Below are 72,089 nucleotides of genomic sequence, written 5' to 3'. Positions count from 1 at the left end.
CAATCTCGGCGCCGGATCTCCCGTTAATCACCGTACGCCGCTTCCGACATGAAAGTCTTCATCGATTCAGCACAACAACACGACGGCAACAGCCCCAAGCTCCGGCCCAGATCCGTCGACTACGCAAATCCCGCCTCGGTTCTCCGATCGCACACATCCGCCGTCGACGCGGCGCGAACCGCCACTGCAAGCAACATCCACTTCTCCTCTTTCTCTTTGGCTTGTATCCATGGTATGTTTTATGTTGTTGTTAAGAAAGAGATTTGAGTTAAATTGGATGGTTGTTGTTTTGTAAGTGAGATGGAGAGATTTCATTACTGTTAGAAACATAGTTTCATTTACAGGTTTGTAGTTCCATTTTGAAGAGAAAAAGTGGTTTGTGTTGTGAAGACCATAATAAATAATGAAACAAAAGGGATGGGAGGCGTTTTGGTGTCTTGGGTTAGGCCCGAAGCGATTTTACCATCCACCACCCTTTGTTTTTTTTTTGAACCGCACCCCCCTAGCTTGTTTCAAAATGGTTGTAGGACCCAGACTTTGAGTCCATATGAATCTCCAGCGCTCCATCTCCTAGTCACACCCCTTGGTTTACTGTTTGAGCATGTTCTATTCAATTGTTTAATCTCACGCATGTTTCCTGTTAATGGTTGTTTTAACATCAAGAAATATCACAAACATGTTTTAGTTAGATTTTCTTCCTCATAATAAAAACTAAAGTTTTGTATCTTTTTCACACAATCATTTCAATTCTATTTAATTAGATTAACTTAGGATATTTAGATTATTTGTTTAATTAATTATTTTTTTAAATAATTCAAATAACTCTCAACAAATTCTCTCCTCGACCCGAATGAAGCTATCAGTCGCTTTAGACGAGAGATAAAAATACACCAACTAAAACACCTTCAATTTGCTGCCCGCGATGATCAATCTATCGATCTGAGCAATCAGCAATGCCTCTAATCCGTTAGCTATACTGACCAAATCCATTGGTCACCGCATCTAACGGTGTCATATCAAATCAGGGTTGTACGCCCAAATCTTAAAACACTCCTCCAAAACCATGGATTTTTATCCTTTTCAATTAGGCAATTCAAAATGTCTTTCAAATCACAAACTCAAAACTGCGATAGCCATTCAAAAAGCCTCAAACACCTCCATATCAAATTCAAAGGCGTACAATCCTGTGCCCGAACTACGTAGACTCTGATCCTCCATAAGGAGGTACGTAGGCACTTGGCAACAAGGCGAGTCCCCCACTCTAAAATCTCAATTTTCCCCTTATTCATTTCCTTACCTTAATACTCTTAACCATCAAACCTTTGCCTTATATTCAAAGCCAATAGGAAAGGGTTGAGTGTGCCTAACACCTTCCCTCGACCTGAATATAGTAACTTACCCTGAATCTCTCCACTACGTAAGGTTTCCTATTCGCCTTGGTAGAATAGGTGGCGACTCTAAAAGTCTAATTTTTTAGGGCAGGTTGCTACAGCTGGCGACTCTGCTGGGGATAGTGATAACAAAACTGTAAATTATTATGCTCCTTTAGGTTTTGGCAAGGTTTAGGTTTTGGCGAATTTTTAGGGTTTGGCTAATTTGCCAGGATTAGGGTTTATGGTTTTTTTTAAATATTTAAATTGTATTTATTTATTTATTTATTTATCTGCAATTTTATTTATTCACTACGATTTATTTATTTACCGCAATTCAATTAAATATTTATTTATTTGAATGTATTATTTTATCGCATTTTGGGATATATAAATTGCTGTTAAACCTAAGCGTGGGAATTATAATAATGACCAGAGGGGAATTACATCGCCTACGAGTCTTATTATAATTCCACTCAGAGTGGGTTGAATATCCGGAAAGGTCTGATACGAGGCTCGACCTTGTTGAGGGCTGGACTTGGTATTTGGCTGATCTCTCTGGGAACCTACCCCTAAAATTCGAACCTCATGGACCAATGAGTTGTTCCAAAATCCAAAGAGACAAAAAGTCTCGGCGGCTACGAACGATCCCATGAGACCTTCTAGAACATACCAATGGGAAGGGTAGGCACCCTAAGCCGTTACGTCGAACCTATGAACCTAGGGCTTATGTGCTTACGTGCTTATTATATATGTGCAATTTATATACTGCGAATGCCTTGTATTTTTAGTTTTTTGCAGGTACTCCTACACGTTCCCTGGCCCGCAGGGACTCTATTTCTAAGACCATGTCCTTCCCACGAGGGGCATCTACATTAACGCACGTTGATTGGCCTCCCGATGGCCATGAGACCTAGTGACTGTCATGAACGGTCACTCCGCGCCCGCATCTACACACTCCCTAACCTGTGGGGAGTTTCCTTTCATATCTTTATATTTGTCAACTACGTGCCCTTCCCACAAAGGACATCTTCGTTTACGCAAGTCGATTGGCCTCTTGATGGCCATGCGACCTAGTGACTGTCTTGAACGGTCACCATGTGCTTACATCTACGCGTTCCCTAGCCTGTAGGGATTATGTTTCTAAAATTGCATCCTTCATACGAAGGATATCTTTGTTAGCATACGTCGATTGGCCTCTCGATGGCCATGCGATTCAGTGACTGTCTCGAACGGTCACCCAATGCTTACAACTACGTATCCCCTAGCCGGTAGGGATTCTATTTCAAAAAAAATCACATCCCTCATACAGAGGACAACTTCATTAGCATGCGTTCGATTGGCCTCTCGATGGCTATAAGATCTAGTGACTGTCTTGAACGGTCACTCCATGTTTGTTTCTGCGCACCCTCTAACTTGTAGGGTTTGGATTCCCATCTCTACGTCTTTCATCCCTAGCCTGTAGGGATTTCTCTTCATCCGATATCGTCCTTAGATAAGTGGTGTTCCACACAGAGAACCTTCCCACAAGGGACAACTTTATTGGTACACGTTGATTGGCCTCTCGATGGCCATGAGATTTGGTGACTGTCTTGAACGGTCACCAGCCGCTACGTTCTGCATACTCTCGAATCTAAGGGATTCCCCTTAGCGTGTCATAACATTTATCCCGCAAAGACTCCACGAGGGTCTAATGTCGCCTATAAGGCTATCCCTAGGATCATATGTTACACGTCTGCATTGCATACACGGAGTTACAATACAAGTAGTCCTGCATACCCATGCATTCGCATTTTTTTTGCAGTCATACATTTGCATCTACATTTGCATTTCTATCTTCACCCGCATCCACACTTACCGCGCTAGCCGGTTTCCCAAAATTCTCGAAGAAAATCAAAGGATTGTAGACTATGGAGAAAGAAGGATAAATTATTGAGAAGGATATTAGTCTTACTAAGGAAAAAAGGGATGTCTTTCACCACGCCAGCCGCATGTCCATGCCTTTCCGTAACGGGTTTGTAAATACAATAAAGGTTATCATCGAGCAAGGATTAGTTCAACAAAGAGTTCCCTCATAGATACACTCAAGATGTATCTAGTCATAAAGGGGTTCATCTTAGAACATATCAAACTTACAAGGATGCCCTATGATAACCTGGAGGCAAGGATTAGTCCAACTGGGGCAAAATCCTGAACAAAGATGCATAAATACGATGGAGAAATGCGACGTGTGTTAACTCCACGCCAAGGGGCAAAAGGGTCATAGGCGTTCTCTCTATCAATCCACAAACTTTAAAGGTTGCAATGGTGGGATACTGTCCTTAGGGAAAGCAAAAGAGGTTCAGTCAAAGGAAACTCATGAAGTTCCGATACGATGAAAACCCACCGCTAACGATTTATTCCTAACAGGTTTGACATGTCCAAGGAGAACTCGAGGTTACCCTTCACTTCTACAAGTTCATCAACTAAGGAGTAAAACGAGGTCAATGGATTTACAAAGGAGATTGTCCCTAGGATCGATAGGTTTTGTCATGCTAAGAATTTCAACCCCTACGATCGCTAAGTATACTCAGGATAAAAGTTGTGCCTTCAGATTAGTAATTCTAATGGGACAACCATGCAGGTTTTGGAGTCAATTCATTCACTCACTACTACGAGTTTACACTCACACATTTCTATTCTATTCTATTTCAAAGTTATGGTTATTAACAGACTTGAGGGAGAATGACGAATACAAATAACTAAGTCTCGCTAAACATATGCTTTCAAGGTAAGACCGAGCCGAGGATGTACAGGCATTGCTTCAATTCCCAAACAGTGGAGATATAAGGATGTTAATCCCTCGTTACCCCCTCGAGCCAGGAGTTGGAGCTTGTTTCTACGTTTTCAAATAAACCTTGATTTCAATTTCTTCCTATTAATCCAATAAAATTCCAAATAGTCCACTAATTAATTTAAATTATAATTAAATTAATAAATGAAAAATACGGGGGCATCGCCATCAACCTGTTTTCCATACTCTTTTTAATAAAACCTTGACTTTTGTCGAGTGACCTTTTAAACTCTTTTGTACACTTGCACTCTTTTTTCTTTAAAATTGTTTTCAATAAAAATATTTTTTCAAAAACTCTTGAGCAGAACTACAAATGCTCTGACTTCTCCATTGCACTAAGGAGGTATGTAGGCACAAGATGTTATGTCTTGCCGAACAAACTTTTGTAAATATCATTTCTTCTTTTATTTCTTTCTTTTTTAGCAAACAAAAATGGTTTTACCATAACACAAATTTTGAAAAGGTTCTTGTGGAGTACCACAGATGTAAGGGTGCTAACACTTTCCCTTTGCATAACCAACCCCTGTATCCATATTTTCTCATTGTGGGTTTTTTCGAGTTTTTTCTCTTTCCTCTTTTGGAAACAATAAAGTTCGGTGCGATTCTTGCTTTTTATGAGTTAAGTTAATCAATGACTTAACCTAAAATTTTCCGCCGCTACGATAAGAATTTAAAGAAAATAATTTTCTTAAACACAATGCATATTAATATATAAAAAGTGTCCCAGTCAAAATTTTCATTCTCTATTTTACTATTTGAAATAATTAAACATAAATTAGGTGTTTGGTTAGTTCTAAGTTATTTGTCATGCATTCTATTTTTTAAAAAGTTATCATCAAAAGTATTTGGTTCGTAGGATGGCCTAATCGGTCAAATGTTTCAAGCCCCTCTCGGTGGCAGTTACAGAGGATCAAACTGTGGTCCTCCTTATCGAGTTTAGTGTTTATCACCACTGAACCAACTAACGGCCTGATTTTTTCTTGTCTTATCTAATTTTTTTTTCAATAAGCAATTGTAATAAGAAATCGCACTAGGGGTGCAACCCTTACAACACACACAACATTACAAATCATTAAAACAAGCCAATGGTAACTTGAACATGATTACATTTTGGTAAATCGTTTCCTAATGAAGCATGACTTCAGATTATAGTTGATTTAATTTTTTTATTTAATTGTGACACCCTTGTGTAAATGTTTTACTCTGATTATTTTATTAATTGTCGCGAGGTTTAGAAGGGTGTTACAATAGTAGTATCAGAGCATAGTCGATCGTTGTGACCAGAGTCTTAGTGTCAAATATTCCCTTGTATGTGAATTGTGCGAGTTATCAGTGTCGATACTTTTGGTGCTAATGGAATTGTTTTGTGATTAGCAGAACAATGGGTGAAAGAGGAGAAAGAAACGATGATGCTATCGCTGAGGCTTTGGGCATGATTGCTCGTGTGCTGGGAGGAAATGCTGATGGAGCTGGGATCGGTGCTGACAGGTAATTGGGGAGTTTTGAGAGGAACAATCCTCCATTATTCAAGGGAACTCACGATCCAGAAGGTGCTCAGAAGTGGCTGAAGGAAATTGAAAGAATCTTCAGAGTCATTGATTGTGCTGAGAACCTGAAAGTGAGGTATGGTACTCCATTTTCATTTGTTAAGGAGTGCTAAATTAAATACTTCAATTTTTTTTACCCCTAATTCCCCTTTGTCAAAAGGTAAAATTACATTCTTCCAACTTACCCAAAGAATCTTCCTCTTCTCTTCCACCCCATCCCCTAACAAAAAATTGCGTTGGATCCTATTAAACTCTTTCACCTCCTTCTTTGGAATTTTGTAAAAAGACATAGTGAATATGGTCAAAGAAGAAATAATAGACTTCAATAGAGTAATCCTACCTCCCAAATTGAGGAAGCGGTTTTTACAACCCCCAACCGATTCTTCATTTTCACCAATAGAGGATTCCAAGTCGTATCCTTCCTAGGATCAAAACCAATGGGAATACCAAAGAAATAAAATTTTCTCTCCTCCACTTTACAAGAACCGGTGCGGCTTCCAAAAACGGACCCCTTGAATTAATACCTATCAATTTAGTTTTATGACAATTAATTCCAAGGCCCGACACAATTTCAAATGCCCGAATCACCGTCTTAATCGCCCAAACATGCTTCCACGTCTCTTCTCCCACAAGTAAAGTATCATATGCAAATTGAAGATTTTCCACCCAACAAGAACCTTTTATGGATAAATCCCGAACGTCAATGGATTTCCTCACTAACCCCAAAAGACCTTCCGCATCTAAAACATAAAGAAAAGGTGAGAGGGGGTCACTCTGTCTCAACCCTCGGATCACTTCGAATTCTTTGGTACAACCACCATTAACAAGAACCGACATCTTACTATTAAAAACCAATAAATCAATCCATCCCATCCATCTTCCCCCAAAACCCATCCTTTCCATCATATACCGCCAATAACTTCAACTAACTTTATCATAAGCCTTCTCGAAATCCACTTTAAAAAGCACACAATATCTTTCTTATTTTCTATCATAATCCACCACTTCATTCGCCACATTAAGGAAGAAGATTAACACAATTTAGTTTGCTACTTCTTGGTGTATATGGATTATGTGAAATGCAATAATCTTTGATAATGTTTCTTATAGTTTTGATAAGGTGTATTTCAATATTTTGTATTTTTTTTTGAGTTGATTAGGTAGTTCTAATCCGCTTTCGCCTCCTAGTTTCTACGATTGGTATAAAGTACCAATGGATTGTTTCAATCATGTGTAGCTTCTTTGTATTGTAATGGTTGCACCCCTAGTGCGAGTTCTTATAATCAATTGCCTATTAAAAATAAAGTACTTTGTTGTCATCAAAACTCAAGGAGTATTAATAGATTTGTTCTTACGATAATTTATTTGATTAAATTCTTTGATAAATTATGTGCGAGATTTAGGGTGTAACAAGGTAGGAGAAGGGTTATATATGATAGACGATATTGGGTTCGAACAACTTGGAATGAACACTTCTTAAACAATAATTATGATTCTTCAGCTTTGGATATTTGACTTGAATAGAAAAACATACATTATTTTCTTATTTAAATTTTCTAGGATGGATAAATTGTAAAACTAAAATAATTACTAATTTTTTATTTTAACAAATTTTAATTTTGGAATTGTTATAATAGATATACATTTTATTATTTAATTTATAAATTAATGATAGATACAACTCATTTTACATTCTAAAATGAATTTTTCATTTAAACTAAATCATTATTTTTTTATATATTAAAAGAAAATCCATAAATTTGAGATGATTAACATTACATTTAAAAACCATGAAAAAAAATAACAAAAGTATAGGCCGGTTCCTTTTAACTTTTAAAAAAATGAACTTTTTTATTTTAAAAGTATTTTATAAAATAGGTTTATAAAATATTAAAAGTATTTTGAAATTTATTTTTAATAAATTGAGAGATTAATTTTGACGATTAATTTTATAAAATATATTAAAAGTACTTTATTTATAAATATATGTAACTCAAAAGAACTTTTAATGAAAACCTATTTTAAAAATGTTTACAAATTTAAGAAATTTTAATATCCAAAATAATAATAAAAAATATTGAAATATTTAAAATAATTATTTAAAATATGTTTTTAGCAATTATTTGTAATTTTGAAAGAAGAAAAATATACAAGACCATACAAATTATTTTTAAAAATTTGAAACGAAAAAAATATACACGAAAAAATTAAAAAAAAAAAAACCTGAAACAAATTAGAGCTATATATGATATTAATTCATTATTTTCCTTAAAAAAACAAATTTTAAAAGTGTAACAAACTAATTCTATAAAATCCGCCTTCTATCTAGATTAAATATTTGGCATTCAATCATAAAATAATAAAATAATATTTGCAATTAGTGTAACAAACTATTCCTATAAAATTAGTGTAACAAACTATTCCTATAAAACGAGTGTAACAAAATTTTTGGTAGACTTACTAAAATACTAAATAATAAATACGTTTAGTATTTTTTATTCAATTTTATAAACCAATTTTTTTTTAAATTTATTTTAAATTATACGTGAGGTAACAACGGCAAACACAGTGTGAAAAAAAATGGTTACATAATTTAAAAGTCAAGTCAATAGATTTCAATTATTTATAATCTTAATTTCAAATCTCTTTAACAAACTTTTCCTTAAAAAAATAACAGCCTTTATCTAACTAATCTACCTATTTAATGGAGAACTACACCATTATAATTCATTCTTTAGACTCATTTTGATATAAAAGGTCACAAGAAAAACCTAATTCAGATAGTTACTACTCTTATACAGTAAAATGAATCCATCCAAAGCAACGTTGTCACCAATATCAAATCCAAAGAAAAACCATGATTACAAAAACAAAGGTGAAAATATAAGTTACACAAGTAACAACATGATACTCTTAAAAACCGCAATGAAAAACTCAATGAAGAACAAAGGAGGGTTGGAGGCTAAGCTTGCAAATAAAATGTTTATACAGTCCAAACGTGTATCGAGAACTCAATGTTTTCTTCGTCGTCAAAACTTTCAAACCAAGCCGTCTAGATTATCCATCATGTCTACCATACAAGAAGAAGACTCGTCCGTCTCACCAATGCAATCTAAGATAGACGAGGGTGAAAATATAAGATACACAAGTAACGACATTATACTCTTTAATACGGCAATGAAGAATTTAATGAAGAACAAAAGAGTGTTGGAGGCTAAGCTTGCAAATAAGAGGGCTATAGAGTCCAAACGGGTATCGACAACTCAATGTTATCTTCGTCGTCAAAACCTTCCAACTATGCCGTCTAAATTATCCATCATGACTACCATCCAAGAAGAAGACTCGTCCGTCTCACCAATGCCATCTAAGATACACGAGGGTGAAAATATAAGATACACAAGTAGCGACATTATACTCTTGAATACGGCAATGAAGAATTTAATGAAGAACAAAAGAGTATTGGAGGCTAAGCTTGCAAATAAGAGGGCTATAGAGTCCAAAAGGGTATCGACAACACAATCTTATATTCGCCGTCAAAACTTTCAAACCAAAACGTCTAGATTATCTATCATGCCAACTATCCATGAAGAAGAAGAAGAAGACTTGCCCATCTCACCATTGCCGTCTAAGCTATGTTAAGTAAACTTAGGAAAGTTTTGATAATATCGGTACCGTCCTAACACCCTAAATTCCCTAAGTATGTGTGTTCGATTTGAATAACCATTATGCCGAGACCTCGAGTTCCAAGTTTTGAAGTAGCCTCTTAAGTAGTTTATACTAGCAGTCGGCACCATCTTAAGCACGTCTACGTTTGGAGGCCGATGAATATAAGTGAATGATCCTGAAAAATAACGAATGAATGTTCGATTAAATTGAAAAAAAAAAGGAATACACCTTCTAAGTTAGGTGACCCTCACCCGGTCATTTAGCCCAACGGTTGTTGATTCTAAAAAAAAAAGTAACGCCCATTGTTAGTTGGTCCATTGGTCTCTGGTATTGGACTCGGTAGGGCGGATTACGGTCCGATCCCCCACAATTGCGATGGGTTATAAAAAGGGGTGTGCCACTTTTGTAACCAGAACCCTGTGCTAATGAAAAGGATCATAGTCGCTAACCGGTTTCCTTACTATGAATGTGTACGGATAACGGGCTTAATGTGATTGCGCTAGAATGAAAAGAGGTGAAAAAGAACAAAGAGTGTAGGTCGAGTTATAATGGCATAATTCGAATTGGTTTTGCATAGGAGGGAGTTTTTGTCTGCGAAATGCGGATATGTGTCACTACGGTATCCTTATTATCAATATCTATTACCTATCTATTTAGCACTAGCCTGGCAGCCTCGGGAGAGTTTGGTTTGTTGTTTTTTTTCTAGTATGGAATCCTATGTAATGTGAAGATGAAATAAATTTGTAGAGTTTTATTGGTTAGCCACTTTATTTTTTTATTTAATTTTTTATTAAACTTGCAAATGCAACCAACAACTTTCATTCATCGAATAAGCTTGGACATTGTTACGAAAGAGTGGACAAACCATATATAATAAATAATAGATGTTCCATCCTTAATGAAGTTATTCACCGAAAATTGAACTTTTAATTCTAACGGGAAAAAACTACAATAACTAACTAATGAATTTGAACACTCCTCGTGCTAAAAGCCAATGCATAAAAGTGATTCAAGAGTTCACTAATAAAATGCTGACAAATAGAATACTAGTTCGCACTCAACAACACAAACAGCATCACATATCGGGTGTGCTCGCGAAGCAGTTTAGTTAACTGGTTGTTGGTGTTGTTATTATTACCAACCAGTCTTACTAACAAAAGGAAAGGGGGAAGCACTTAATTGTAAAAGTAATTAACTTAAGCCACGGCGTGATGGCTGCCGTACGTTTGAGTGAGAATGCATGCTCACATATCGTAATAATCTTAACAACCTAATTAAGGTATATCATTCAAGTCAAAAATCTCAAGCACATAATAGGTAATTTGAATCCTTTGATATGAGTTTTGAATCACCACGTTTGAGTTCTGTTCAAGCCACAGGCTCTTCTCAATGTTTGAGCCAATCTTGTTGTCATTATGTCTGTTGATGTCCTTCTTTGACAGATTTAACTCTGCAAGTCCCTTTCTGGTTCATCCTCATTTCAATGCTTTTGATTTTCACCAATATTTCTCCTTTTATGTGCTGTCTCAAGAATGGGTAGAATGAATAGATGTGAGGGAATTGGATTGGATACAACAATAAGATGTATATATGTCTTAGTTGTTAGATTAAGACACAACAACTTGGCACGCTAAATCTTTGATTCACGGTACATTCGTCTCTCTTTCAGGTTCGCTGCATCTCGCATACACAATCCTGTTGCACACGGAGGTCGTGCATCGATGTTTGTTGCAGGTGGAGGTCTTGGTTATGAGGTCGTGAATGAATGAGTGTTTTTGTGTGGAATTTTTTCTCAATGTGAGAATTGGTTTGTGATTCAGTGTGAGAGAATGAAAGTTTATCAACGACTTTTTACTTACATATCACCCCTTGCAAGATTGGTTTTCAATCGAGATTACAGCTGTTTTGCAATCCATGACATTGCAGAGAATTGCAGCTTATGTGGCCTCAATAGAGATCACATTGCGATCACGGAGAGATAAATATATATGTTACTGTATCCCAGATGGCATTCACTGGAGATTTACATATATATCTGCATACATATATTATTCTTCCTCAAGGTATAGTTTGCAGCCAAAAGATATAGCTTATGTTAGCTACTGTCATGCTTGTAACTTTCACTAGTCTTCTCCACAATATTCAAACCCATTCCCATCCCTTCCTATACAAAGCATTTGAGCTATGTTTGAATACTTCCCTCAACAGCTAATTAATATTATCTATATGTTATTGCCATTTGATAGGAAGCTAATCCTACCAAGACTATCAATTTAGGGTTCAACAATTAAAAGAGAAAGACATTAAAATAAGCTAAAAAATAGAGATAAAAAGATAACTTTTGATTTCATTCATACCCTAATGTCTCAATGAGACTACAATATATAATGTTACTAGTGGATAACAAACTAAAAGGCCCAAATATTAATAAAGGCCCAAATAAATAACAACACAAATAAAATTACTACTTATATAAATTCTTAATAACTTAAATACTAAATTCCACTCTCTATCATTACTCACCCCTTCAAAATCAACCTTGTCCTCAAGGTTGTAACAATAATGTCGCATTTTTTTTTCTTCTTCCAGGATCCCACCTCTTAAACTGAGACAATTTAATCTTTATAACTTGAGCAACTAAGAGCATTTCTTTCCAAAGAAATGTGTTAATGTTGTCTCTAGTAGCCAATACATCAACACAACTATTGAAATGAAGGATGAAATGTCTTTTATGAATGAAAGCCATAGGGTCAACCAACATAATTTGACCACTTAATTGAAATATTCCAGCCAATGCCTTTCCACGTGTCGCACCATAAAGCCAATATTTGTCATACTCACCGTCCCACCAGTCCCACACTGTGAAAATATCCCAAGCTTTTAGAATTTGCAACCCAACTAACATTGCCACATCATTGCCCTTCACTCCCCTATCAAATTCATGAATCCAATAAGTGCTCCAGTTCACTGTGAAATACTCTTGGTAGCAAAACATTTCTATTCTTTGAATGCCACACATCATCCTAATAAATTCATCTTTGACAGTATTTGATTGAAACAACACAATAAATGTTGAATTTAATCCAATCAAAATATCTTGAGCATAACCATAAAATACTATATCACCAATTAGAAACTCACTTGAAACACTGCCAATTAAGCCATAATGATTGATCAAACCATGGTTAAAGTTGTGAAGTGAAGCAACTTCCATGAAAGTTATACCATTACCATTAGTATAATTCTGTATAATGACAGATACCTTGTATGATAACCCATTGTGAGTTGATGCAACTACATATAACATAGAAACTTCATTTCTTGTTAAAACATCTATGACTACATGAAGAAAAGTAACATGAGTTGTAATGGTATAATATTGAAATAGAAATGTTTCCACTTCACTTTGATTAAGCTTAGGAACTATGCCACCTGTTGAGTTTGAACTTTGATAATTTCCCAACCATTGTTGAATATTATTTGTGTACTTAGTGGTTGCAAAAAGAATGGAGGAAACAACTTCATTTTTATGGTTATTCTTTCCTTGTAAGTCATAGTGAACTAGTTCATCATGTATATAACCACCAAGCAAGGGAGGCCAAGCAATTCTTAGTTCAATGATTTTGCAAGGCAAGCTTTCAAGAATGACACAATTGGATGAAATACCACTCAAACAAACTAGTTGTAAAGAAGAACTATTATGAAGTGTAAAAATTATTTCCAGATCTTGAAAGAGAATGATGTTTAGATAAACTAAGAGAGTGGCTGAAAGGGGTAATTTAACAAACATGTGGTGGACAACATCTGAGAATTCAATGTTAGCAAATTTTTTTGACTCACTTGTTCCACAATAATAAAATCCAACAACACTGAGTATGCAGGTCATAGTATGACAAGCAAGCAATGGATGAATAAATGGATGAGCAACAGTATCAGAAATAATTTTAAGCATGGTCTTCATTCTAAAATCAAATGAAATTTCAGAATGGATAATGATATGAGGTTGGCTTCCAATTAATATGTGTGGTGAAGATTGTTGAGATGCATAGGTTTCTATTGTGTAAAGGAGAATGAGGTTATGGGGTTCAACCATGACTCTAAAACGCAGTGAGCAACCAAAAGCATGAAAACTTTTTTGTGAAAAATATATCAGATTAGTTTGTTCTTCTAGGTTTTCCACAACAATAACAGAGGTACTTTTTTCAGAGTAATCAAGGAAAGAAGATACCTTTATGGACTTCAACGTTACACCCGATAGTTCCATTCTCCCATCAGTTATCTCATCGGTTGTCGGTCGAAGGTGTCTCCATTCAAGCTTAAAGTGGCGTAAAAATGCAGTAGTGAATATTTCCCAAGTCGCCCTTGGATTCCGTTTTGACCACCATACCCACCGGTGCCGAGTAAGGCTACTCAAAGTTGTAACGGCTTCCTGTAATTGTGCTTCCTCTGAGATATTGTTCATCCTGTTTCTCCTAAACCTCTTTAAAACGAGTGAATCAAACCATGGTGGAGGATGGGTTATTTTTGTTGCTTCGTGGGATTTCACAGGCGTCTTCGAGAAGCTTGGATCTGGAGGTTTTGGTGGAATTGAAAAGTCTACATCATCCCGAAACCCTAAGTGGTGTTGAATCAAGTGGTTTTTGTGGAATCCCGAATTAGGCATGACCATCCAAACTTTGTGTTTGAAGTGAGAATCTGGCCTACAACTTAAATGTGTGAGTTTCGAATAAGGTGACGATGCCGCAAAAGATACTGATTGGATTTTTTGTTGCTTTAGATTTGGAAAAGGATTTGAAACGATTTCACAAACGTCTTGGTGGACTGGTTCCACAATAGAGTCTTCATGAAAAGAAGTTTCATCCATGAGTTTCAATGATTCCGGATCTGGTTCCTCCTCAACAGGTTCAGAGATTGGATCCATGGACTCTATTGATTCATACGGTGGTTCCTCTTCTTCATCATCCAGCGGTAAAATGGGTCTCCACTCTGGCTTGAAACGCCATAACAGTGCTGTTGTAAATGTGTCCCAATTATATCTCGGATGAACACGACACCACCATATCCACCATGTGAAAGCAGAGCCTCTCAATGCTCCAACAGCTTTTAAAACCTTCAATGATTTGGGTGTTTCATGCTCCTTGAAAAATTTCTCCAAACATAGAATCCACCAGTAAGAATCTTCTTCTTCTTCTCCATAGAACACCGGAACGGCCATATGGTTTGAGAGAATGAGATCGAAATGAAAGCACCAATTGATAGGAAGCTAATCCTACCAAGACTATCAATTTAGGGTTCAACAATTAAAAGAGAAAGACATTAAAATAAGCTAAAAAATAGAGATAAAAAGATAACTTTTGATTTCATTCATACCCTAATGTCTCAATGAGACTACAATATATAATGTTACTAGTGGATAACAAACTAAAAGGCCCAAATATTAATAAAGGCCCAAATAAATAACAACACAAATAAAATTACTACTTATATAAATTCTTAATAACTTAAATACTAAATTTCACTCTCTATCACCATTAGAGAGCAGCTAAGATACAAAGAAGGTACAACAACTTAAGACTCATTGTAATGCAATGTAAGTAGCAGTTGGAAATTACTAACATTAGAAAGCCATTACCATTAGGAGCGCACCATAACGAGAACCTGCACTCTCAGTCCAAAGAAAGCTATGTTATGACATAGAATTTAAATCTAAATAGCACAACCATACATTATATTAACATAATAATCAAAATTTCATTACAATATATGTGGCAATTGAATATTACCAATTCTCTCCATCATTAGCCATATGTGTTGATTCTTGAAGAATTAACAACCGGACTACATAATACAATAAAATAAAAAGGAGAAATTCAATAACATGGATTGGTCTAACATTGAAATGGATCGATTAACAACTTCTACTCATCTAACACACTTGGACAAAGTGTTCAAGAATGGACCAACCATAAAATAAAAAGCCTCGTTACACTTAAATGGTGTGAAGAAAACTGCAAACTTTATGAAACATGCAGAAATAGATAAGTTTAATATCCTAATATACCCCTATACTTATTTACAATTTTAATATTTACAACGATTTCCAAAGCAAAATTTTTTTTCAAAGAATGATCCTCCTAAAATTTTTCACCCACACTTTTGGTCCCTCCTGTCAACGTCCATTAACAAAAGTTGATGTGACACGCCATGTGGTAATGCCTGTATGGTCATATGCTGACGTGTCATGTCACGTTGTTAAGGTCAACATGATACTTAAATCCATAAATTTTTGTAGCTAATAGATAGCTAAAATCATAGCAAATTTATTGCAGGAATTCTGATTCTGATGCAGTTTGTTCACATCAAATTCATAAAAGGACCAAATGGGATCAAAATGAATATACCACAAATTACAATTTTCGACAAAAGCCATACAAAAATAACACACACAAAGATGAATATAATTTATTCTTTAAAACAAACAGGTACAAATGAATACTTACATAGCGAGAAGTGTGTTGAACCGCTGTTTTCTGGATGCTTAATGTCATTATTCCTAATATACCCCTATAATTATTTACATTTTAATATTTACAACGATTTCCAAAGCAAAAAATAAGAGTAAAATTTGATTCAGTTATAGTGGAAATCTCTTAGAAATGCAAAGGGTCTGAACTACTCATGATTTGTAGGAGGAACCAGAATAAATTGCTTGTATGTTGTCTTACTCTATTTTTTACTTCTGCTCAATATTGTTCCACTGCTATCCATCAAACTCTGAATTATGATATTACATTTAGAATCTGATAACATATCTTAAGAAGAAAAATTAGAAAAAATCAATACAATTCTACCCCTTTCTTTTGTTTTTCTCACCATCATAGTTTAGCTAGGTACACTCACCACTTACCCAAAAATTTATCAATTTGCCCAACACAAGATACCGATCAAGTTAGCTCACACCGGAGGTAAACTCATCTTCTAGAAACCCTTGGAAAGTCTATAGTTGAGAAGAATTGGTTTTTGATAATTTTATTTAATAAATTTTAAATTATTTTAAAATATTAGAATTCTCCTCTATTGATTACACTAACACTTGAATTCTAAAATTATAATACAAACTTTCCAGAGGGGCAAAACCATATGAAGTTTGAATAGTTACAACTTCTTGTCATTTATTTAGTTTAATAATCAATTATTGATATACATAACATATATTTTATTGGTACACTAATTTAAATGCTAATGATAAATGATGTAATAGGACAAACAACATCTTATGATTTAGGCTTTAATATGTAAAAAATCTGTTAGTTTTTTAACATGTTGTGTTGGATTATCCAATACAATAGCTGCATAACTTTTGGATGTTAAACCATTTGTGACGAAAAGAGTGGAGATGTAATTGGTCCCTTGTGGTGTTATTCCGTATAAACCAGTTAAGACATTCTTGAATTTCACCTTATTACCTTGCTTGTTGTACTCGCTTACAGCAAAGTTATCAATTTCAAATATTAAACAAATCATTGGGATTGATGAAGTTGGCATAATTCATGGCCGTAGAGGAAAAAATCACAACAAGGACAATAAGAATAATAGATTGAGTTCTTGTTAGAGAATTTCTTTGCCAACCTTCCAACCTTCTAGTCCACCTCTGGTGAAAAACCCAAACTACCCCTGACTTCGGAAGTTCATTTCTGAAATGGAAGAAAAAGGCGTTTTCGGAGATGCATCTCCGAAAGCGCCTTTTTTTTTTGAAAAAATTGTCTTATTTCGGAAGTTCATTTTCGAAAACAACATTTCGGAAGTTCACTTCCGAAATACTGCGCGTTCTGCAGATTTAACAAAACACTCCCCCTCCCCCATTCATTTACCCTAACTCAAATCAAAAACAACCAAAGACGAAAATTTGTGCAAACACACTTCCAAGGCTGCATCAAGGCTCCAATCACATTGCTATACAACATTCAAAAGCCCACAAATCACTCAATTTGTAAGTTTTGAATTTGTTAGATTCATTATTCAAATGCATGTTATTTAGGGTTTCAATTGCATAAATGATATATGGACTGGTTGTTAGTAGTATTTAGGTTGTTTAGAAGCATATTGAATTGGTTTTAGGTTTGGTTTTGGGGTCTGCCATGGAAGTTGCAGAAAACTCCATCGCAGGGGTGTTTCGGAAGTTCATTTCCGAAAACACCTCCATCCCAGTTTTCGGAAATGAACTTCCGAATTGTATCAGAAGTTCAAATTTTTTAGTTTTTTATTTTGTCTCGCATATTAATCGATTTCAATTGTTTACAGGAACATGTCAGACAACCAACCAGCACGCATCAGACAGGAGGTGAAGGAGGTGAAGAAGGTTTCGACCGGCTCTACTTCGTGCTCTCGCGGAGTGAAGGAGAAGAAGAAGGTTTCGACTGGCTGTACTTCTCGTTCCCAGGGGGCCCGGGGCCTGGATGCTCAAGCTCAACTATCTGGCGTGAGAGTCGTGGTTGATGTTGATGGTTCTGAGACTGAGTGGGATGAGGATTGATATCAGTATCTTCATTCGGAGGAGTTCGCTCGTCAGGCAGAATAATGTGTTTTTGTTTTGTTTGATGTGTTTTGTGTAACGCTCTTCGGGCAGAATAACGTGTTTTTGTTTTGTTTGACGTGTTTTGTTTTGTTTTGTTTTGATTTCGGATTGTATCTTTCGCACAGTTTTTGGATTTTATTTATCATATTAGTATTTTCTGTTTATATGTCGCTTATTTTATTTTCCGTTTGCGTTTAATTAAAATGCGAGACTGTTTAAGAAAAAACATTAAAAAAAACCAGTTTCTGCATAATTCGGAAGTTCATCAGGGGACGATGTTTTTATTCCAGATAACCTTCATATGAAGAAGCTTTTTGAGAGCGAGAAAGTTTTTGTATGGTATCCTAAGCATAACATGACACCATTGTTCAAGAGTAAACTATTTGATATTTACAGAAAAAAGGGGTGCGCTGGGAAAGTCAAAGTTCTATGTTTATAATCCATAAAAAAAAAAGAGATGCATAATTCGGAAGTTCATCTCCGAAGACACCTCCATGAGGTGTTTTCGGAGATGCACTTCCGAATTATGGAAATTTAAAAAAAAAAAGCGCTTCGGAAGTTCATTTTGGAAGCAGGGGTATTTTGGGATTTTCGCTGGGGGTGACCCCCCATAGGAAGGTGGCTAAAGAAATTTTCTCTTGTTATGAGCGTATTGTAACTATGACTTTTCAAATTTAGCTAAAAAGATTGTTATACAAATTGGATTATACTGAGTTAGTCAAATCAAGTAATTGTTATATATATAATGCACACTAGTTTTAAAAGCATTGAATTTTGATGTTATAAGAATTTAAAGAAAATAATTTTCTTCAACACAATGCATATTTATATATAAAAAGTGTCCCAGTCAAAATTTCCAGTCTCTATCTACTTAATCTAAATGTAAGGATGTCATCCTAACCCTAATGCTTATGTGGCATGATTATAGTAACTTTGAACACAATCCTAACTATAATGTTTATGTGGCATAATTTTAGAATTTTCAGTTTTTATGAGCCACTATATTTTTCTAATAATATTATTAAAACCACCTTTCTAACCACTATATTTTTAACAATATTATTAAATCATCTTTCTAGCAATAACATCAAATAGTAATAATATAATAATATTAATAAATAGTTATTACTTTATTTCTAATCCTTCAATAGTTATATTTTATTAATAATCCTTAATTTATTTTGATAAATTTATAAAAATATATAATCATAAAAATCGAAATAAAAATAAAATAAAAATTTAAAATTGTGATATTTTAATATTAATATTATTATTATTGTTAGACAATTTTTTTACATTAAGACATTGAAAAATTCAAAAGTCAAACAAATAGTTTTCAACGAAAAATTTAAATATCAAACAAATAGTTTTTCATTTTCTTGATAAATTTATAAAACTATAAAAAATTTAAATTTTACTATTTCTTTGTGCATTATTATTTACTAAATTTGTAATTTTTTATCCTAAATTGAAATTCTTGATATTTATAAAATATATACTCATAGAAATAAAAATAAAATGTAAATTTAAAATTTTGATCTTTTATTTAAAATTTATATAATTCAACATTTTAAATATTATAACTCATACTATCATTAAATATTATAAATTTAGATTAAGTATTACAACCTTGCATTTAGATTAAGTAGATAAATAATTGTCATTTGGTAATAATTCTAAATGCAAATCCTAATTATACAAAATATATTTGAAAATAAATAATAATAATAATAATAATAATAATATAATTATAATAAAACTAAACCATCAGTATTTATAATAATAATAATAATACAATATCTAACTAATAAAAATATTAAAATAATAATAATAATAACAAAAATATATTCTAATAACCAGCTACCACAATTATAATTAATAATAATAAGATAATATCTAACTTATAAAAATATTAAAATAATAATAATAATAATAATAATAATAATAATAATAATACTATATTCAACTAACACTATTATATTTTACTATCCTAATGTTTCATTTTTTCATACAAAAAAAATATTTAATTATCAAATAATAATAATACAATTTTTTTAATTAACACTATTATATTAAACTAACATTATTATGTCTTATAATCCTAATTCTCTTTTAATTTTTTTTAATTATTCTCTTTTAAGTATTTTTTTTAATATTAAAAGTATAATTTTTTTTTTTATATAAACTTTGAATTACTTAGTTTTTCTAAATATTCTATAACTCAAGTATTATAAATATTCTCTTTAAATTGTTTCAACATTTATACTAATATTCTATTGCTCAAATATATTCGGTTTTGGTTACCAAAATAAAATAAAATATATTCTGTTTTGATAATATATATATATATATATATATATATATATATATATATATATAATTTTTACAATTAACAAATTTTAATATTTAGTGTGACAATTATAATTATTGCATTTAAAATAATAATAATAGCTACGTAAATGGTCCAATAACTCCATTCGTTTTGGAAATATAATTATTGACATTTAGTTTTCTTATAATAACTCCTTTTTTATCTATTAATTAGTTGTAATAAAACGTACAACTCCATTACTATCCGTTTTCTTATCATAAAGTCATTTTAATCTATTAATTATTTTAAGAAAAATCAATCAGGTCATTACTCTCTATCAGTATTATTTCATAACCAATCTCACTCGCCCACTTATTCTCTATCATTCCCTTTATAAATAATCGATCCTTATTATCTTATTTAATCTCAATCACAATTCATGTCATTGAATCTCAAATATAATTTCCTTATTATGCTATTTCATCTCAAACACAATATTTATATTTTATTTACATACTTCTTATTTTTGTATGCCTTGATTTCTACATTTACTACTAATATAAGTTAATTATTAATTTTAGAAATGGTGGGTGGCAATGATGAGAGAAGAAGGGGGTATAAACTCCTTATTTTTGTATGCTTTAATTTCAATATTTATTAATATTTGTTAATTCTTGATTTGTTTTTGTAGGTATAAATTTTGAAACATTATAAAATATATATAAAAAAAATTGTTGATAAATTGGATTGTGAAAGATTGAGGAGGGTTAGAAGATACAAATTTATTTTGTTAGTTCAATTTTATAATATGTTAAGTCTTTTTAATTTTATTGATGTTTATTAATTTTTTTAGTATTTGTTTGTAGGTACTGTCTTATATATAATATATTATATTTGTCTCTTAAAAAAGATTTTAAAAATTTTATTTAAAAATTTTATTTTTACAATTAAATGTGTAATATTAAATAAAAAAATTCTCTCTTCTATATTTCATATTTAAATTATAAATTATATGTCTCTAAAAGACATATATTCCCCGTTTGCAATGTCGAAAAAAGTCTTAAATGTGTACATCAATACGTTCTCGGTGGTGGCAAAGGAGAACTATTGGCCTTCCTATCAATGAGATATTGTTTGGCACAATGACCAGAAACAGATGTTGAACTTCTCTTTTGATAAATGTTGAAAACCTGGCAGCGGAACTAGAAGACTATTACTCAATACAAAATGATATTAATTAATTACAATTTTATTTACTTGAGCTATGAATTATCATTTTTAATGAAATTTATGGTCCTATTAATAATTATAATTGCATATATAAATGTATAATTGATGCACATATTTTACATAGTTGTAGTTTACAATTTAGTCGTAGATCTTATTTGTTTCTCCAAACACTTCTCATATGGTGCATATATACTTTTTTATTTTGTATTATCTCTTAAATGGTTTTTAGTTTTTAATTTTATATTATAATTTTTATGTTTATAGTTTTTTATCTCTATTTTTTAATTATAATAAATAAAATAATTAATTTTTGTTACACATCATTTTAATAATATTGGGTTTTTATATGAGTAATAGCCATGGTTTCTATTTTATTTTATACATCAATTGAATCTTATAAATTATATTATTTTTATTTGTACTATTATTTTTTTAATTTTAATTTTAATTTGTATTAATATGATAATAATTATTAACTATCTCAAACTATCCTTTAAAATTAAATAATTATTTACGAAAAATAAAATTGTAAAATAAAATTTAGTTGTAAGTTATAATTGATATAGTATTAAGTTACTAAACTTTTTAAGAGTTACGTAATGATAAAGTTTTTGATTTATTATAATATTCAAGTAATATGTACTATAAATAATTAATTTTTTTTGTTAAATGGAAGAGAAATATGAGGACTAATTTATAATTTTTATCATAAAATTATATTTAAGAATCTAAATATCACTATTTAATAATAAATTTTAGAATCATCAATGTCTATAAAATTGGAAAAAGAACTCTTTATTGTTTCATTTTAATTTTCATAATTATTTTTTCTTTAATTTAATTATTGATGTATATATAATTAATTTATTGAGATGATTATATAAAGTTTTTCAAGTGATTAATGATATACATTTCCTCATAATAAATAATAGCTTTCTATATCCCATTAAATAACCAATCCATTAATCAAGTCACAACATATTTCTTCCATTATAACAAATAAATAAATCATGAAAATATGAATCAATATGGTAAGATATAATATAATTTCAAATAATTAATTTTTTTAGAGAATACATAATTAAAACTTTTTTTGGACTTGACATTGAATAAAAAATTCTTAGGTTTTATAAATTATAGATTAAACACTAAATTGAAATTTTCATTGATTGACTCTTATATTTATTATGAATTTAATGATTAATCACAAATAATACATACACATAATTTTATATAACATTTTTTTTTATAATATTGTATTATTCATATAAATATGACATATCTTTCTAATTTAAAAATATAATTGAAATTTTTTATTATAATTTATTAACATATCTCATACTATAAAATTTTAATTTTGTATTTAATATAATTTTAAAGTATGTTTAATGATATTATTATAATTAACTATACTTAATAAATATATTATTTGATTTTAATAAAATTCAGGTAAAAATTATAATAAAACCCGTGCAACGCACGGGCCAAAAATCTAGTTTTACTATATGTAATAATTAAATATAACTTACGTGTTTGGTTAGTTATAAGTGATTTGTCATGCATTCCCTTTTTTAAAAATTTATCACCAAAAGTATTTGGTCCATAGGATGGCCTAAACGGTGAAATAATTCCAACCCTTCACGGAGTTGCGGAGATTGAACTATGATCCTCCCTATCGAGTTAAGTGTCAATCATCACTGAACCAACTAACGATGAAATTTTTTCTTGTATTCTCTAGTTAATGATAATCCATATTCACGAAGAAGAATTTAAAATGATTGTTTGTGTCACCATTTATGTCACTATAATTAATAAATATTTTAGTTTGTCTTGTTTTCTAAAACATAATATTTTAATGATATATATATATATATATATATATATATATATATATATATATATATATATATATATATATATATATATATATATATATATATATATATATATATATATATATATATATATGGGGACGACTCAAGTGAGAACACTTGGTTCTTATGAGAAATGAGAATAGTGAATCACAACCATTAAATTTTGATTTTGTTGATTTTAATGGACTGGATTGGTTTCTCTTTCTATGATCCTTAGTATTTATTGTAAATCAACATAAAAAGAGAAACCAATTCAGTCCATTAAAATCAACAAAATCAAAATTTAATGGTTGTGATTCACTGTTCTCATTTCTCATAATAACCCAGTGTTCTCACTTGAGTCGTCCCATATATATATATATATATATATATATATATATATATATATATATATATATATATATATATATATATATATATATATATATATATATATATATATATATATTGGAAAAAGCTTTCAAATTTAAGTGATTTTAAATTTGTAATATTAAAAGATATTATATCAAAGATTGAAACATTTAAAATATTATTTTAAAAATAATATTTTAAATTATTTTATATTAACAAATATTTATATTTTTAATAATGAGCAAATGGGTGATGCACTAACAGTGTAAAAAAAGTTTTACACTGTCAACCAATCACGACCATGAATCAGGATAAATCAGACTGTAATTTTAAAAAAGTTTATATGACATGACAAAACGATTTGTTTCTATTGGATGACGGTGTAAAACTTTTTTACACCGTCAGTGCACTACCTTTAACCTCTTTTATAATAAAAAATATACAACACCATACAAATCATTTTTCTTTTTTAAAATTTGGAAAAAAATAAATCTTATATAATTATTTTAAAGTCGTCTCATCAAAGCCGTCTACATCAAGTCGCCTACTCAAGACTTTCCCTTCTCACTAACGCCGTCTAAATTACCCATCAATTCTCCTACTCAAAAAGCCTTGCCCGTCTCACTGTCTATAAACTATGTCAAGCTTTTACGTATGATTTCTAAAAAGACCATGCTTGCGAATAACATGGATAAAGAGTCCAAACGCGTATCGACAACGCAATGTTATCTTCGTCGTCAAACCTTCTAAACCACACCATCTAGATCATCCATCATGTCTACCGCCCAAGAAGACATGCATGCCCATCTCACCAATATCGTCTAAATTATCCATCATGTCTCCTGCTCAAGAAGATTTTCTCGTCTCACTAATGCCGTCTAAATTATCCATCAAGTCTCCTACTCAAAAAGACTTGCGTTTTGTTTCAATGGCATGACACTCTGAGGGCATAGGTTGTTTTCCATTTCATAAGCTATGTTAGGTAGAATTGGGAAAGTTTTAATAATATCGGTACCATCCTAACACCCTAAACTCCCTAAGTATTTGGGTCCAATTTTAACACTTCAAAAAAAGGTCTCCTGTCACGCCCAAGAAACCGAGGCTATATGCAAAATAACCGTGGCTTAACATTGAGGCCACGGTTTGGCCACGAAAATCCAACTGTGGGATATGCGGCCGTGGCCTAAAGTATAGTCCACGTTTTTTTGGTATATACCACGTTTTTTTAACAACCGTGGCTTTTATAGGCCACGATTTAGGTAGTTTGATTAAGGACGCGGTTTATATTTGCCATGATTACAGAACTGTGGCCATATGGTAAAGCCACGGTTTCAATTTAACGTTTAACATACAGTTTTGGTTCACGGTTTGGTTATGACCACAAATTTATAACCGTAGTTATATGTTATGTTATATTTTGCAAACAACACTTTCAATAAACAATCTTATTTCTATAAAAAATATGTATGTTATATTTTGTATACATAGAAAAGAAAAAGGTATTCTAAAACATACGCATGACCAAATATGGATAAATCGAAATTTTGCAGATTCCACAAAGCTCACGGGCACAATACTGAAGACTGCATCCACCTAAAGGACGCAATAGAGATATTAGTTAGGGAAGGGCACCTAAAACAATACGCAAAAAAGTAAGAGGCCACCAAAGAGGCTAAACCAATAATCGGGAAAAATGATATGGAGGACACGCCCGCCATGCAAGTGGCCGTGAGCGTTACCAGACAAGAAGATTTTTATCTCCCTGATTGGGCCAACGCGGCAACCACCAACTCCTCCTACATTGCCTGGGAGATGATCCCGTCCGCGATGGTTATATCCGGCGGGGGGTTCAGCAAACTGACCGTCGGATCCGTGAAACGCAAATTCGACGAGATAATCTCGGCCAGCGCGAACATAGCCTCGACCTTCGACCACGCCAAAGGCAGTCCTTCCTCAATATCTTTTACAAAGAAGAATTGCCCGGAGGAGCACCTAACGCGACCATCCCACTCCTCATCCGAGCTCGGATGGCTAATTTTGACGTGCGGCGCATATTGGTCGATCAAAGAAGTTTAGTGGACATCATGTACTCCCAACTATTCAAAATGCTGCAGCTGAACGACAGTCACCTTACCCCATACGTATGGTAGGATCTACAAGGATTCAACGACACGGTAACCAAGCCATGGGGTTTCGTGGAACTCATAGTTTCGATCAGATCGGCAGAAGCCACAAGGGTAGTGAAAGTCCAATTCCTGGTCATCAACTGCCCATCAATATACCAGTGCATCTTCAAACGCCCCACTCTGGCCGAATTAATCGCGGTCCCTTCAACTGTGCACCTCAAGCTTAAATACTATATGACTAAAGGGCAAGTCGCAACAATCAACGGTGATATCGAAGCAGCCAGGAGATGCTTCGAAGCATCTTCCAAAGGCCTATGCACGTTGAAAACACTAGCTCAAGACAAAGGGGAAACTAGTGCAATCTCCGAGACCAACAAATCAATGCCCCGCATCAACAATGTCGACCTGGACAGTCGTTTTCTTGGGGACCCCGAGCAGAGCATAAACTCAGGAACAACAGAAGGGATCCTCCGGCCAATCCCAGACGGAGACTTCGAACTCATGACCCTCGGAGCAGATCCGCCCAAAGGGGTAAAAATCGGAGCAGATCTATCAAACCTGGCCAAGAGACAACTCAAAGCTTGCCTCAGCGAAAACGCCGACATATTCACATGGAGCGCCGCCGAGATGTCGGGGCTCGATCCGGAAGTGGCCTGCCATCACCTGACTATTGACCCTGCCTACAAGGCTGTCGCCCAGAGAAGAAGAAAACAATCACTAGAGAAAACGGCAGTAGCCGAACTAGCTGTAAAAGACCTCCTAGAGGCCAAATTTATATCTGAAGCCAAGTACACCACTTGGCTCTCTAATGTTGTACTTGTTAAAAAATCAAATGGAAAATGGCGCATGTGCACTTACTACACAGATCTTAATAGGGCTTGCCCTAAAGATGCTTATCCTCTGCACAATATATATAAACTAGTAGATAATTACGCCGGTTTTAAATTACTTTCATTTATGGACGCATATTCCGGGTACAATCAAATACCCATGGCTAAAACTGACAAGAAATACACGGCCTTCATGACCGAATCGGGAAATTATTACTACAACGTAATGCCCTTCGGTCTAAAGAACGCTGGCGCGACATACTAGCGCATGATGAACAAAATCTTCCAGGCAGAGATAGGCGATATGCTCGAAGTCTATATGGACGATATGATCGTCAATTACCAAAGGGAAGCCGATCATGCCGCCCACCTTAAAAAGGTTTTCGAGCAAGCCCGAAAGTGTAAAATGAGATTCAATCCGGAAAAATGCACATTCGGCGTCCGTGCATGAAAATTAAGTGTAGCTTCTTTGTATTGAAATGGTTGCACCCCAAGTGCGAGTTCTTATAATCAATTGCCTATTAAAAATAAAGTACTTTGTTGTCACCAAAACTCAAGGAGTATTAATAGATTTGTTCTTACGACAATTTATTTGATTAAATTCTTTGATAAATTATGTGTGACATTTAGGATGTTACATGGTAGGAGAAGGGTTATATATGATAGACGATATTGGGTTCGAACAACTTGGAATGAACACTTCTTAAACAATAAATATGATTCTTCAGCTTTGGATATTTGACTTGAATAGAAAAACATACATTATTTTTTTATTTAAATTTTTTAAGATGGATAAATTGTAAAACTAAAATAATTAATAATTTTTTATTTTAAAAAATTTTAATTTTGAAATTGTTATAATAGATATGCAATTTATTATTTAATTTATAAATTAATGATAAATACAACTCATTTTACATTCTAAAATGAATTTTTCATTTAAACTAAATCATTATTTTTTTTATATATTAAAAGAAAATCCATAAAATTTGAGATGATTAACATTACATTTAAAAATCATTAAAAAAAATAACAAAAGTATAGGCCGGTTCCTTTTAACTTTTAAAAAAATGAAGTTTTTTATTTTAAAATTATTTTATAAAATATTAAAAGTATTTTGAATTTTATTTTTAATAAATTGAGAGATTAATTTTGACGATGAATTTTATAAAATATATTAAAAGTACTTTATTTATAAATATATGTAACTTAAAAGAACTTTTAATGAAAACCTATTTTAAAAATGTTTACAAATTTAAGAAATTTTAATATCCAAAATAATAATAAAAAATATTGAAATATTTAAAATAATTATTTAAAATATGTTTTTAGCAATTATTTGTAATTTTTAAAGAAGAAAAATATACAAGACCATGCAAATTATTTTTAAAAATTTGAAACGAAAAAAATATACACGAAAAAATAAAATAAAAAATAGCTGAAACAAATTAGAGCTATATATGATATTAATTCATTATTTTCGTTAAAAAAACAAATTTTAAAAGTGTAACAAACTAATCCTGTAAAATCCGCCTTCTATCTAGATTAAATATTTGGCATTCAATCACAAGTTTTAATAAGGAGTGTTACTAAAAGACTAAATAATAAAATAATATTTGAAATTAGTGTAACAAACTATTCCTATAAAATTAGTGTAACAAACTATTCCCAAGCGTGTAAGCGGATCAAAAAAATCCAATTAAACCGACAATCCAAACCAAACCAAACCGAAATTAAACCGATTATTATTGGTTTGGTTCAAAAACCGAACCAAACCAATAAAAACCGATGTGGTTTGGTTCGGTTCTCGGGTTTAGTTTTTAGGAACCGCCAATCCGATGAACCGAACCAATGGAAATAATGACGCTCTAAATATTTTATTCTACCCATCATTAAACTCAAATTTTTTATCGGTCCAACCATTATCCATCTTTGTTTACACTTCCTTCCTTTAAGCAAAACACACATCTAGAATCAAACTCTAAAGCATAGACAGTAGAAACCATAAGTCACAAAAGTTATGCTTTCACAGAACTGGTGCTCTTGCTGCCCACAACTATTGTTCCTTTCACTACTGTCATTATGATATGTTATGGTCGTCTTCTTCGTATTCAAGTTCTCTTTGTTAATTTTCATATATTTTTGTACCTTTTTTTTCTTCTTTTTCTTCATCAAAACTCATTTAGATCTTGTTACAAAATAGTTTTGATGTGTGTTTGAGGTGTGAAACATGTTAATGAATGTGCGTTTTGTTATATTCTATATGTTAAGCTTTGAAATCTCTTTCCAACTTTCGGATACTAAGTGTTAACTTTTATATTTGATAGGAAACTTATTTCATGATGCAAAGGAAATCATGTCACTATTTCGTATGGAATAAGAGCAACTTGTAATTTGTTTGAACAAATATAGCATGAAACATGTTATTTTAAAAAATAATAGTATAAAATACACCAAAAAATACGATAATGGAGAATATACAGATGAATATAATATTTAAAAAAATAATAGTATAAAATACACCAAAAAACACGATAATGGAGAATATACTGATGAATATAATATTTTAAAATATAAACATTGTAAACCGATCAACCAAACCAAACCAAACCGAACCAAACCGATTAGTTTGGTTCGGTTCCATTTTTGAAAAATGTTGAAAACCGAACCAAACCAAACCGATGGGAATATCATTGGTTCGGACCTTTTTTCAACCAAAAACCGGTCCAAACCGATCCGATTACACCCCTAACTATTCCTATAAAACGAGTGTAACAAAATTTTTTGTAGACTTACTAAAATACTAAATAATAAATACGTTTAATATTTTTTATTCAATTTTATAAACCAATTTTTTTTTAAATTTATTTTAAATTATACGTGAGGTAACAACGGCAAACACAGTGTGAAAAAAAGATGGTTACATAATTTAAAAGTCAAGTCAATAGATTTCAATTATTTATAATCTTAGTTTCAAATCTCTTTAACAAACTTTTCCTTAAAAAAATAACAACCTTTATCTAACTAATCTACCTATTTAATGGAGAACCACAAAATTATAATTCATTCTTTAGACTCATTTTCATATAAAAAGTCACAAGAAAAAGTCTAATTCAGATAGTTACTACTCTTATACAGTAAAATGAATCCATCCAAAGCAACGTTGTCACCAATATCAAAATCAAAGAAAAACCATGATTACAAAAACAAGGGTGAAAATATAAGTTACACAAGTAACAACATGATACTCTTAAAAACCGCAATGAAAAACTCAATGAAGAACAAAGGAGGGTTGGAGGCTAAGCTTGCAAATAAAATGTTTATACAGTCCAAACGTGTATCGAGAACTCAATGTTTTCTTCGTCGTCAAAACTTTCAAACCAAGCCGTCTAGATTATCCATCATGTCTACCATACAAGAAGAAGACTCGTCCGTCTCACCAATGCAATCTAAGATAGACGAGGGTGAAAATATAAGATACACAAGTAATGACATTATACTCTTTAATACGGCAATGAAGAATTTAACGAAGAACAAAAGAGTGTTGGAGGCTAAGCTTGCAAATAAGAGGGCTATAGAGTCCAAACGGGTATCGACAACTCAATGTTATCTTCGTCGTCAAAAATTTCCAACTATGCCGTCTAAATTATCCATCATGACTACCATCCAAGAAGAAGACTCGTCCGTCTCACCAATGCCATCTAAGATACACGAGGGTGAAAATATAAGATACACAAGTAGCGACATTATACTCTTGAATACGGCAATGAAGAATTTAATGAAGAACAAAAGAGTATTGGAGGCTAAGCTTGCAAATAAGAGGGCTATAGAGTCCAAAAGGGTATCGACAACACAATCTTATATTCGCCGTCAAAACTTTCAAACCAAGACGTCTAGATTATCTATCATGCCAACTATCCAAGAAGAAGAAGAAGACTTTCCCATCTCACCATTGCCGTCTAAGCTATGTTAAGTAAACTTAGGAAAGTTTTGATAATATCGGTACCGTCCTAACACCCTAAATTCCCTAAGTATGTGTGTTCGATTTGAATAACCATTATGCCGAGACCTCGAGTTCCAAGTTTTGAAGTAGCCTCTTAAGTAGTTTATACTAGCAGTCGGCACCATCTTAAGCACGTCTACGTTTGGAGGCCGATGAATATAAGTGAATGATCCTGAAAAATAACGAATGAATGTTCGATTAAATTGAAAAAAAAAAGGAATACACCTTCTAAGTTAGGTGACCCTCACCCGGTCATTTAGCCCAACGGTTGTTGATTCTAAAAAAAAAAAGTAACGCCCATTGTTAGTTGGTCCATTGGTCTCTGGTATTGGACTCGGTAGGGCGGATTACGGTCCGATCCCCCACAATTGCGATGGGTTATAAAAAGGGGTGTGCCACTTTTGTAACCAGAACCCTGTGCTAATGAAAAGGATCATAGTCGCTAACCGGTTTCCTTACTATGAATGTGTACGGATAACGGGCTTAATGTGATTGCGCTAGAATGAAAAGAGGTGAAAAAGAACAAAGAGTGTAGGTCGAGTTATAATGGCATAATTCGAATTGGTTTTGCATAGGAGGGAGTTTTTGTCTGCGAAATGCGGATATGTGTCACTACGGTATCCTTATTATCAATATCTATTACCTATCTATTTAGCACTAGCCTGACAGCTTCGGGAGAGTTTGGTTTGTTGTTTTTTTTCTAGTATGGAATCCTATGTAATGTGAAGATGAAATAAATTTGTAGAGTTTTATTGGTTAGCCACTTTATTTTTTTATTTAATTTTTTATTAAGCTTGCAAATGCAACCAACAACTTTCATTCATCGAATAAGCTTGGACATTGTTATGAAAGAGTGGACAAACCATATATAATAAATAATAGATGTTCCATCCTTAATGAATTTATTCACCGAAAATTGAACTTTTAATTCTAACGGGAAAAAACTACAATAACTAACTAATGAATTCGAACACTCCTCGTGCTAAAAGCCAATGCATATAACTGGTTGTTGGTGTTGTTATTATTACCAACCAATCTTACCAATCTTATTAACTCTGCAAGTCCCTTTCTGGTTCATCTTCATTTCAATGCTTTTGATTTTCACCAATATTTCTCCTTTTATGTGCTGTCTCAAGAATGGGTAGAATGAATAGATGTGAGGGAATTGGATTGGATACAACAATAAGATGTATATATGTCTTAGTTGTTAGATTAAGACACAACAACTTGGCACGCTAAATCTTTGATTCACGGTACATTCGTCTCTCTTTCAGGTCTTGCATCGAAGTTTGTTGCAGGTGGAGTCGTGGAGGTCTTGGTTATGAGGTCGTGAATGAATGAATGTTTTTGTGTGGAATTTTTTCTCAATGTGAGAATTGGTTTGTGATTCAGTGTGAGAGAATGAATACTTGGTGCAATTGGTGTGCCCCTATGTGTAAAATTTTTTAGGTACTTATAGGTAAGAATTAGGTTTTAGAATTGAATCTTATTGCTTTATTTTGGAATGATTTTGTACAGATTGAAATTGATTTCATAGTTTAGGAAAGTTTTGAGGTTGATTTGTATCTTTGAGGACCAGTTTTGGAATGTATCCACTGACTTTTGAATATATTTTCAATCTCATGTAATCTCTAATGAATGAATACTAAAAGATTTGATTTTGTTCAGTTTGATCCTTCTTATTTTTGTATTTTTTTAGTGATTGGATAAATTAGAACAGTTTGACAAAACCATTCCTAAGTTGTATTGATATTTTTTTATTAATTTGAGGTTAAAAATGAGTAAAAGGTAAATAATGCCAAGAAAATAATACATCTCGCAACAGAAAAATGAGTAAAAAGTAAATAATACATGTTTTAATATTAGATACAATGCCAAGAATCACATTAAGAATTGTTGCACAAGTGTAGATTAAACTTTGTTAATTTTCTTCATTATATTACCTCTTTGCCAAACTAGTTACAGCATGAGTAGTAGATAAATCTATGCCTTAGATTAATGTCCTTGTTGTCACTCTTTATCGTAACATTAGCGCAAATTTATCATTGATAATTTACTTTCTCTTCTCTTTTGTATGTTTTCTTTGGAGGAGAAGTGTTAGTTGTGGCAGATCCTTCACTTTCTTGCTTGGTTTTGTTACGCTTTCATGTGATTTCAGCATACATGGCTGCAACAAAAACAGCACAAGCAAAAGTAAGATGAAGAAGCCTTTTCTTCCTGCTGTTCACATTACAGTTGAGGCTGTTAGGTTCCAATCAGCTCATCAGTGTAAAACTAAACAGGATGCTTCTCAAGTCACAAACATGTGCAAGTTAAAGACTGAAGAATCATTTATATTCTTCTTATTAGCACATATCTAATTTTACCGCTTAGAGAAGCAAATTCGTCAACTATCAATATGATCTTACTAGTGGAATGAAACATAGAGTATACCTTTTTTCTGCCGCTTTCGCTTGATTCTTCAAAATCCTGACTTGCTTCCGTTGCAGATTGTTTTGATTTTAACACACTGTTGAGATTCTTTGTCAAATGTTGAATTTCTTTCTTGGAAGCATCACTTGTTACTTATCCTAAAGCATAGCTAAAAAAATGACTATAAATATTGAAAAATGATCAAATTGCTGAATCCTAAAATCATTTAAATACATCACTCATGCAAAATGTTGTGTGTGTCTCATGTATTGTTCCCTCCATTCCTTTTAACTTCAATTATTTGACTAATTAGTTAAGTAGATTAGATCAAGAAACTGAAGTTTCTTCTTATTCACTGATTGATGAGATATTGCAGGCAAGGAAAGCTTTGAGGGCGTTGAAGGGAATAGTGAAGCTTCAAGCTATCATTCGTGGCAGAGCAGTAAGACGACAAGCTATTTGTAGTTGATCTTTAGATCTCACTTCTCATCACAATGAAAGTTTATCAACGACTTTTTACTTACATATCACCACTTGCAAGATTGGTTTTCAATCGAGATTACAGCTGTTTTGCAATCCATGATATTGCGGAGAATTGCAGCTTATGTGGCCTCAATAGAGATCACATTGCGATCACGGAGAGATAAATATATATGTTACTGTATATCAGATGGCATTCATAGAAGATTTAGACTCGTCTTTCAGCTCACATTCATAGAAGATAAATATATATGTTACTGTATCTCAGATGGCATTCATTTCCAAGCTCTCCTGCAATTCCAACATACATGGCTGCAACAAAGTCAACACAAGCAAGAGAAAGGATAGGAGGGAATTAGGACATGAACTACGATTGCTGTTCACCATGCAAGATGATGTTAAGTAACAATCAACAAGGATCTCCTAGGTTAAAGGGTCTCTCAAGGACTTAAAACATCAAGCAAAAAGAATGAAGGATTTCAGCATCGATTTTTCTTTAATTGCTGAACCTTATTTTATTAGACTACCACTTCACTTCCGTAATTTATACACTCGTCAATTGTGGCAAAAACATAAAAGATCCCAGAAAATGGAAATATACTCACATCTTCCACAAGTATTTGGACATCTACATCAAGAATTTGGTGGTCTAGCTTATGCAACCCTACCCGTAGTTCGTCAATGTTAATTAGGACTTTTATAAAAGTTTTTCATTATACTTCTAATTCTATCAGTTTTAAGTCAAATCATTGCGGATTTGTTTGTTTTTACCAAAAGCCAGTACTGGAATGAGCAAAAAGTCAGGTATAATAATCAACAATTATCTCCAACCTTAAATGGTTTCTCGAGGCCTTAAAAAAAATTCAAGCCAATCATGTTCGAAAGAAAAAGTTACATAAAATGCAATGCACTTTAATATTATCTATTGGTTATTGCCATTAGAGAGCAGCTAAGATACAAAGAAGCTACAACAACGTAAGTAACAGTTGGAAAGTACTAACATTAGAAAGCCATTACAATTAGGAGCACGCGTTAACGAGAACCTGCACTCTTAGTAACCTCTCTGTCCAAAGAAAGCCTATGTTATGACATAGAATTTAAATGTAAATAGCACAACCATACATTAACATATTAATCAAAATTTCATTACAATATATGTTGCAATTGAATATTACCAATTCTGGAGACAGCACATAAAAGTAGAAAAGAGATATTGGTGAAAATCAAAAGCAATGAAAATGATGATGAACGAGAAAGGGACTTACAAAGCTTGAATCCGTCGAGAAGGACATCAACAGAAGAAATAACTACAAGACTGGTTCAAACATTGAGAAGAGCCCGTAAATTGAACAGAACTTGTATTGCGATGTAGAACTCATAGACCCTTGGTTTACCGACATACTACATCATAGTAGCATACACATTTTTATTTTGGGCTTCAACTAACATCAAAATGCACCATAGTTATAGATTTCTCCAGTATTCGTAGGATCAACAACCGGACTGCACCACACAATAAAATAAACAAAAAGTAGAACTTTGATTACATGGATTCATCTCTCTCTTTACACTAAGAGAAAGTATATGATATTTATCCCGAAAATAAACCACAACATAATTGTCATCATCAACCAAATAAAAGTTTACATGTTGGAGAGCTCCTTGTGCATGAAGATAACTTCATAAACATTTGGTTCGTTTTAAGGCGGGTACTTTTGACTCTCATAGTCTCTAGTACTTTTGAATGTTGCATAATATAATTTATAAATTGGAACTCACAGTCGTTGATGTTTTCTGTATCTGTGGAACATTGAATGATAAATGTTTTAAGCTGTGAGGAAAGACATTCTGGAGCAATGGTGGGATTGGGTGGAACAACCTTCGAACATTCAGAACAAGTATATGTTGCACATCTACTATTCGTTGATATCAAATTAATGTTAAAATGTTGAAGATTGGGAAAATTTGGGAGTATTTCTTTCAACGACCTGCACTCCCCCTTCAAGAAGCTAAGCCAAAAAGTAAGTTCCATGTGAGTCAAATTGTGAAACATGGGAAGTGGTTTCCAAGTCATCCCCCATATCTGGGTGAATTGCACACAATAAAACGTTAGAATTGTATACTCTATTTGATTTCTTATGAGCATATAGATTACAAAATTAGTTAATTAATATATATACTCAATGCAAATAGTCAATATTCATTACGATAACATTCATACCTGTTCTATTTGCAAAATTCCCGTCTTACAAACCAAAGACATCGGAATATCAGTATTATAACAAACCCTTACTTTGACCAAACTAGGTAAAGCATTCAAGTTTTCCATGGGATCAATTGATTTCTGGAAGGTGTATGATTTTGCATTCAAATCTTCTAGAATAGGGCAGCCATATAGAAACTTTGCAAAATATCTAGGAGATTTGAAATCAACATTATTCAAATGAAGAGTTTTGAGACAAGGAAAATTCACTTGATCAAAATCCCACATTTTTAGGTTCTTCAACCTAAGAACCTGAAGCGTCTTACAACTGAGAATGCAAGGAGGTAATTTGATACAAAGTGATTTACCAGACAAGTCGAAGTTAAGATTCTTGACTCCTTGTTGCACCACAAATTTAAAAATTCTATTCAATTCTCTTTCTTTGAAGCGAGAATAGAAGCATAATTTCAAGGTAAACGATTGGATCCAAGTCTTTTTGTCTCGCAAGGAGAACATGGTTGAATAAACAAACTTTCGAAATGTCTCATAGTCATTGAATTCTTTGTCATCGAAGTTAAGAATAAGGACAGAGAGCCATACCGGTTTCCATCTCTTTGAGAGAATCATTGTGGTTGCAGCGGATTTGGTTGGAAGGAGGAGAGAATGTGGCAGAGAATTGACTCCGACAAGTCGCTAATTCTATCCTCAGTCGAAATTGAACGGCAAGAAGACGTGATCTGTATTTGTGAACAGCCAGAAGACATGATTTGGAATTGTGAATTAGGGTTTTCTGTTGGAATTAGGGTTTGGGCTGCGACTTGTTTCATTAGCTTCGCATTTTCTATAACCGGCATGGTGGTGTCGGAATTGATCGAGAGCGGACGAATTCACTTAGCCACAATAGGATCATTGAATTCTATTATCAAAATATCAGGAGATATGTCTATTTCGGCGATGCCGTCATTAGAATGTGTTCTCATAAAGAAACAAATTACTATAATCTTAAATTTAAAAGTCTAACAAACTACTCCCCGTCAAAAACATAAAAGTGTAACAAACTACTACTATTCTCTCTAATTTAAACTAGTGGGATGCCTGTGTGTTCGCACGGGTATTGGCGTGGTACATACACTTTTGTTTTCAAAATGTAATAAAAATATAAATAAGAAAAACAAAATTATTTTATCAAAGTAGTTTATAAGTTTTAAAATAAAACCAAATTATAATAAGAATGAATAAACAAATTGACAAAATTACTTAACAAATCAAGAAAGTTTATTATTTAAAAAAATATTTATATTTGGAGCATAAATATAGTTTTTCATTTATATAAATATTTGGATCAACCATATTTTCCCATTTGTAAATATTAAACTTATTTTGACATTATTTGTAGAATTACTTATGCAATCATATAATTTTATAAATATCAACTAATAACATAGTAATTGAAAATATTATTTTAATTGTATGAATAAATATTAGTGTCATATTTGGATCAAAAGACAATTTGTTCTCATTTACAAAAAAAAATTAAGATTCACTGATTAATTTAAAAACAAAATTTTTCATTAATAAGATTAAAAATAAAAATAAAATTCGTCATTAATTTAAAAATAAAATTTTTCATTAAAAATAAATTAAGATCAAAATATACTGCTGTTATGCGCATTTCTTTCTAAAATATAATACGAATTTTACAACTATAAAATAACTCGTGGATTTGCACGAATTCTGGTCATATAAATATTATTTTTGTTCTGTCATTATTTTTGTTATTTATAATTATGAATAATTAGAAAATAAATAAAAAATAAATGTCTTAATTAAAAATATTAATATTATAATTTTTGCATAATTAAATTATACAAAAATATAAATTAAATTAATAATTAAATTGACTATTTTTTTATAAACAGTTAAGTTGACTATTTAACATTTTAAATAATCAAGATGATTATTTAAATTGTGTGAAATTATAAATTTATTTATTATTAATGATTTAAGTTTCTTTTAAAAAATAAGACCCATTATAATTAAAAAAAAATCAAGCTAAAAAAGGACAATCACAAGTATTTATAATTTTGATGGAAGAGAAAAATACTAGTTTAAAATAGGTATAGATTTCCCAATAAAGATTTACAATATTCATCTTATGATGTTTGAACTATTCAATGTGATATTTGCACTATTTATTATAACTATAGCAATAATGTCAATAATAATTATAATAATAATGATAAAAGACATGAAATTAAAATAAATAATAAAACATTTTTCTTAAAAAAATATAAACTGGCATCTCATTGTATTCTTCCTCTCTAAACACTTCTTATACATAGATCTACAACCTAAAAAACAAAAACAAAATGACAAAGATGTTAGAAAGATGGGAGAAGACACATATGTATAGATCTACAACCTAAAAAGAACAAACTTTAAACCATTGATGATGAACTTTGAAGAGGAAAAAATTGAATCCGATGCTATTTTAGAATAATAATCGTCGGCCGCCGGGAACCAACACCGAGAAAGAATCCATAACTGAAAGTAGAGGTTTTTAGTATCAAAATGAAGAAAAAAATAAACAAAATGAAGATGAAGAACATAACATATCGTTTGAACATAACTACATGTAAAAACGAAATCCATTAGAGTCGAAATCAGAACAAAAATAAAAAAACAGAATAACAAAACATAGCGAATTTGTGATATGAAAATTAAACAAAGCGAATTTTTGATATCAAATCAAAGAACAACAACCATCAATGGAGAAGCCATAAATATCATAAAGCCTGGACAAAAATTCAAAGACCGCAGATTCATTGTATGTATTATATAAATAGTCATTAATCAAAATAAAATAAACTCGTTATTTTGTCAATAAAAGTATAGTTTAAAAAAAAAGAGGTGAAACACAACCTTACAATAGCGTGTTAAATAAAATTATGAGGCAAATGTCTTTTCGGGTATGTTTGGATTGATGGAATATGATGGAATGGAGCGGAATGGAATGAAATAAGTTTATATTCCATCGTTTGGATTGATTAAAACGGATGGAATTGAGTGGTATTGGATGAAATGCATCTCATTCTATTCCATCACTTTCCACCATTTTTTGTACCCTCCAATTTGGGCGGAATGAAAAAATTACTCTATTCTATCTCGCTCCGTTCTTTTTATTGTATCCAAACATAGCCTTCAAGACTTTTTTGCGGTGAGTTCGAATAATATCAATATTATCAAGTGATTAAATATGTCCTGCTCAGTGTAACATACCATCAAGCAATCAAGGATAATATCACTTCATTTACTAAAGTGGTATGCCAAGGATAATGTAATATGTCGTTATTTGATTATTATAATCATTGTACAAACAACCAACGTGATCTATCAAGCCTTGAGATACATGTTTTTAATCTTTATATCTGCTTTTAGTGAAAACTTCAAAACCAAAGTGATCGGTCCTCTCAGATATCTTAAAGAGAAACAATAAAATGCATCATTGATCTCACTGTATTTTAAGCAGGATGGATCCTTACTTTTTTGAGACCCGAGACTAATTATAACATCATGATATTTTGTATACAATAAAAATATTTTCTTAATAAAATTTTACTAATTTAGTTTTTTTCAATCAACAATATATCTTATACAATTAAATTTTAACTATTTATTGTTATTGTTATATTTTAGTTATTTATTTTATAAATAATTCCCTTGAAAAATTAGTAATATTATAATTATATAATTATTTGTGTACGTAAAGTTACCATAATTTATTGAATTTAATAATTAATGTTAAGTGTCAATATTCTATATTTTTTAAAATATAATGGTGTTTAAAATTGAGTGTTTTAAGAAATGTTATTTTAGTTAAGAATAAATAATAATCTAATGAGGATAAAACATCAATGTCCGAGTGGCAGAATGTTCTCACATTTATATGGAGCAGGGTTTGACTCCTATTTGCATTAATATCTAATTTTTTACTTTTGCTAGTTTTGAAAAAAACTAAAAAGTTATTATACATCATATCGAACTCACAACAATGAGTTAGCAAAATGACGTACCGCCGCTGGGACAATGTTAAAAGACGATTTTCTTATCAAAAAAAAATATATATATATAAAATTGTTTATTCATGTTACCGACAAAAAAAAATGGCCCGAGTCTGGGCATGTGCCCACCCTGGCCAGGCCCAAGAACAGCCACTGGCAACCATAAAACGTACTGAATAATAGAAATAGTATGTATCAGAGTTTATAGAGTTGTAGTCGCATGTTTATAGGCTGATATTCAGAAAGATTTATGTAGTACATAAAGGTAAAGTTTAAATACAAACACGTGCATTTGCGCCGAAATTTATATATATATATATATATATATATATATATATATATATATATATATATATATATATATATATATATATATATATATATATATATATATATATATATATTATAAAAAGCTTTCAAAATTAAGTGAATTTAAATTTGTAATATCCAAGATTATTATATCAAAGATTGAAATATTTAAAATATTATTTTAAATATAATATTTTAAATTAGTTTATTTTAAGGAATATTTATATTTTTATAATAAAAAATATACAACACCATACAAATCATTTTCATCTTTTAAAATTTAGAAAAAACAAATCTTATATAATTATTTAAAAAAAAACTGAAACAAACTAGGGATGATATTAAGTCCTGTGTTCTCATAAAGAAACAAATTACTATAATCTTAAACTTAAAAGTGTAACAAACTACTCCCCGTCAAAAACATAAAAGTGTAACAATCTACTCCTATTCTCTCTAAATTAAATATTACATTCAATAACAAGTTTTTATAAGAAGCATACTAAAAGACTAAATACTAAAGGACTAATTTTTAAAACTAGTGTAGCAAACTATACGTATAACATGGAAAAAAAATTTCAATTACAGTCTTAATTTAAAAATCTTAACAAACTTTTCCTTTAAAAAATATCAGATTTTATCTAACATTCTTCCTATTTAATGTTGAACCACACCTTTATAATTCATTCTCAAGCCTCATTTTCTATAAAAACTACAAGAAAAAGCCATATTTCACCTGGTTAATACTTGTATACAGTAACATGGATACATCCGAAGCAACATTGTCACCAATTTCAAAACCAAAGAAAAACCATGATTACAATAGCATGGGTGAAAATATAAGATACACAAGTAACAACATGATACTCTTAAAAACGGCAATGAAGAACTCAATGAAGAACAAAGGAGGGTTGGAGGCTAAACTTGCAAATAAAATGTTTATAAAGTCCAAACATGTATCGAAAACTCAATGTTATCTTCGTCGTCAAAACTTTCAAACCATGCCGTCTAGATTATCCATCATGTCTACCATAATAGAAGAAGACTCGTCCGTCTCACCAATGTCATCTAAGATACACAAGGATGAAAATATAAGATACACAAATAACGACATTATACTCTTGAATACGGCAATGAAGAATTTTATGGAGAACAGAAAAGTGTTGGAGGCTAAGCTTGCAAATAAGAGGGCTATAGAGTCCAAACGGGTATCGACAACTCAATGCTATCTTCGTCGTCAAAAATTTCAAACTATGCCGTCTAGATTATCCATCACGTCTACCATCCAAGAAGAAGATTCGTCCGTCTCACCAATGCCATTTAAGATACACAAGGGTGAAAATATAAGATTCACAAGTAACGATATTATACTCTTGAATACGGCAATGAAGAATTTAATGAAGAACAAAAGAGTGTTGGAGGCTAAGCTTGTAAATAAGAGGGCTATAGAGTCCAAACGGGTAGCGACAACACAATCTTATATTCGTCGTCAAATCTTTCAAACCAAGCCATCTAGATTATCCATCATGCCAACCATCCAAGAAAAAGACTCATCCGTCTCATCAATGCCATCTAAGATACACAAGAGTGAAAATATAAGATACACAAGTAACGAAATTATACTTTTGAATACGACAATGAAGAATTTAATGAAGAACAAAAGAGTGTTGGAGGCTAAGCTTGCAAATAAGAGGGCTATAGAGTCCAAAAGGGTATCGACAACACAATCTTATATTCGCCGTCAAAACTTTCAAACCAAGACGTCTAGATTATCTATCATGCCAACCATCCAAGAAGAAGAAGATGACTTGCCCATCTCACCATTGTCGTCTAAGCTATGTTAAAGTAGACTTAGGAAAGTTTTGATAATATCGGTCCCGTCCTAACACCCTAAATTCCCTAAGTATGTGTGTCCGATTTGAATAACCATTATGCCGAGACCTCGAGTTCTAAGTTTTGAAGTAGCCTCTTAAGTAGTTTATACTAGCAGTCGGCACCATCTTAAGCACGTCTACGTTTGGAGGCCGATGAATATAAGTGAATGATCCTGAAAAATAACGAATGAATGTTCGATTAAATTGAAAAAAAAAGGGAATACACCTTCTAAGTTAGGTGATCCTCACCCGGTCATTTAGCCCAACGGTTGTTGATTCTAAAAAAAAAAGTAACGCCCATTGTTAGTTGGTCCATTGGTCTCTGGTATTGGACTCGGTAGGGCGGATTACGGTCCGATCCCCCACAATTGCGATGGGTTATAAAAAGGGGTGTGCCACTTTTATAACCAGAACCCTCTGCTAATGAAAAGGATCATAGTCGCTAACCGGTTTCCTTACTATGAATGTGTACGGATAACGGGCTTAATGTGATTGCGATAGAATGAAAAAGAGGTGAAAAATAACAAAGAGTGTAGGTCGAGTTATAATGACATAATTTGGATAGGTTTTGCATAGGAGGGAGTTTTTGTCTGCGAAATGCGGATATGTGTCACTACGGTATCCTTGTTATCAATATCTATTACCTATCTATTTAGCACTAGCCTGACAACTTCGGGAGAGTTTGGTTTGTTGTTTTTTTTTCTAGTATGGAATCCTATGTAATGTGCATAATTAGATGAAATAAATTTGTAGAGTTTTATTGGTTAGCCACTTTATTTTTTTATTTAATTTTTTATTAAGCTTGCAAATGCAACCAACAACTTTCATTCATCGAATAAGCTTGGACATTGTTATGAAAGAGTGGACAAACCATATAATAAAATGTGTTTTTTATAATGAAATTTGAAAAACACACACAAAAAAAAGAAAACATTAGCAGACTTGTGGCCTCGCCCTCATGGTTGAAAAACATGATGACTTTGTGAATCGAAAGTTTCCTTAAATGGACACATCACTAGTTCGCACTCAACAACACAAACAGCATCATTTATCCCTTATCAACTTCATTCTACCAGACAATATGGAAACACAAGCTCAGCAAATTAAAAGATAAAAAAGATGAGATTTTGAAAGCCTTGCCATCTTTAATAAATTTAAAAGAAAATGAAGAGACCTTGAATGCAAATGTCGGACACCATATTAATTGTCCCTCTTTTCTCAAATACATCAACAACATTAACCTTATCTTATCACCAGCAAACTATTATTTTTTGAATAATATATCACAACATGTATAAACAACTTTTTCAATAGATAACATTCACATTTTCTTTTAACGCAGATCTAATTTGTTTATTTAAATAATGTCATACTCCAGTTATTTGTTTTCTGTTAGGATAGTAGGAACATAAATAATGTGATTGCTTTCTAATAAAGAATAAATGATGACTTGATACACTCCAATCCCTTATACACTCCAACATAAAAAAAAAATGATGACTTAATAATTTAGTTAGTTTTGATCAGCTTTATAATTTATAATAAATTATAAATAAACATTTTCATACAAATATTAATTAAGGGATATCTTACCTTAGTATCCATGACAAAAAATATTTAGATACTACTTTTACAAATAATATCAATTCAAATATACTATTTTAATTTAGGTGCCTTTAATTTTCACGTTAAAAGTGATTTGCTTCATCTTTACTGAGGCACTCTAATCTTATTTAGCGTGAGAAATAATGCTAACAATCAAGGTTTTAAAAACAAACGTGGTCGCGTAAAGATTTTCGCGGTTTTTGTCGATATAGTTCGTCTCAACAATAATTGCAATCGTCAATTAACCTCAATTTATTCTTTAATATAAAAACGGTGAATAACGATATCGGTATAAACATCTAGCGATGCCCTTTTGGTTTTGTTCTTACATACGTTTTTTTTAAAATTTTGCTAACACTAATTTTCACGTACGATAATAATTAAGATGGTTAAAGATGCGATAACGGAAAGAATGGAGAGAATTGCTTTTATTCAATATACAAGTCAAGACAATGCCATGCTTGCACTAGACAACTCATGGATCAAAAGGTTGATATTTTTACTTATCAACTTTGATAACTGAATGGCTATCTTAATAATATTTTTACTATTTATTGTCTACAATCACAACAAATTTTCGTTGAAGTCCCACCCCACATTTTTAGTACTTCCTATTCCTAACATTCCCATGTATCTTGCATATAAAAGGCCATATCACTACCCTACTTATTGCCAAAATTTCCTATGATATTTTAAACAAAAGTGGCCCTATTCTTTTCAACAAAAGATGGATTTCAATACAAAGTTAGGATGGGTCTGAGAATTGTATGCACTACAATTCTAAATGGTTTTTTAAATAATTAAAGTGTCAAGGGTAGGGTTCGAACCCAGGACCCTACACTCAACACAAAACACACGCCTTCACCAATTGGACCAGCTGCATTCCTTACAACTTAATGGTTGTTTTCAAAATAAAATTATATAATCATGAAAAAATGGAGAGAGGGAAAGTTAGAGAGAGTGAGCAACGAAGGTTAATCTAACAGTAAGCAATCATCATGGTGTTCAACGGAAACCAACGGGAAGGAGGATGGGAAACTGTCCAGAGGAGAGGGAGAAGAGAAGCAAACAGAGACAAATGGGATATCATGAAGAACTCAAACTCAGGAGAAGGAGGAGAAATAACCTCTTTTTTCTTTACTGATTTTGGCAGCAGATGGAGAGCCAAAGATCTGTTCTATGAGTTCAAGGATTTGGGGATGGTTGACGAGATCGTGATTCCACCTAAAAAGGACTGGAGAGGTGAAAGATATGGCTTCGTGAGATTCTATAACGTGGAGGATGTCAGGATTTTGGAGGTCAAGCTAGATAATCTCTGGTTAGAGGGGAGGAAACTGAAGGCGAATGTCTCAAAAATCAAAAGGAAGGTGAAGCCGGGGTCTTTTCAAGCGGTGGATAGAACCAAGAGAGGAGGCTTGCTGAAGGGAGAGGCGTGTAAACTAACAGATACAGGAGGAACAAGGGTTAGAGGAGATGGGACTTTCAAAACATCGTTTGCTAACATCCTGAAGAAGGGTAAAGGGGAGGAGCTTAGTGGTGACAATAGCAACAAAGAGGTTTTCAATAAAACCTTTTACTTTAAATCAGATGCAGAGGAGATTAAAAGGTTTAGTTCAGCATGGGTGGGTATATCTAAGGAACCTGGAACTGCTTATGGTGTGAGCCAAAGTCTGCTGGAGGAAGGCATTTTCACGGTTGTTGCTTCACCTCTCGGCCCAAATCTGTGTCTGTTGGAGGAAACGAAAGAAGGAGATCTGGAACTGTTACTCAAAGATGCAGGGGACTGGAAAAGCAAATGGTTTAAAGAGGTTAGGAAGTGGAGAAAGACGGATGTGGAATGTTACAGAGCCGTCTGGATCTCTATCTACGGGATTCCTTGTTTCGTGAGGAATACTAGATTTTGTGAGGCTTTGCTTTCGGACATAGGTATTGTCGCCAATCAGAGGGCATTAGAGGGAAGACAACTGAGATTAGATGTCCTGAAGATCATGATTTTCACAGATAAGTTGGGACCTATCAACAGGAAGATTTCGGTGGCGGTGGATGGAGAGTGGTACACGATTCTGGTGAAGGAAGATCCGCCGGTGACGGCAGAAGAGGACGGCGAGACTACCAACGATTCTGTGTTCTCGTCGGAAGAGGGGGATGATGATGTAGACATGGAGGAGTTGATCAGAGCAGGGGAGATGGAGGAGAATAGGGATGTTTGTCAGAAAGGTGGCGTGAATAGAGAGGTGGAGGAAGGGTTTTCAGCTAGATGTGTCAGAACAGCAGGAGTAGAAGATATTGATTCATTAGGTAAAGGACAAGACCTAGGTTGCAAAAGGTGTTATTTTACCCAGGAGAAGAAAGCGCAGAGCTGTACAGATAGCATTTCTAGTGACTTTTCATCTAAGGTGGCTTGTTCTTTAGCAGCGGTCAAGACGGTAGGGTTAAAGGTTGACGGCGAAAAGGGTGTGGGGCAGAGAGAAGAAGATACTGAGGTTAATTCTTTTTTATTACATGTGAATCAAAAAGGTGGGGCCGAAGAAGGGGATTTGGGTGTTGGGCCTCATGAGTTTTCCTTTATGGGCCCATTAGAGAATAAAAGAAAAGTAGATCAGCCCATCACACGTGGTTCGCTCGCGGCAGCTTCAGCATGGGAGAATAAGACAAAAACTAAACTTAAGAAGGGGGGACCCAGTGGGGAGATATTCACTAATACTTCTGTTTCCAATAATATTTACAATCACGTGGAGGATAGCTGCATGGATGACGATAGTTTTGATGCCCAGTGTTATAAGGTGAAAAACTCCAAAAAGGTGAGAAAAAAGATGAGGGATATTATGAATTTAGGAGGAAAGGTGGAAAACTATGTCTATCCAAATGAGGTGTTCTTCCCGACAAATCCACACTTGCTGAAGCGCCAGTCTGAGTTGGTTCTAGGTACATCTAATTTTCACCCTGTTCTGGAAGATATTCAATTATCTAGCGAATCTTTAACACATTCAGATGTGAGGAACTGCAACTTTAGATTGGGTAAAGGAGCTATAGGGATGGCATCTGAAGGTTTGTGGAAGTCTATGAACAAATTAGGAATTACTATAAAACCAAACTCTTTTGATCCTATTTCGAAATTGGATGAGATGGAGAGGAGAGACTTAAAAGAGGATAAGGAGTCAAAGGGGAACAAAATTCAAATTAAATGATCGTTTTTTCTTTGAATATAAGAGGAGGTGGTAAGTTAGTAAAGAGGAAGAGAGTGGGTTTTAACATTCAAAGAGGAGGGGTGGATGTAGCTTTTATCCAAGAAACAAAACTCAGGGGGGTGCAGTTTCAGACTGTTAAAGAGCTTTGGGGAGAGGCTTCGGTGGAGTGGTCTCATTTGGATGCGGAAGGAGCTTCAGGAGGAATTTTAATCATGTGGAGGAAGGACTTCTTTAAGGTTATCTATAGCTTTAGAGGAGAAGGTTTTATAGGTGTGTGTGTGGAGAAGGAGAATAAAAGGCTATACTTTGTAAATATTTATGCTTCTTGTGATCACAAAGCTAGATTGAGATCTTGGAAGAGGTTATTGGATATTAAGAGGAATAGCAGTAACGGTTCTTGGTGTGTTGGAGGTGATTTTAATATGGTTACTTCCATGGACGAAAGGGTTGGAATTTCGAAGAAGAATTATAGGAAGGAGATAGAAGACTTTAAGGAGTTCATAGAAGATATGGATTTGGTGGATCCACCTACGATAGGAGGAAAGTTCACATGGAGCAATAGTGGTGGTAGTGCTATGAGTAGATTGGATAGATTCCTTCTATCGGAGGAATTTATTGAGGATTGGAAAGTAGAAGGTCAAACTATCGGTGAAAGGGATGTGTCGGATCATGCACCTATTTGGATCAAGGATAATAAGAGAAATTGGGGACCTAAACCTTTTAGGTTCAACAATTTATGGTTCGACAATGAGAAGTTTTCTATGTTTGTGGAAGGGGAATGGAAGAAGTTGAAGGTGAAAGGAAGAGGAGATTTTTGTTTGGTTGAAAAATTGAAAATCCTTAAAAGTCACCTTATCAAATGGAATAAGGAGGTTTTTGGTTGGATAGATCTCAACATAGAGGAGGCGGGAAAGGAGATGCATTTTTTAGATAACAAGTTTGCTCATTTTGCAGGTAATGTTCCAGAAGATGTGGTGGTTGATAGAGCTAGAGCGGCGATTGATTTTTGGGAAAATCTTTACAAAAAAGAAGGTTACCTCCGTCAAAAATCAAGGCAACTTTGGTTAACCGAAGGAGATTGTAATTCCCGCTTTTTTCATAATTCTCTCAAAGAAAGAAGAAGGAGAAATTCTTTATGTGCGCTTGAATCTAGAGGAGGGAGATTGGAAGATGTTTCCGTTATCAAAGATTTCATTTTTAATCATTTCAATTCGTTTTTCGAAGACAAAGTGAAGGAGAGACCGGCGATTGATGGTGTTCCCTTGAAGTCGCTTAGTTCTTTGGAGAGTGTAGCTCTTGAAAGACCGTTCACGGAGAAGGAAGTTAAGGAAGCCATTTGGTCGTGTGATGGGAACAAAAGTGTGGGGCCGGATGGTTATTCTTTAGAATTCTTTAAAAGGTTTTGGATGCTCATTCGGATGGATGTGATTCGGCTTTGCAACGATTTTCATGGTAAAGGTACACTTGTGAAATCAATTACTTCCTCTTTTTTAGCTTTGATCCCAAAAAACAACAACCCGCAACATTTAGGTGAATATCGACCCATTTGCTTGGTGGGTAGTATATACAAAATCATTGCTAAAATTTTGGCGGCTAGATTGAAAGAAGTGATTGGCTCTTTGGTATCCAATAATCAAATCGCCTTTGTCCCGGGAAGAAACATGATGGATGGTGTTTTATTGGTGAATGAGTTATTAGATTGGATGAAGAAAAAGAAGAGAAGTAGCATTTTACTCAAGGTGGATTTTGAGAAGGCTTACGACTACGTTTCTTGGAATTACCTCAAAGAGACAATGGTGAGAATGGGGTTTGGAGAGAGGTGGATGAGATGGATGGATGCTTGCATTTTCACGAGTCATATGTCCGTTTTGGTTAACGGGAGTGCAACGAAAGAATTCAAGGTGTCTAAAGGCTTGAGACAAGGAGATCCTCTATCTCCTTTTCTTTTTGTTCTTGCTATGGAAGGATTAACCGCGCTTGTGGGTAAATCTATTGAGGTGGGGGATTTCAAACCTTTTAAGTATGGGGAAGAGGATTTTGTGGATATTTTGCAATTTGCGGATGATACTATAATTCTTGGAGAACCGACCCGTGACAATCTTTGGAGCTTGAAAGTATTGTTGAGAGGTTTTGAGATGGTTTCCGGTTTGAAAATAAATTTTGCAAAAAGTAATATCATTGGTGTTAATGTTGGTGAGTGGTTCTTAAATGCGGCAACGGCGTTTCTTTCTTGTAAAAAAGGCGAATCTCCTTTTAAGTTTTTAGGAATTATGGTGGGGGAGAATCAAAGGAAAAAAAAGGTGTGGGTGGAGGTGATCAAAAAAATAAAGGGGAGGCTTTCCTCTTGGAAAGGAAGGAACATTTCTTTGGGAGGAAGAGTTACTCTTGTAAATGCGGTTTTAAATGCTATACCAACCTTCACGTTATCGTTCTTTAAAGCTCCGGGTAAGGTGATTCAAGAGATAAGAAGGCTTCAAAGTGATTTTTTATGGGGAGGGAGGGAGGATAAAAAGTGTATTCATTGGGTGAAGTGGAAGTATGTGTGTAGTCCGAAGGAGAAGGGCGGGCTTGGTGTGAGAGATGTGGCGGAAGTTAACAAAGCTCTTCTTTTGAAATGGAAGTGGAGAATTTTGAGAGAGGATAATGCTATATGGAGTAGATTCATTTCATTGAGATGTCATTGTCATAAACTCAAGATGCAAGTTCCTAATGGAGACATGAGTAGAAATGACGAGTCAATGTGGTGGAGAGACATTTCTAACAATAACTTGTTAGATGAATTTGTTGATAGCGGTTTTACCGGTTGTCTTTCGTCTTGTTGTAAAAATGGTAAAAATACTCTTTTTTGGCATAGTTTGTGGTTGGGAGATCAATCTCTTCGCGAGCGTTATCCGGATGTGTTTGATTTATCAACCATTAAAAATTGTGCGGTGGCGGATGTGTTGGTTTGGAACAACGGAAAGCATCATTGGGAGTTGGAAGCTTTATTCAATGGTGGGGCTGCCACTGTTTTTTCGCATGGGACAGCAGCTGTTCTGCCGACCGGGGCAGCCATGGTCTTAGCAAATGGGGCTGCCACTTCTACAGTGCTTGCGGCAGCTCGGGGGCTGTCCTCTTGGGCCCGCTTTTGCGACGATTTATACGCATATACACCGGTAGAATTGGAGGAGGATAGCTTCTTGTGGCGTATCAATTCGGATAAGGAGTTTTCGGTAAGAAGTGTTTCTAATATTATTAATGACTCCAAATCTTTTGTGTGGCCCAACCACTTAATCAATTTGTTGAAAGTGATGTGGGAGTTAAAAATTCCTCCTAAAATCAAAGTCTTTACATGGAGATTCTTCATTGGAAAACTTCCTTCCATAGATGAGTTATTGAAAAGAGGAATTTCTAGCATCATTAACAAAGATTGTGCGTTTTGTGGCAACCATCCGGAAGTGATTTTTCATCTCTTTTTTAATTGTCATGTGGTGAAGGAAATTTGGAACCAAATGTATGGTTGGGTGGGTATAAAGGAGGTGGTGAATGGAGGGGAATTTTTGGATTATGGAGTCATACAAGATAAGGTGAAAAATGTTAATCATAGGGTGAAGATAAACATAATATGGATTGCTATCATTTGGTGCATTTGGATTATGCGAAATTCCATTATCTTCAAGGGGGAAGTTTTTTGCTATGATGTGGTGTGTTCCAATATCATCTTCCTTTCATGGAGATGGTTGTCTTTTGGTTATCCTAAGTTTAAAGCCACTTATTATGAATGGTTTAAACTTCCTTTATCTTGTTCAAACGCTATTTAGCGTCTCTTTGTAAGGGTTGCACCCCTAGTGCGAGCTTTATATTGAATTGCTTATTAAAAAAAAAAAACAATTCTAAATGGTTCTAGTGTGAAGAGACTTTACACTTTTAAAAAATTTGGTTCTTCACCTAAGCTAAACCAATCTTACCCAAAAATTGTGGCAACAAAATAATTTTAAGGAAGACATAGTTTGCATGAATAATGGAAGCGTGAAATTGAAAACTTAGGAATGAGATGAACGTGGAAGAAGAAAGAGAGAGAAACACCTTTAATTATATGCTTATGTGTTAAAAGAATTAATTCCAAAATTCTTCCCACCAAATTTTCCGCCAAAATCTTTAATAAATTAATTAACTAAAAATATTAAATTAATAAAAAAAAACTATTCATTTACTCATACTAATTTAAAATCCTAAAAGTTTATTCCACCGAATTTTCCGCCAAAATGTATAATAAATTAATTAACTAGAAATATTAAATTATTAAAAAAACTATTCATTTACTCCCTTCTATTTACCCCATTCACCAATATTTCTATTAATTATTAAATTAATTATTAGTATTTTAAAAAATTAACTTTCACTTGCCAACTAACCATCACTTTACCTTTACAAAAATGGGGGTTAGGGGTCAAAAACTTGTATTTATTTAATTTAGCTCTTCTTACCAAGTGGAGATGGCGGATTATTCAAGGGCACGATTCTTTGTCATTTAAAGTCTTGAATACACGGTATGGAGATGTAGCATCCAAAATGTTCGGGGAGGAGGAGCTTTTAAAGTGACTTTTAAATATTGTTGATCATTATAAGGAGTGAAGCACTACTTCTTAATGCGTTCATATTAATGTTGACTGTCAATTTGAAGGGTTGGGTATATTCTTTGAGCATACCAAGTAAACTTGTTTTATATTTTTTTAGTTTATGCAGTATTATAAGTTATTGACTATGTTGGTGACCATCCACACAAAACTAACTATCCTATTGAGTATAGAACTTAATAGTCAAGAATTGAATAGTCAATGTAATAATATAGGTTAGATAATCATATAGTGCAATATTAAAGAGTAATAACATATTTGTAATGAGTTATATTTTATGGGGATCTCAATATGGAGTCAGTTCATGGGTAGTAAATGTATTTTGACGAGGAATATAAATAAAATGAAAAAATGTTTTAATTGATGTAAATGAACAGAAGACTAAGTGAATAATTCCATTGATAAGTAGTGGTCGGTGGAATAGCAACAAGTATGGGAAGAGTCCATTTAGAGTGTTATATAAGTTATGTGGAGGAAGGTTGAAAGCACTATTTTAAGTACTCATCACTTCTTAGAAGGTCATACAACAGTAGTTAACGTGCGTATCTGTAACAAAATGGAAGGAGAACTTGCTGAACCAATGCAAGAAAAAGGTAAAGATATGATTTGAGTGGTTGTTTTGTTTTACTGTGGAACTGCAACCCTGAATATATCTTTACATGCAGGTGAAGAAAGTCTATTGAAGAAAATGAATGATGGAAAATCGGTGTCATTTGATAATTCAGTGTATGTTTAATATTGGATAATATTGTGTAGATGTTTATATGTTTTGATTTAGAAGGTTTCATTACACATTTGTTAATTATTCATTTTGTGATTTTATATTTTGTTTCAGATGTCATGATATTGATGGTGATAACTCTTATGCAGAGCAGCCAGTGGAGTTCAAATATTGTATCTGGAAGAAAGATGTGATTAATGGAATGAGGGCTCAGTCATGTCTTCTTGTAAGTTAGTTTTGAATTTAGACATATTCTGTTAGGACTCAAAACGCATATAATTAATGTTGTTTTATATTAACATTGCAGGAAATTCATGAGCATGTTGTGAAAACTGGTTGTCTAAATGGTTCAAGGTTTGTAGATTTGGTGGACTAGGAAAGAGAAGTTAGGTATGAGTGTGAAGTGCATCGGGCTGAAAAGGGTAATTCAGTTGAGATGTTTTTAGGGCGTGGTTGGTACAAATTTGCTAAGGACCGATGTCTATCTGATGGAGACTCTCTAGGGTTTAGCATTAAGGATCGTGTTAGCAAAGAAATACTTGTGAAATTTTGGTCTAAGTTTTTTTGTATCCGTTTTTTCTTTTATCTATGTAATATGACTAATTAATATATAATGGTTATTTTAATTTAAATGATTTGGCATAGATACATTGAGCACAGATGATTTCATGACAAAAGGATCATAAGATAATAGTTTAACATGAAGTTAATGTAGTATAAGGTAAAATGTTGGTAGTAATAGGTATATTACCGAGTTTACAGAATTATTGACTTAAATTTGTGAAAATCAAACATTGTTAAAAACCTCTTTGTACACAACGTTTGTAGTTTTCCCCTTGAACTTTCGTTGTTCATCATGTATCAATATTTTGATTCTCTTTTTTATTGTTACTCTTGACAATGCAACATAAATTTGCCCGTGAGGAAATACATCTCTTGGTAAGTATAGACCGACGTTATCCAATGGCAGTCCTTGGGATTTGTTAATCGTCATAGAATAGGAAACCATAATTGGGAATTGACTTCTATTTAGTTTTAATGGCCATGGTGACTATGATGGTGACATGTCCATTTGAGGTATGTAAACTAAATTTCCCAAACCTTAACCTCTAATTATTGAAGCCTCGATTACATGGGTCGTCAGCTTTGTTATGCATAGCCTTGTGTCGTTACACAACCCTTCAGATTGACCTATGTTCCTCATGAGCATTACAGGTGTTCCGACCTTTAGTCTTAAGTGATGGTTAGACAAACCTGATGTACGGAGGGAACTTAAAAATTCTAGTGTGAGGATATCAACTACTGTGGGGTCATGAATTTTAGACTTAAAAATATTTAGCAGTCTTGAATATCTCCTGTATTGTTGATTGAACACAATTAGTAAAAGCATGACATGTATATATATATATATATATATATATATATATATATATATATATATGTTTATGTATATATATATATGTTTATGTATATATATATATATATATATATATATATATATATATATATATATATATATGTTTATGCATGTATGTATATAGATAAGTATATAACGTGTTAGATTATATATTTTCTTAGGATAACCTGACATTAAGTTAAGTATATAGTTGTTGAGCAGATCAACAATTTCCAGTGTAGAAGCCAGAATTGCACAAATTTTAAGGTAATCATTGGATTCAAAATTCTAGATGAAATCAGGGTAGGTGTTATTCATAATAGCCACAATAGGATCATTGAATTCTGTTATCAAAATATCAGGAGGTATGTCTATTTTGGCGATGCCGTCATTAGACATGTGTTCTCATAGAGAAACAAATTACTATAATCTTAAATTTAAAAGTCTAACAAACTACTCCTCGTCAAAAACATAAAAGTGTAACAAACTACTACTATTCTTTCTAATTTAAACTAGTGGGATGCCCATGCGTTCGCACGGGTATTGGCGTGGTACATACACTTTTGTTTTCAAAATGTAATAAAAATATAAATAAGAAAAACAAAATTAATTTATCAAAGTAGTTTAAGTTTTAAAAAAAAAAAAAAAATTATAATAAGAATGAATAAACACATTGACAAAATTACTTAACCAATCAAGAAAGTTTATTATTTAAATAAGTATTTATATTTGGAGCATAAATATAGTTTTTCATTTATATAAATATTTGGATCAACCATATTTTCCCATTTGTAAATATTAAACTTATTCTGACATTATTTGTAAAAATACTCATGCAATCATATAGTTTTATAAATATCAACTAATAACATAGTAATTGAAAATATTATTTTAATTGTATACATAAATATTAGTGTCATATTTGGATCAAAAGACAATTTGTTCTCATTTACAAAAAAAATTAAAATTCACTGATTAATTTAAAAACAAATGTTGTCATTAATAAGATTAAAAATAAAAATAAAATCCGTCATTAATTTAAAAATAAAATTTTTCATTAAAAATAAATTAAGATCAAAATATACTGATGTTATGCGCATTTATTTCTAAAATATATTAAGAATTTTATAACTATAAAATAACTCGTGGAATTGCACGAATTCTGGTCATATAAATATTACTAGTCGTCTACCCGTGCGATACACGGATAAATTATATTGATTTACTATATATAAATAAATATTATAATTTAAATTAAATATTTAAAATATTAAATTTATATAATTTTCTATATTTAATATTTTTGATAATAAAAAATTAGTAACAACTTAATACTTGAAATTTTAATAAAACAACAATGTATAATTTTAACTTAATTAAAAAAATTGAGCAAAAAGTAAAAGAATAAAAATTAATATAATTTACAAAGAGTGTAAAAAATAGCAAAAACATTTTACAAATCATTAAATATTAAAAATTAAGACATATTCAACTTAATATAAAAATAAAATAAATATGGATCCAAATAATGTACAATGTTACATAAAACAGTTATTTTCTTCATATATTGCCTATAATGGTAATTTGAAAATTTCTTTGAAGTACAATGACAAATGAGGTAATAGCTTTATTTGAGGTTTGCTAATAATAATATGCATTTTACATTCTAATTTCTAGAACAATAAAAATTAAAAAATAGTGTCCTACTTAATAACAATTTTTTAGTAGTGGAAGATGGTTTTTAATATGTGTCCTAAAAATCGTTTTTGAATTAGTAGTGGAAATTAATAATTGAGAAATAAATTTTTATTAATAAACAACACATTAGAATACATATATGAAACAAATTAAAATAAAATTGTATACAAAAGAGTAAAAGAAATAAATCACAGAAGATTTATTTTTAGAAAGCAGTAACAACAAAGTCATATTTCATTTTGCAGGTGTGAAATTAGAAACTTACCAATTAATTTCCAACAAATATGAATGTTTGAAAAACTTTCAAATTCAAAGATGTAAGTTCCATGAAACATCACACTAACTCAAAATGTGCAAATAAAATAAATATATTCATATATAAATAGAGAGTGGTGAGTAGTTTAGAGAGAATGGAGAGGTTGTTGGAAGATAAACGTACTACTTAAATTAGAGTTGTGAAGAGCCAATTTCATTTTATTTAGTGAGGGTTTTGTTTTAATTTAATTTAAGTAAAATTGATTTAATGGGGTTGTGAAGACCCACGTTTTTTTTATTTAATGGAGGTTTGTAAAGACCACGTTTTGTTTTGTTTTAATTAGTTATTTAAATTTAATTAACTACTTAAATTAACTTAGTGGGGTGTGGGGAGTTATGCTTTGTTTTATTTTATTTTAACGAAATTGGATTTTAATATCTCAAAATCAAACAAAAGTACAATATAAATATTATAAATATAACTATATCGGTAAAAAAGATTAAAAAAATAAAAATTCTACACCTGACAATATATACTTCAATTCATCTTCTAACATTTCATCTTTTAACATTCATATATCATAAATCAACTTCTTCAATATTATATTTATTTAAAAATATATATTGTGATGTATCAAAGTTTGTACCTACAAAAAACACACAATTAATAATTAAAAAACATTAATACAATTAAGAGTAAAGATAAATACAAAAAAAAAAGAAATACCCAAGACAATTATTTATTTCAATTAATCTTCTAACATTTCTCTTTTAACAAATAGAAATCTAAATTATCTTTCAAATGTTGTAGCTATAAAAAAAAAATGAACCACATCAATACAATAAAAAGAAAGTATTTATATAGCGAAAATGAACATGAAAAGTGACAAACAAATTGAAAAAATAGAAGTATTTATAATTATAGAAGAGGGTTTTGTGAGTTAATGGGTTAGTGCGAATATCAGAAAGGATGATTTCAATTAGTGGGTTTAATTATTTTAATTTTAATTTAATAAAAATGCATTAAATAGTCTCCTATTTAATAGCAATTTAATAGTGGAAGGTGGTTTTCAATACGTGTTCTATACATAAATTGGAGTGGGTTAATACTACTTTACCCCCTGCCATATAAGCGAGATTCGCTTTACCCCCCTCTTAAAAAAAAACTTATTGGACAAACCTTGTAACATAAAGATTCCATTAATATTGACCCTGATCAGTTTTTTTTGGCCAAGATTCTTAGAATCTTGCCTACGTGGCATTTTTGGTAGTGCTGACTGTACAACACATAAGCAATGTGGCACAGTCAGCACTGCCACGTGGAATTTATTTTTTTATTTTTTGAATTTTTTTTTCAAATTAATATATTTTTTTTTAAAAAATTAATTTGTTTTTTTTAAAAAATTAAATTTTTTTTTTAAAAAAAAAATTAATATATATTTTTTAAATTTAATATTTTTTTACGTTTTTAAAAAATATTTGACAGTACCTGCGGATTTACGTACGGATTTAAAATACCTGCGGATTCACCAACGGATTTGACAATTTTTTATAATTCTTTTTCCAATTTTTTATAATTCTTTTTCAATTTTTTTATAATTTATATATAATAAAAACGTAAAAAAAATAATAATTTTTTTTTTAAAAAAAAAATTCAAAAAAATCAACAAAATTAATAAAAAAAATTTAAAAAAATATTAAATTTTTATTAAAAAAAAATTTTCAAAAAAAAAATTAAAAAAAAAAATAAATTCCACGTGGCAGTGCTGACTGTGCCATATAAGCAATGTGTTGTACAGTCGGCACTACCAAAAATGCCACGTAGGCAAGATTCTAAGAATCTTGGCCAAAAAAACTGATCAGGGTCAAATTTGATGGAATCTTTATTTTGCAAGGTTTGTCCATTAAGTTTTTTTTTAGAGGGGGGTAAACCGAATCTCGCTTATATGGCAGGGGGTAAAGTAGTATTAACCCAATTGGAGTTGATAGTCATTATTAATGAATTGAGAAACCGTTTTTTAAACAAATTTTTTATTAATAAAAATTAAAAAATAGTGTCCTACTTAATAACAATTTTTTAGTAGTGGAAGGTGGTGTTTAATATGTGTCATAAAAATTGTTTTTGAATTAGTAGTGGAAATTAATAATTGAGAAATAAATTTTTAATAAATAAGTGAGTTGAGTTTTTTATTAATTTATTATTTATGAATAAGTAATATTTACTTTTTTATTTAATTAATTAATTAATTTAATATTTATTAAAAAATTTGGCGGGAAATTTTGGTGGAAAGAACTTCTAGGATTATAATTTAGTATGATGATTTGTGTTCTGTATTATAATTTATCAAAGTAGTTTATAAGTTTTAAAATAAAAACAAAATTATAATAAGAATGAATAAACACATTGACAAAATTACTTAACCAATCAAGAAAGTTTATTATTTAAAAAAATATTTATATTTGGAGCATAAATATAGTTTTTCATTTATATAAATATTTGGATCAACCATATTTTCCCATTTGTAAATATTAAACTTATTCTGACATTATTTGTAAAAATACTCATGCAATCATATAGTTTTATAAATATCAACTAATAACATAGTAATTGAAAATATTATTTTAATTGTATACATAAATATTAGTGTCATATTTGGATCAAAAGACAAGTTGTTCTCATTTACAAAAAAAAATTAAGATTCACTGATTAATTTAATAACAAATCTTGTCATCAATAAGATTAAAAATAAAAATAAAATCCGTCATTAATTTAAAAATAAATTTTTTCATTAAAAATAAATTAAGATCAAAATATACTGCTGTTATGCGCATTTCTTTCTAAAATATATTAAGAATTTTACAACTATAAAATAACTCGTGGATTTGCATGAATTCTGGTCATATAAATATTATTTGTGTTCTGTCATTATTTTTGTTATTTATAATTAGAAAATAAATAAAAAATAAACCTCTTAATTAAAAATACTAATATTATAAATTTTTGTATAAATAAATTATACAAAAATAAAAAACTATATTTTATATATATATATATATATATATATATATATATATATATATATATATATATATATATATATATATATATATATATATATATATATATATATATATATATATATAGGGATAGGATCAAATGACACCAAGGTGTCAAAGTTCAATTTGACACCAAAATCTCAACCGTTAAAAGAATTGATTAAACGGTGTACTAAATGAAATAAAATAATAATAAAAAAATACATAGCATATTTTTCTCCTAAAAAATAGACTATTTAGTATCACCGTTAGATCAATCCTTTTAACGGTTGAGATTTGGTGTCAAATTAAACTTTGACACCTTGGTGTCATTTGATCCTATCCCATATATATATATATATATATATATATATATATATATATATATATATATATATATATATATATATATATATATATATATATATATAAACTAAATTAATAATTAAATTGACTATTATTTTATAAGTAGTTAAGTTGACTATTTAACATTTTAAATAATCAAGATGATTATTTAATTTGTGTGAAATTATAAATTGATTTATTATTATTGATTTAAGTTTCTTTTAAAAAATAAGACTCATTATAATTAAAAAAAATTCAAGCTAAAAAAGGACAATCACAAGTATTGAGAAAGCTTATGATCGAGTAAGTTGGAACTTCTTGGTTCATGTTATGCAAATAATGGGTTTCGGAAAAAAGTGGATAAAGTGGATGGAGGCTACTATATTTTCTAGTAACATGTTCGTTTTGGTTAATGGTAGCACTACCAACGAATTTAAAGTCGAGAAGGGTCTTCGCCAAGGGGATCCCCTTTCTCCCTTTTTATTCGTTTTGGTGACAGAGGTGTTAACGGCATTAATGAGAAAAGCAATCGCAATAGGAGAATTTCAAGCTTTTAAAATTAATGGGGAAGAGGAAATTAGTATGCTTCAATTTGCGGACGACACAATATTAATAGGAGAGGGTGATTTATCTAATTTGTGGAGCATGAAAGCAATTCTTCGTGGTTTTGAGTTAATGTCGGGGTTGCGGATAAACTTTCGTAAGAGCAAATTGTACGGTATTAATGTGGCTGAGTAGTATCTTGAGGTGGCTTCTACTTTCCTATCTTGTAAGATTGATAAGCTTCGTTTCAATTTTTTTGGGGTGTTGGTTGGTAAGAGTCCGAGGAAGATTTCTATGTGGAGGAATTTAATCTTGATGTTGAGAAAGAGGTTGGCTAAGTGGAAGGGCATTCATTTAAATGTTGCCGGCCGGGTGTGCTTAATTAAATCCGTTTTAAGTTCTATTCCTATTTATACGCTTTCTTTTTACAAGGCACCTTCTTGGGTCCATAAAGAGATTAAGTCTATTCAATGGAACTTTCTTTGGTGCGGTAGTGATCATAAGAAAACTATTAATTGGGTCCGATGGGAAGTTGTGTGCAAATCCCGCGACGAATGAGGATTAGGTGTTAAGAATGTAGAGGTTATGAATTTAGTTTTATTAAGTAAATGGAAATGGAGGATTTTGAAAGAAGAAGAGGTTGTTTGGAGAAGTGTGCTTGAAACAAGATATGGTGATATTAAAAAGAAGGTGTTGATAGGAGATGTTTCGGTGCTTAGTAAAAAAGACTCAATTTGGTGGAGGGATCTTATAATTTCTGACAATTATGAGTTGCTTTTTTATCAAAACTTTTCAGGTGCTCTAATGTGTAATCTTGGAGATGGTAGAGACATACCATTTTGGTATGCTTGCTGGGCGGATCCACAGCCGTTGATGATTCTCTTTCCGGATCTTTTCGCGATAGCAAGAGATGATGCAATTTCTGTGACTGATTCTGGACGGCCAACTGCAACCGGCTGGCAGTGGTGGACGGACTGCTTTCTTTAGCCAACAAACAGCAGCAACGCAATATCCATTTCCTGGCAGCAGCTGGTGGATTTTCTAGATGGTTCGTAACCTGCAGCAAATGTTTCAGATGCTTTCAATTGGAGACCGAATGAGGAGGAAACTTTTACGCTACGATCTTGCTATTCTTGGTTCTTTTAAAAACTGTCTAGCAATGGTATTCAAGATAATATTATCAAAGCTTCTTCATGCATCTGGAATATTTATGCCTCTTTTAAGTTCCTTTTCTTTGGATGGAGGATTATTCACGATAGAATAACAACAAAGGATCATTTGGGCAAGAGGAGTGTTTTAAATTTAAATGATTTAAGATGCGTTTTTTGTTTGACGGAAGACGAAAACTTAAATCATTTATTGGGCAAGTGTCGGGTGCTGAAACGTTTATGGTTAAAGATGTTTGAGTGGATTGGTGTGCTTGGATTTATTACTTTGGAGGAATTCACCAAATTACCGTTTGTAGTTGAGAAGGTGAAGAATATGGTCAATAGAAAGATTTTGGAGGCTATTTGGCTTGCAACGCGTTGGAGTTTATGGACGAGACGTAATGATTTAATCTTTAACAAAGCGAAGTTCAGCTTCATTGAGTGTTGGTCGGATATAGTGGATAGATCTTGGATTTGGCTTTCTTCTAGTCTCAAACTCAAACATAATTGTAATAGTAATTTTCATGTTTGGCACACTTTACCGCTTTCTTGTTTTGAATAACGGGGTTTAGTTGTTGGCTTGTATTCGGGCGGAGCACCCCTTATGCTCCTCATTAATTTCATTGCCTATTAAAAAAAACCAGTATTCATAATTTTGATGCGAGAGAAAAATACTAATTTAAAATAGGTATAGATTTCCCAATAAAGATTTACAATATCCATCTTATGATGTTTGAACTATTCAATGTGATATTTGCACTATTTAATGTCTGAATCAGGTAAATTGATTTTGAAAGGTTTTACTATAACCATAGCAATAATATCAATAATAATTATAATAATGATGATAAAAGACATGAAATTAAAAAAAATAATAAAACATTTTTCTTAAAAAATATAAACTGGCATCTCATTGTATTCTTCCTCTCTAAACACTTCTTATACATAGATCTACATCCTAAAAAAACAAAAACAAAATGACAAAGATGTTAAAAATATGGGAGAATAGACATATGTATAGATCTCTAACCTAAAAAGAACAAACTTTAAACCGTTGATTGATGAAATTTCAAGAGGAAAAAATTGAATCCGATACTATTTCAGAATAATAATCGTCGGCCGCCGGAAACCAACACTGAGGAAGAATCAATAACTGAAAGTAGAGATTTTTAGTATCAAAATGAAGAAAAAAAGTAAACAAAATGAAGATAAAAAACATAACATATCGTTTGAACATAACTAAATGTCAAAACGAAATCCATTAGAGTCGAAATCAGAACAAAAATAAAAAACAGAATAACAAAACCTAGCGAATTTGTGATATGAAAATCAAACAAAGCGAATTTGTGATATGAAATCAAAGAACAACAACCATAAATGGCGAAGCCCTAAAAATCATAAAGCCTGGGCAAAAATTTAAAGACCGCGGATTCATTGTATGCAATATATAAATAGTCATTAATCAAAATAAAATAAACTCGTTATTTTGTCAATAAAAGTATAGTTTAAAACAAAAGAGATGAAACATAACCTTACAATAGCGTGTTAAATAAAATTACGAGGCAAATGTCTTTTCGGGTATGTTTGGATTGATGGAATATGATGGATGGAGCGGAATGGAATGAAATAAGTTTATATTCCATCGTTTGGATTCATTAAAACGGATGGAATTGAGTGGTATTGGATGGAATGCATTTCATTCCATTCCATCACTTTCCACCATTTTTTGTACCCTCCGATTTGGGCGGAATGAAACAATTACTCTATTCTATCGTGAAGTTCCCAAACAATGGAAAGACGTATTTATTCTATTCCGCCCTGTTCCGCTCCATTATATCCCGCTCAGTTTCATTCTGCTCCGTTCTTTTTATTGTATCCAAACATAGCCTTTGAGACTTTTTTGCGGTGAATGTTCGAATAATATTAATATTATCAAGTGATTAAATATGTCCCGCTCAGTGTAATGCCAAGGATAATGTAACATGTCGTTATTTGATTATTATAATCATTGTACAAACTACCAACGTGATCTATCAAGCCTTAAGATACATGTTTTTAATCTTTATATCCGCTTTTAGTTAAAACTTCAAAACCAAAGTGATCGGTCCTCTCAGATATCTTAAAGAGAAACAATAAATTTCATCATTGATCTCACTGTATTTTAAGCAGGATGGATCCTTACTTTTTTGAGACCCGAGACTAATTGTAACATCCTGATATTTTGTATACAATAAAAATATTCTCTTAATAACATTTTACTGATTTATTTATTTAATCAACAATATATCTTATAAATATATCTTATAGATATAATTAAATTTTAACTGTTTATTGTTATTGTTATATTTTAGTTATTTATTTTATATATAATTCCCTCGAAAAATTAGTAATATTATAATTATTTAATTATATGTGTTCGTAAAGTAACCATAATTTATTAAATTTAATAATTAATGTTAAGTGTCAATATTCTATATTTTTTAAAATATAATGGTGTTTAAAATTGAGTGTTTTTAAGAAATGTTATTTTAATTAAGAAGAAGTTGATGTCATAGACGAGGAAGAAGAAGATCTGGAAACTGAATTTGACGACATGGTCAACGAGGATTCCGACGACGAGCAACAAACTTTGGTGCCTCCAGCTCACGTGTACGCACCTCCAACACATATGAGTAACTTGAACCTAGAAGGCGAAGAACCATCATCCGACATCTTCTTCACACCGTACATCCAAACTGACGATGAATTAAAGGAAGGAGACAAGTTTCCCTCTAAGGAGGCTTGTCTTAGAACAATAAAAAATGGCACATGGCGCACAACGTTGATTTTGAAGTAGATCGTTCTAACCTGGAACGGTATGTAATCAGTTGTAAGAATCCAGAGTGTGGCTTCAGACTGTTGGCTTCTTATAGGAAGAGAAGTAATGCATGGAAAATAGGATCGATTACGCAGCAACACACGTGTGTCAACCCTAACACTTCCCAGGATCATACGAAACTCAGTTCCGATCTCATCTGTCAGGAGATCTTGCCTCTAATAAGTTCTGATCCGTCTCTGAAGGTCAAAAATATTATCTCACATATCGTTACAACCTTCAACTACACTCCATCTTACAGAAAAGCGTGGGCTGCATAAACAAAGGCAATTGAGACAGTCTACGGCAACTGGGAGGAGTCATACAAAATTCTTCCCCGATACCTCAATGCGCTACACAGTTACGCACCTAGCACTGTTACTATTCTTGAGACACTGCCCGCGCATGCCCCGGATGGAAACCCTGTCCAAGGAAATGGAATATTCCATCGGCTTTTTTGGGCGTTCAAACCTTGCGTACGGGGATTTGCACATTGTAAACCCATACTTCAAATTGATGGAACATGGTTATACGGCAAATACAAAGGAACCATGCTCATGGCGGTTGCACAAGACGGGAACAGCAACATATTTCCAGTGGCGTTTGTAATCGTCGAAGGTGAAACTGCGGCGGGTTGGAGTTTCTTTCTAAGGAACCTCCGAGAACATGTTGCTCCTCAGCCTGACATATGTTTAATCTCTGATAGGCACGCTTCCATAGAGAGTGCTTATAATAATCCAGCAAACGGATGGCATGACCCCCCTTCAAAACACGTCTATTTTATTCGCCACATCGCCCAGAACTTCATGCGGGAGATCAAGGACATACATCTAAGAAAGGCCTTGGTCAATGCTGGTTATGCATTGACCCAACCCACATTTCAGCATTATCGGAGTGAGATTGTAATGACAAATCCAGAGGCAGGTAGTTGGATAGATAACCTTTCTAGGGAGAAATGGACAAGGGCATACGACAAGGGCGTGCGATGGGGCCATATGACGACAAATCTCGTGGAATCCATGAATGGCGTTTTCAAAGGCATTCGTAACCTTCCAATCACAGCACTAGTGGAGGCTACATACTTTAGGATGGCTGCACTCTTCTCAACGAGAGGGCGGAAATGGGGTGATGTTAGGCAATCTGGTCAACTATTAAGTGATAGTTGCATGAAATTTATGCAACAGCAATCGGCAAAAGCGAACACTCATCAAGTAACTTCTTTCGACCGTTTCAATCGCACGTTCAGTGTGCGGGAGACAATTGACCACGATGAGGGATTGCCAAGACAACAATATAGGGTTCTTCTGGACGAAGATTGGTGCGACTGTGGAAGGTTTCAAGCTTTTCGTATGCCTTGCTCGCACGTCATAGCTGCATGTGCGTATGCGCACCGCGACGCTAAATCACTACTGTCTCCGATTTACAAGACTCAGACATTGCTCAGAGTTTACAGTGTTGCGTTCCCTGTGGTGGCCAAGGAGGATTACTGGCCTGAGTCTGATGGAGAGGTAGTTTGGCACAACGACGCAATGCGGCGAAAGAAAAAAGGGTGTCCCAATAGTACACGGATTAGAACCGAAATGGACGTCCACGACAAAATGGAACGAAAATGCAGCATTTGTTGTCAGGTGGGGCACAATAGAAAAAGATGCCCTAATCGTGGCGCAACCTCGTCGCAAGTTTAATATAATCTGTATTTTTTTTCGATAATGTATCAGTTTCCCTTACCAACTCTTGTAACCGTTCATCGGTCTCTCATCAATAAATTGTGCTTTTGTGAAAATCCGATATCTATAACGCAAACGTTATTTAAGGTTAGTGATAATTTTACGAACTCGATTCTAAGACGTTTTTACGAAAATAAAAGACCGGAATAAAAAACGGTGCGCAGAAATACACGAAACGGGATAATTTTGAAAAAAAAATGGCCCACACATAGGAGCCAATTGGTTTGGCGCCTATGTGGTAATGCATGGCCATATGCGCCATTTCAAATGGCTTACACATCTTTGCCCTAATTTTTGGTCTTTTGTGCCAAATAGTTTGGCTTGTGTGACATGCATGCGCCATTTCATTTGGCGCATTCTCTTCCAGTATGTCCCAAACCTAGACAGTTTGGTAAATACCCCGAAAAGTTAGTTTTTTTTGTAAATTTTTTATTAAACCTAGTTTTTTAAATTTTTTTTTCACAAAACTATTCCTAAGTTGTATTGATATTTTTTTTTTTATCATTTTGTGGTTAAAAATGAGTAAAAAGTAAAAAATAATAATTTGAAAAAATGTCTATTTAAAGAAAAATACTCCAAAATGTCAACATTTGACTTTTTTTTAAAATGACAAATAAATAAAAAAAGGGTTAATAGTCATTTGCCCCCCTGCAATAGTAGCGATATTCGGTTTACCCCCCTTTTAAAAAAAAAATTTGTTTTACCCCCCTGTAATATTTGGGTACCCCCCTAAACGAGTAAAAACCAGGGAGTAAAATCAAAAAAAAAAAAATTTACAGGGGGGTAATTTTCCCTCTTAGGGGGCAAAAGACTTACAATTTTAATATTATAGGAGGCCAGGACAAATTTTTTTTTTAAAAGGGGGGTAAACCGAATATCGCTACTATTGCAGGGGGGCAAATGACTATTAACCCATAAAAAAATTCAATGGTGTTCGAACTTCTAACCTTGCACCCGATGTTCCTCCACAACTATCAACTGAACTACCTTATTCATATACATTTTTTTTCTTTAAAATGCTCCTTAAAATAAAGATAGTAAAAAATACGCAGGCAAAATTTAGATTACGACACACATCAGCGCCAAGAGACACCATGTAGTAACTATACTTGAATTTGACTAACAGATTTAATAGAAAGGACAAACATACAATGTTTGAAAAATTAAGGAATTAAATTGGTGTTTTTAAAAATTAACGGATCAAAATGGATCCAGATAAAGGAGAAAAATGATATTTAGGTACTTATTTTCTAGTGAAAAGACCAAGAAAATTAGAGCTCTATAATACTATATTCTATCAAATACTAGCCATTTGAAAATATTGCCATTTTCTGTGATATGTGATTGGCAACACAAGAAAATAATACATCTCGCAACAGAAAAATAGTAATACATGTTTTGATATTAGACACAATGCCAAGAATGCCAAGAATGTTGTCATGTAAAGTCCAAGAGTCACATTAAGAATTGTTGCACAAGTGTAGATTAAACTTTGTTAATTTTCTTCATTAAACCTCTTTGCCAAACTAGTTACAGCATGAGTAGTAGATAAATCTATGCCTTAGATTAATGTCCTTGTTGAATCGTTGACGCCCCTTTTTGTCACTCTTTATCGTAACATTAGCGCAAATTTATCATTGATAATTTACTTTCTCTTCTCTTTGTATGTTTTCTTTGGAGGAGAAGTGTTAGTTGTGGCAGATCCTTCACTTTCTTGCTTGGTTTTCTTATGCTTTCATGCGATTCCAACATACATGGCTGCAAAAAAGTAAGATCAATAAGCCTTTTCTTCCTGCTGTTCACGTTGCAGTTGAGGTTGTTAGGTTCCAATCAGCTCATCAGTGAATAACTAAGCATGATGCTTCTCAAGCCACAAACATGTGCAAGTTATGGTAAACACTATAACACACTTGTGGCCTCACCCTCGTGTACCCATAGCAGAGGTTCTGTCCTCATTTGACTTGTCTTGCTAGCAAATGAGTGATTATATTGATTTCTCTCCTAGGAAACCAAATAGACACATTTAGTTTACTTAATTTTTTCCTGCAACTAGAGGTAATGACACCATACTCAAGATTATAGATAAGAAATTATACCTTTTTTGGTTGGTAGCAAGGTTACTACTATCTATTCGAAAAGCTTGTTCTGAAGTTATTTCACAATATCAGTTGCTTGAAGAATCACATGCATATTATGCAAATACCTCGGTATAATGATAAGATTTTCCCCAGCTTTCTGCAAAAAAGTGAGCCTGAAAGAGTATTGTTGTTTTGAATGTATAGATGTTGCTTTCAGTTATAGATATCAATAATAGATGTTCCATTCATAATGAAGTTATTCACCGAAAATTGAACGACTTTGTAGCAGTTGAAGCGTTAACCTTTAATTCTAACGGAAAAAAACTACATTAAGTAACAAATGAATTTTGAACACTCCTCGTGCTAAAAGCCAATGCATACAAGTGATTCAAGAGTTCAGTAATCAAATGCTGACATATAGAACCGATGATATGCAGATTTCAAGTTTGCATTCAACAACACAGAGCCGTCCACACCTATAACAGAGTGATCCATACAACACACAAAATCATCCAAGCTTAACCTAAAATTCACAAACAGCATCTTTTATCCCTTATCAATTTCATTCTACCAGACAATTGATTAGTCATTAACTATCCCTACCCTCCCTCCTCATCAAATTATTCTGACTTGCCCCAACCCAAGACTCAAAATTGAGTAAGTAACATTCATCTGACAAAAAAAACTTGAAAAACTTTACAAACCACCAATTTCAAAAACATATCAATTTTTGTAATCTGACAAATTATGTTATACTTCATCTTACCTAAACACCAAGAAACAGTTCATGGCTTACCTTAAAAATAAAATTTAATTGGTACATTAAATATTCATACACCAAAACACACCTCTAACCCAAGCAAAAAATCTAACATTTCAAATTTCTAGCAATCAACTAACAATCAAAATGCACCATAGTTATAGATTTCTCCAGTATTCGTAGGATCAACAACCGTACTACACCAAACAATAAAATAAACAAAAGGTAGAACTTTGATTACATGGATTCATCTCTCTCTTTACACTAAGAGAAAGTATATAATATTACTCCCGAAAATTTCTTTCATGAAAAACCACTACTCATTCTTCCAAAAGAAAACCACGACATAATTATCATCATCAACCAAATAAAAGTTTACATGTTGGAGATCTCCTTGTGCATGAAGATAACTTCATAAACATTTGGTTTGTTTTAAGGCGGGTACTTTTGACTCTCACAGTCTCTAGTACTTTTGAATGTTGCATAATATATTTTACAAATTGGAACTCACAATTGTTGATGTTTTTTGTGTCTGTGGAACATTTAATGCTAAGTGTTTTTAGCTGTGAGGAGAGACATTCTGGAGCAACGGTGAGATTGGGTGGAACAACCTTCGAACATTCAGAACAAATATATGTTGCACCCCTTATATTCATAAAATTTAACTTAATGTTAAAATGTTGAAGATTGGGAAAATGTGGGAGTATTTCTATCAACGACCTGCACTCCCTCTTTAGTAAGCTAATCAAAAAAGTAAGTTCCATGTGAGTCAAATTGTGAAACATGGGAAGTGGTTTCCAAGTCATGCCCCATATCTGCGTGAGTTGCACACAATCGAACGTTAGAAATGTATACTCTATTTGATAGATTATGAGCATATAGATTAAACAATTAATTAATTAATGTATATTCAATGCAAATAGTGAATATTCAGTAGGATAACATTCATACCTGTTCTATATGCAAAATTCTCGTCTTACAAACCAAAGACATCGGAATATCCGTATTATAACAAATCTTTACTTTGACCAAATTAGGTAAAGCGTTCAAGTTTTCCATGGGATCGATTGATTTCTGGAAGGTACGTGATTTTGCATTCAAATCTTCTAAAATAGGGCAGCCATATAGAAACTTTGCAAAATATTTAGGAGATGTCAAATCAACGTTATTCAAATGAAGAGTTTTGAGACAAGGAAAATTCACTTGGTCAAAATCCCACAATTTTACGTTTTCCAATCTAAGAACCTGAAGTGTCTTACAACTGAGAATGCAAGGAGGTAATTTGATACAACGCGGTTTACCAGACAAGTCGAAGTTAAGATTCTTGACTCCTCGTTGCACCACAAATTTAAAAATTCTATTCAATTCTCTTGGTTTGAAGAGAGAATAGAAGCATAATTTCAAGGTAAACGATTGGATCGAAGTCTTTTTGTCTCGCAAAGAGAACATGGTTGAATAAACAAACTTGTGAAATGTCTCAAAGTCATTGAATTCTTTGTCATCGAAGTTAAGAATAACGACAGAGAGCCATACCGGTTTCCATCTCTTTGAGAGAATCATTGTGGTTGCAGCGGCTTTGGTTGGAAGGAAGGAGAGAATGTGGCAGAGAATTGACTCCGGCAAGTCGCTAATTCTATCCACAGTAGGAATTGAACGGCCAGAAGACATGATCTGTAATTGTGAATGTTGCAAGCAAAGAAGGGGAGAGGATTATCAGCATATCTGCAACAATATATAGGGTTTTCTGTTGGAATTAGGGTTTGGGCTACGACTTGTTTCATTAGCTTCACTTTTTCTACAACCGGAAGATTTAAAACACCCCTCTTATTAAGTTAAAAATTTGATATGAGAGCTAATAAAAGCAATAAGCTAAAGGGTTTTAATAAAAAACCGGAAAATAAAAAATATTATCCAGCTTTTTCGGTAGGTTTTCCGCCTTTTCCATTTTGGTGTCCACTCAAATTTCACTATTCACTTATTTACTTTTATTTTGAAAGAATGTGACATCTATTATGTTCCTCCTCAGATTTCAACTTGTCACAGGGATTTAAACAATCTTAATTGTCAAAATATTTTGATTTATATATCACATTCATTTGTTTTGTTTGACTGACAATAACAAGTTTACTCCTACAAAATTTAATAAATTATTTTTATAAGCGATTTGTTAATAAAAGAAGAACCATATAAATTAATATAATGAATAAAAAAATTTAAAGGGAACAAATATGAAAAATATTTATTTTAAAATGGAAGAAATTTATATCATTAAAACTTTATTAATGTTATTAATATTATAGCAATTTAAAAAAAATAATAAATGTAAATTACCATATTTATGAATAATTCACTTACTTTTCAATGCAAATTCAAATAATTAATAATATAATAAAGGTCAAATTATCATTTAATAAATGCAAATTTTCAATGTAGTTTTTTAAGTTTCAATTTCAATTTTTAATAGTTTAGATCTTAAATCCAATTAAATTATAAAACCTATAATAAAAGTTAAAATATCATTTAATAATGTAATTACAATTTATTACTTATTTATTTTAATACTATAATAAAGGTTAAAATATTATTTTTAATACTACAAATTAATTTTGTTTTAATCATTTATACAAATTTAAAATTAGAGATTCTTTTTTCGAAATGAAAGATATTTTTTTAATGTTTTAGATTTTTATGAGAAAATTAATAAGAATATGAAACACGTTTAAATTAAAAACATTAACATCTATTTTAAAAAATTTGGCCTCAATTAATGAATCAATTTATAAAAATATAGTTGGTTCCCACATTAAAATATTTAATTATAAAATTTAACATTTTTTAATCTTCTAAGTTATAAAAATACTAAAACAAAATAAAAAATTTAAACTAAATTTTTTATAATTTAGAAGTTAAAAAATTATTTTAACATAAATTAAAAGTAAGTGTTACTTTATTTTTTAATGTATATTGTTGATATAATTTTTTTAAAACGACATTCTTTTTAAATACGGGAAAAGATATATTTTGGATATTAAAATTTTTATAAACGAAAAATATATATTTTTGATGCAAATATTTTTATAAAGGGAAAAAATTATTGTTGATACATATATTTTTAAATTAATGATTAGTTTACAAATATTTTCAAATAAGTAACAAATATTTTATAAATTTGAATAAGTTACAAATATTTTATATTTTATAAACAGAGAAAAGTTTACTGTTAACTTATTTTATAAACGAAAATAAATTACAAATATTTTATAAAAGGGAAAATACTATTGTTGATACACTTATATTAATAAAAGGAAATAAGCTACAAATATTTCAATAAATTAGAAAAAAAATATTATTGATACAATTATATTTATAAGCTGGCATAAGTTGTAAGTATTTTTATAACCGGAAAAAAAGCTATTGTTGATACAATTGATTTTATAAAAGAGAATAAATTACAAATATTTTTATAAACGGAAAAAAGTAAAAGTCTAATGTTGATAGAGTTGATTTTATAAACCGGAATAAATTACAAATATTTGTATAAATGAGAATAAACTATTGATACAATTGATTTAATAAACGGAAATAAGTTACATATATTTTTATAAACGAAAATAAGTCTATTGTTGATACAAATATTTTTACAAACGGGAATAAGCTACAAATATTTTTATAAACAAAAAACTTTATTGTTGATACAATTTTTTTTATAAACGAAAAAAGTCTATGGTTGATACAATTATTTTTATAAACGAAAATAAATTGCAAATAACTTTATAAACGGAAAAATTCTACTATTAATACAATTATATTTATAAACGTGAATAAGTTAAAAATATTTTTATAAATGCGAAAAAGTGTATTCGTGATAGAATTATTTTTATAAACGGAAACAAGTTACAAATATTTTAATAAACAAAGAAAGTCTACTAATTATTTTTATAAAATTATTTTACCCAGTGTTGGATCAAATAAGTGTTTTTATAAACGGCTTCTAAGTATTTTTATATTGGATCAAATAAGTATACTGTTGTTATATTACTTTAATCAATGCATAAAGGTTGCTACAT

The 72,089-nt window shown here is 32.0% G+C and overlaps 3 protein-coding genes and 1 pseudogene across 3 annotated transcripts; 1 reads left to right on the top strand and 3 right to left on the bottom strand.

The window, feature by feature from the left end:
- Window positions 1-6,140: 6,140 nt before the first annotated feature.
- LOC131630189 (uncharacterized) lies at window positions 6,141-6,653 on the bottom strand. Its single transcript, XM_058900979.1, has one exon. The coding sequence runs from the start codon at window positions 6,651-6,653 to the stop codon at window positions 6,141-6,143; it is 513 nt and encodes a 170-aa protein (XP_058756962.1).
- A 25,615-nt stretch (window positions 6,654-32,268) lies between these two features.
- On the bottom strand, window positions 32,269-36,800 carry LOC131630162 (F-box/FBD/LRR-repeat protein At5g22660-like; annotated as a pseudogene).
- Window positions 36,801-59,251: 22,451 nt separating this feature from the next.
- LOC131630188 (uncharacterized mitochondrial protein AtMg01250-like) lies at window positions 59,252-60,442 on the top strand. The gene is made up of 2 exons (XM_058900978.1): window positions 59,252-59,630; window positions 60,252-60,442. Exons 1-2 carry the CDS (start codon window positions 59,252-59,254, stop codon window positions 60,440-60,442), a joined length of 570 nt encoding a protein of 189 aa, XP_058756961.1.
- Window positions 60,443-68,158: 7,716 nt separating this feature from the next.
- On the bottom strand, window positions 68,159-69,831 carry LOC131630173 (F-box/LRR-repeat protein 25-like). Its single transcript, XM_058900966.1, has 2 exons — window positions 68,974-69,831; window positions 68,159-68,837 (listed from the first exon to the last, which is right to left on the bottom strand). Exons 1-2 carry the CDS (start codon window positions 69,688-69,690, stop codon window positions 68,382-68,384), a joined length of 1,173 nt encoding a protein of 390 aa, XP_058756949.1. The 5' UTR covers window positions 69,691-69,831; the 3' UTR covers window positions 68,159-68,381.
- Window positions 69,832-72,089: the final 2,258 nt, after the last annotated feature.

This window comes from Vicia villosa, unplaced genomic scaffold (assembly GCF_029867415.1).
Source record: "Vicia villosa cultivar HV-30 ecotype Madison, WI unplaced genomic scaffold, Vvil1.0 ctg.000655F_1_1, whole genome shotgun sequence".
Lineage (NCBI taxonomy): Eukaryota > Viridiplantae > Streptophyta > Magnoliopsida > Fabales > Fabaceae > Vicia > Vicia villosa.
Note: the sequence above shows the minus strand (reverse complement) of the source record. Positions and strands in the feature narration are given on the sequence as shown.

Coding starts and splice junctions, on each gene's coding strand:
- LOC131630189 (XM_058900979.1), bottom strand. CDS start 6,653: ATGGAAAGGATGGGTTTTGGGGGAAGATGGATGGGATGGATTGATTTA.
- LOC131630188 (XM_058900978.1), top strand. CDS start 59,252: ATGGGTTTCGGAAAAAAGTGGATAAAGTGGATGGAGGCTACTATATTT. Junction 59,631..60,251: donor TCGTAAGAGCAAATTGTACG/GTATTAATGTGG, acceptor AAAACTTTTCAG/GTGCTCTAATGTGTAATCTT.
- LOC131630173 (XM_058900966.1), bottom strand. CDS start 69,690: ATGTCTTCTGGCCGTTCAATTCCTACTGTGGATAGAATTAGCGACTTG. Junction 68,838..68,973: donor GAATTTTGCATATAGAACAG/GTATGAATGTTA, acceptor CAACTCACGCAG/ATATGGGGCATGACTTGGAA.